This window comes from Mixophyes fleayi, chromosome 2 (assembly GCF_038048845.1).
Source record: "Mixophyes fleayi isolate aMixFle1 chromosome 2, aMixFle1.hap1, whole genome shotgun sequence".
Lineage (NCBI taxonomy): Eukaryota > Metazoa > Chordata > Amphibia > Anura > Limnodynastidae > Mixophyes > Mixophyes fleayi.
In genome coordinates this window covers 328,773,685-328,840,802 of record NC_134403.1, presented here as the reverse complement: position 1 = coordinate 328,840,802, position 67,118 = coordinate 328,773,685, and the positions used below count along the sequence as shown (strand labels likewise).

Below are 67,118 nucleotides of genomic sequence, written 5' to 3'. Positions count from 1 at the left end.
TTATACACTGTACAGCCAACTGTAATATTCACTAATAACAAGCAATATCACCTCTAGCCATTAGGGGTCTCCTTATCTGGCAAAATTATTTTTTTATCCAACAAAATACCATAACCCGACCACAATCTCTTGCAAATACATGTCAAGACATTTCAACCTGTCATTTTTATTGTTTATATTTAACTTAAAATTTACACTGCAAAGATAAAAAAAGAAAATAAAGACATTTTCAAATAATGGCATTGTATCCAAGCCTGTAATCTGGTTGTTACATCAGCAATTTAAGGCAATTTTCTTAAGCACTCACTTACTAAAGCTGGGTACACACTACACAGTTTTCATCCAATAATCGGCTAAATCAGTTGACATACGACCGCTCGTTTAAAAGACGGGTCAGTGTGTGCAGTGACACGATGGTCGAAAGTCTGCCCAAATGGACGATTGTCGCCCCATTTGGTTGGTCGTACCGTTTAATATTTTCGTTCCAATCTCGTTTCCGTTGTGTAGTGTGTATAAACTTCCGACCGCTCTACAACAGTGAGTACGAAATTACAGTCATTGCTCACGACAACATGGCTGTAAAAAGTCGCTAAAGGGACATCCGCTCTTCCCTTTATCGTCCTAAAAAGGCTAGTGTGTATGCAGTCCATGGACCGAGCGATTGGACCATTGATCGCATGTAAAAGCACTCGGCATAAAAAGTTGGTTGAAATTTCTGTAGTGTGTACCCAGCTTAATGGGTGAGGTTCCCATCACAGGAGAGATAACTGGAGAGGAACAGAGTGATCCTGAGTATGGTGTTAATTTTCTTTGACCTGGGATCCAAATTAAATCTGCTAGTCAGCTACTGGACCCATGATTCTATTATTAAATAATAATGCATTTCTTTCATTACTTTAAGGTTAACTGTAAGTTATGTGTATTATTTGTATTGAAATATAACTGTTGGGAAGAAAGCTGTGCAAAATAACATGGAGATATAATTAATATGTGGCTATATGATAGCACTGTCCTTTGATGTTAATTGAGAACCCCTTGTGTGCATGAAGCCCTACTAGAAACTGGACTATTTAACATTGGTGGTTAATGGGCCACAGCGATACTAAATGTACTTCCGCTGGTTTTTACTATGGCGAGCCTGGGGATACTTACATCCTAAACTAACTAAAAACTCCTTCACTGGCAGCCTAACTCTCCCGGCGAACAGAGGAAGTGACCCATGTGTGGCTACTGTGTATGTGCAGCTAAGGTCATACATGTACATAGCAAGGGACCCATCGATGGATTCACAGCAGATTCTCCGGCGACTTTCTACTTGGATGTCATTGGGATGGCATTAGTTTTTTAAGCCATTGTTAAATTGTATCACATCGCAGTTCCCATAAAAGTGTATGGGAACTGTATTGACCAGCATAAAATAAGTTAAGGCAGGAAAGTCTCTCTAAATCCTCCTACTTTAAGTCCTTGGTAAATGGAAAGAAGAGCTGTGATGGATTTCACAGCTTAATAAATAGATCCCCAAATATGATCCTTTGATTTGCTACATATTTGTATATCAAGGCTGTCATGTGCTGTGCAGCCAAGACATCATGGTACCATGAAAATGCACCTGCAGTGAATCAGAGCTGGGAGGAGACACAGGAAGGAAAGAGAAATAAAGGCAGTGAAAGATGCAGGGAGCCAAAAACGTGTGTGGCAGCAGCAGGGGAAGGAGAGAGGTCTGAAAGGGGAAGTTGCCAGAGAGACAGTGTGTGCAAGCAGACCCAGGGACCACAGAGCTATCAAAGAAGATGTTGGGTGTAGGGTTGCACTGGACAGTCTTGTACAGGGCCATCTTTTCCATTGGGCACGATGGGCAGGTGCCCGGGGGCCCAACGGGCAAGGGGGCCCCATAGGCAGGGCTCTTAATTAGAATAAATAATCCTGCAAAAGAAAAAACCTGCAAAAAAAACCTTCAAGGGTCACTGAGTAAGTACATCTATCTCTATCTCTATATATCTATATATGTATATCTATACATCTCTCTCTCTCTCTCTCTCTCTCTCTCTATATATATATATATATATATATATATATATATATATAGGGGCCCCAGCGCACTGCTTTGCCCGGGGGCCCATAATGCTGTTAAGATGGCCCTGGTCTTGCAGCCAGATCCCTGCAGAGAATCAGCTATCTTTCAGCCTGAGGGAAATTACACAGTAAAGCAAGCCTATGTGCTGAGAGGGAGACTCCAGCTATTAGTGAATTGCGTTTGAGCAGAGAGGGACTGCTAGCAAGATGAGGCTTGCAGTAAGTTCACGACCCAAAAGTGGATGAGACCTTCATCTTCATTCAGAGAAAGAAGGAGATAGACACAACTGTTAGACTTTGCTTCATGGATTGGAAAGCTGCACAGAAGATCCTGACACCTGTTGCCGGCCTCTACACAGAAATGTAGCATCTGACAATAACTATAAAGACAAAAGTCCATTTAGGAAGCATATATGATACTTTTTGTGTGTTATAGATTGCTTTTTGTTTGCTTTTATTATATTTAAAATTCTATTTTGTTTGTGTCATTGGTCAGTACGTGACTAATTTTTGACCTTGTAACCTTTAGACATAGTTAGGCACATATGCATCCAAAAGTAAGCTCTAGAAAGCTGCATGTAAAAACAGCGTACTTACACCATACGCTGACGATGCATCCAGCTCTGCACCAGTAGCACACCCAGACACACTTACATAAAACCAGGTTAAGTACAACAAAAGGTTGTTTACATGTCTTTTGATAGCAAAAAATGTATTTGCTATTAGATTTTATATGAATAGTTTCAAAACATTGGGTTAGGGGCACCGTTTCCTAGGGTATATGGCTGCACTTCCTATGCATCAGCCAAACAATATCACACCAGTGCAGTGCGTCAGTTCAAGCAGCCGCAGCTCATTTTATTCAGCAGCTCCAAAAAAACAAACAAACCATAAACAAAAATCCTAGCCTGTCCGGCTTATACCTGATACAACAAGGAGCACCCTTTCTAGAGTGAAGGATCTAATGTCCCACACGCACAAAACATCAGCACTTACTGGTGACAAATTGCAGTGTCTCAGCAGGCATCTGACCTGTTCCCCAGGTATTCAGGGACTGAGGGAACTGCATAGCAGTTTTTTTTCCAGCACCACACAAGTGCAACTCCTGATTACCAGCAGAGTGTCTGGTAGGTTGGAAGTCCTGGAATGAGCCTGATGAATGGAGCCTGCCCTTCTCTCTCCATTCATAACCCCAGAGACCCTTACACTGGCATATACTGATGCTGGACCGCGTTTTGGAAACTTGCTTTCCAAACATACACTCATCTCCATCTGCTAAATTCACAGCCTCCTGGACGCACACCTGCTCTAATACTTGCAGATGATCGATGCACACATCTCTGTTGCAGAGCATCTCTTTCTGGACGCACACCTGTTCTTTCAGCTGTTCCTGTTTCCCGTACCCTGGTTCTCACCTTGGACTCGCTCGTTTCCTCTGTGAGGGCCGCGACCTGCAGTTAGGGAGCCACGAAGTCCAAACTCCCTTGAGGGGGTCTCTGGTGAATACTTCCCTTTTTGTTTGACTTCGTGCCTCTAGGTGGGTGGTGTCAACACGGGCAGTCAGCACAGGGACTCTTCTGACACTGCTTAGTGACTCACTCTCTCTCTGGGGTTCTAAAAAACAGATAACAGAAAGCTGGCATATGTATCTCCCATTTACTACTTTCCCAGTACTGCTGACACAATAGGAAAACCCTCTATAATACAGCAAGATTAATCTTCCTTCTCATCTATGAATAAAAAAAATAATTAATTCAATAGGTCCACAAAATCATGTAATACGTTGGTTGCATGCATAAGTGCTTCTTAGTTACTGGAGTCCACTAGGTCCAAAAATGTGTAAAGAGCTTAGTAGCTCATTCTCTTTACAGTGTGCCATGCGTGGAAATGTTGTTGATATTTTAGGGCCAATTTATCAAAACCTATCAACGCGAAAAAACATGTATCTCAGTAATAGGGCTGTTTTTGCTTTGCTTTATTCACCCCTCCCCACCCTCCCCCGATCACAAGCGATTGTGGCTCCATGCTTCTACATGAATGACCTTTTTATCAAGCAGTGCGGAAGCTACTTCACTGCTGTGCTGCTTGGTTATCACCAGCGTTGCAATAACTTTTACATAAAAATTCAAATATTCTTCCCTTCAGCCCTGCTACACTATATAGCCTTGGCAGCATGCCACCCGTACACAAATCCCCTCTAGGAGCATGCTGTACAAGGTATTATAGGTTCCACCTGGTGGTGCTAGACCTCCTGGGCACCACTAGGTACACCCATAGGTGGAGCTAGAGACACCACTTTGAACGCTTTGAACCAGCAGGACACGCCCCCTTCAACTTGTAGAATCTCCCTGAAACATATGCATTATTTGCTTTTATATTTGACTTATTTATGACTAAATATTTAATATTACGTATTAAATATCTAGTTGAGGTGTATGTATACGTGCTGCCTTTCCTCTTTGATTCTTTATTTGATTCCTGGGGACACAGGCCCCTTTAGGCTTGCAGCTCACATCTCCATAACAAGAGTAATTTAGACTAATCTAGTAATTAGATTTTTTAGCGCCTTAAGCTTTTTTCTTTTCTTTTTTTACCAGATATGAAAACAAACATCATTGTACCAAATGAAACAGTACATACATACCTCCCAACATTTGGGTAGATGGCATTGAGATGAGGGGCATGGCCACAATGGGCGTGGCAACACCCCCAGGGGCTTTTGATGTGCTGGGCTGCCCCGTTTTCTCTTCCTCTCCCCCCTCCAAACACCTTTATTGCCATGGCACCCATTCACCTCATTCTCAATCAAATCTTACATACAATTGCGCTTCCGTCTCTGCTCAGTGAGCTGGTCATGTGTGGGAGCCCTTATCTTAGAGGATACCTCCTTGTCATATGGATATGGCCAAATCTTCAACAGGACTCATATAACATGAAAAATAAACAAACAACAATACATAGTGTAACATGTAATCATCAAGGACTGAAGGATGTCCACCACCACTATATATGCAATCCTTTATCCTGAATAGTGATTATTAAGAGCCCAAATAGGGATCCACCAGTGTTATTCCTCCTTGTATAATCCCCTTAGGGTATCTGCTTACAAGAAGAACCTCCACAATGCGCTTGTCAAAATCAGCTCCTATTCAGATTTTCCCTTCCTTTCCCGGAGCTCAGACATCAGCAATATTCATATCAGCACAAGCAATGGAGAGTAACACAAGAACAGACCTTGTGCATTAACTCAATAACATATTTATTCCAAAACATATAAAATACACTCAACTTCGAATGTGAAGAAGAAATGATTATGAATAAAACCCGTACCAAACTCCCATCTTTTTAGTCACATAACAGGATCTCAGTAGTAACGTACCTTGAAAAAGACCCTCGGATATAGGGTCGAAACGCGGTGGTAGATTGCGGGTATCGGACGACCATCATAGGTGACATTAAGTGTGGATCGCAGCTGCAGCGGTTTATGAACTTGCTACTGAGATCCTGTTATACCCCCCCTAGCAGGGGCTTGCTGCCGGTGGCTGCACACTCTGTATAGGTCCTTTCGGCAGAGACAGGCAGGGAGAGTGTGCTGCCCGGCTGCTCTGATTGTATTTTAAAAACAGAGCGGCCAGGCAGCACACTCTCCCTGCCTGTCTCTGCCAAACGGACCTGCACAGAGTGTACAACCGTAGGCAGCCTTAGTCAAAAAGGGGGTGAGGACTAAATCGCCAGGCCCTCGCCGCTAATTTAAAATTATTTATTTATTTTTTCATTTTTTATTTTGCAATATTTTTTATATTTTTTTTTTCCCCCCCCGCGGGGGGGTTCGTTGGTGGGGGGGGGAGCTGGAAGAAAAAAAAATTCCATACTCACGTGATCGCGGCGCCGCGTCCCTCCTCTCCTCTCTTCTCCATTCACACTGACTGTCGGGCGTGACGTCATCAACTCACGCCCGTCAGTCAGTGAGGAGCGCCGCAGGCCAGGACAAAGCCAGAAGAAAGAAGCTGACAAAAGGTAAGTAAAGAAACGGAGAGGCAAGGGGAGAAACAGAAAGGGACAGTACTATAAAGAAAGGGGAGAGAGGCACAGAGGGAAAAAAAGGGAGAGAGGCTCAGAGGAATAAATAAAAGTGGGAGAGAGGCACAGAGGAATAAACAAAAGTGGGAGAGAGGCACAGAGGGGGAAAAAAGTGGGAGAGAGGCACAGAGGAGAAAAAAAAGTGGGAGAGAGGCACAGAGGAGAAAAAAAAGTGGGAGAGAGGCACAGAGGGATAAAAAAAAAAGTGGGAGAGAGGAACAGAGGGAAAAAAAAGTGGGAGAGAGGAACAGAGGAATATAAAAAAGTGGGAGAGAGGAACAGAGGAATAAAAAAAAGTGGGAGAGAGGCACAGAGGGAAAAAAAGTGGGAGAGAGGAACAGAGGAATAGAAAAAAGTGGGAGAGAGGAACAAAGGAATAAAAAAAAGTGGGAGAGAGGAACAGAGGAATAAAAAAAAGGGAGAGAGGCACAGAGGAATAAAAAAAAGTGGGAGAGAGGCACAGAGGAAAAAAAAGTGGGAGAGCGGCACAGAGGAATAAAAAAAAGGGGGAGAGAGGCACAGAGGAAAAAAAGGGGTATAGGCACAGAGGGAAAAAGAAGGAGGGGAGGCAGCATGGAGGGCGCAGTGTGAGCATAAGGGGGCACAGTGTAGTTGTGAAGAAGGGGCACAGTAATGTGTGTGTGTGATGGCACAGGGGGCTTGTTGCAATGTAGTGAGTGTAAGGTAGGTGGTGGCTAATTAATGGGTGCTATTTTGTTCGTAGGGTGATGGTGAGGCAATTTAATAGTGGGGACTATTAATTTAAGATGGGGTGGTTTGGGGGCTATTGAATGTTGGGGTGAGTTTGGGGAGAATGAGGTCTATTTATTAAATGTGACTATGAATTATTTAATGGCAGTGATGGTTGTGGGAAATAGGTATTGCTGGGGCTGTTTGCAGGAAGGGAAATAGGTTTATTTATTAAATGTGAATACTATTATTTTAATGTTGGGGCTGGAGAAAGGCCTAATTATTAATCGTGGGTGCTATTGATTTAACGCCAGGGCTGGCTGTAATTTTCTAAATGTAGCCATTTTTTCTCCCAAATAGGTCCTCCAACATTGCATGATCCGGATAAGCCACGACTAAAGAAACCAGCAGCCACAGGTGGTGAAAGTGAGAAGAACAGGTAGGAGAGAGCAGCATAGTGTGTGAAATGTTGTGATTCTAGTAAGGACAATGCCAATGTTTGGTGAGTGTTTGGTGAGCCCAGTAGACGCAGGCCAAGACTGAACTCTTTCTGTACACACTGCATTCTTCCTATACTACACAAGGGTGCTAGATGTTCTGAAAGTCAGGAGTGCTTGGACAAATGTCACGCTTTGGTGAATTCAGGACCTAGTGATTTTGATGTGCTAGCCACGACCCAATGGCGCATTGCCACGCCCCCAATTATGCGACCACACCCCCGAAAAATTTTGCGCCGCCAAAATATTTTTGCTTAATCAACTATAAGGGGGGCCCCATGAATTTGTTGTACCGGGGCCCTGAATTCCTCTTGGCAGCCCTGGGTATGGTACATATATAAGCTTTAATCAACTTTTGAGTATATTAAACTTGCACTGAATCATTAGGGGAAGTAAAATCTGATACGTGCTGTATTTTGCGTTAAAACGCACTGTGCAAGCCCAGAACCAGTCTATACGCCAGTGAACGCAGCAATTTCCAATTCATCTTCGAGTGCAAAGGACCCTTACTACAGAATACAATTTCATTGTCGAAACTGGGAGGGGACTGGGCGTATCCACATAGTCAATGCACAGTAAGGGCGTGTCAAGCTTGAGTACACACAGCAGTGCCTGATTCAAGCTTTGGGCATCTCAGAGGGACGTGTTTTTTTGTCATATCACTTGAACCAGGTACAGGTTGGGTGTAAGTGCCGATTACTAATGATGATGGTCGTGTATGTAAGCTAGAACATTTATTTGCCATCAGGAGCAACTGTAAAAATGCATTTTATTTACAGTAGACATTCATAATCTCCTCATAAATGTATTTTATGGGGGGGAAGGTAATGAAAAAAAACCTTTTTATTTTATGTTTTGTCATTAATGACTATATTATTACCCGCTGACAACTATTGAATGTTAAAAAAGCGTTTCTTGATGAATAAGGCACTTAAAATTTATTCCCATCTAGTCACTGGGTCAGAACTGTCTCTAGGACCCCCTACTCTCTCATTTCGCTCCCATCATCTGCCATAGATAGACTGACGAAGGGTAGTAGTAGAGGCGGAATAACGTTTTGGCATCATTACATTTATTCCCTGATCCCCCCCAACTAAAACTCTGGCACAAACCCAGTGGGAAACGCTGGGAAACGGATGTGAATTTAATGCTTACTGAGCAACAATGGGAAAGATTTTTTGTAACTTCCCACCGTATGTCTAAATGCATTAATCATAGAGATGCAGATCAAACTTCTCATCCGGCTATATCTTACCCCGGAGCGGTTACACAGGTTCTGGCCAAGTCAATCAAAATTTTGCTGGCGCCAATGTTACCAAATAGCTGATATTTTTCATGTCTTCTGGGCATGTCCGGAGCTTCAGCCGCTGTGGGATGAGATTTGCTTTGATCTCAACTGTCCTAAAGACTCCTGTTGCTCTAGACCCAGCCCTGGCTCTTCTCCATGTTTACCCAACTTCCATTCCAAAGCATGATCGCTACCTCTTGGGCCACATATTGATAGCTGCTAGAGCAGCAATAGCACAAAACTGGAAGTCTCAGGCTCCCCCTACCATTACCCGAATTATTTCTAAGATACAGTATAGCATTGAGATGGAAACAATAGATATGCCCTATTCCTCATCTACATCAGCTCCTATCATGAGATGGTTCAGTGGCATGAATACATCACAGATGGCCCCGGGGCTCCTCAAGATTCTCCTGATTTCCCAACAGCTCATTCTCCAGCGGCCCTTATAGCATCTCCCCAGCCAACTGATCAGCTCTTATCCCCTGGTACCCCTCCCATGGTGGAGACATCTCCGAATGGTCAAAATAAAGGCTGGTATGTCTGGCTGTATTTCTTTGTTTTTTTTATTTATCTTTTTTATCATTAAATGTGCACTGTTGATATTGTGTGCCTTATTTTAATTGAGTGATTCCTTTCTCCCTGAGTGGGGATTCCCTATGTGTTTCCCTTTGTTTGTATTTTCTCTGCCCCTTTCTTTTTTTCTGTACCCCATATACCTTTGGATAAAGTTGAATAAAAATATTGATGCAAAAAAATAATTATTCTAATCTCAAGATATTATTGTATGTCAGGTTTTTGATAATGTTCTGCAGCACATACAGTATACACAATATTAAGCCAATTATCTATTAAAACCAAGACACATGAATTTTGCTTACAGGCATTCTGTTTACGATAGCTAAAGGGCAGAGCTGGCAGACATGGGCGTGGTCTATGAGAGGGGGCGTGGCTGGATGAACTATGGGCACGGGCGGTTTAGTCCCGAAATGTTTCCCTCAGCGTTAGGATGAATGCATGTTCATGGCTCGATTGTAGTAGAGAGGTGTGAACAAATTATCCATGAAGCCAGCCGTTTCGTACGTGTTTTGTTTTAATGACCGATCCGACAACCTTAAAGCCGGACATAGGATCATAGGACACATGGCAAAAACAAAGATATTTTAGCTTTGAAATGAAAAGTCAAAAGCTGATAGAAAATAAAGCAGTGAAGTGGGTGCGGGGGGTGTACGAGTGTCTGCTGTTATAGGATTCATAATGTTGTATATGTCCCTCCAACATGGTACTACGCATGCGCACATATTCAGCCACAAAACCAAACAAAACATCTCAACATCACAGGAAGGAGAAACACTGCGCACATAGTGTGACGCCATCAGCATCTGTGTACCGGTTCTGTACACCACTTTCCATTACACTGCGCATGCGCGTATCTCGTGACGTAAGCAGACACCTCACGTCCAGCCCCCCCGCTGTGTACCGGCTCTGTAGGTCTCCTTCTGGCCTTAGTACGCATGCGCTCCGCTTTAGACGTCACTGTATCCATCCAATCTACTCTGCCTTCTCAATAGCGACCCTGTGTAGGCTCGTCTTCACCTCGGTGCGCATGCGTATGATATTTGACGTAAACGTCCTATCCACTCGTCCCGTCTTCTGAGTAGCGGCTCAAAGAACCCGTTGACCGCATTGCGCAGGCGCACACAGTTACGTCCACCAGTCTAGCGCTTCTCCCATACCTACTGTGTAGCGGCTCAGTTACCCCCCCCTTTAGCTGCCATCAGTGCGCATGCGCACAGGGCTGTCTCCCGCGCAGTCACTTTGCGCCAAGTGCGCGGCCGCCGCTGGGGGAGGGGAGACGCACGTAAGCATCCGCGGAAGGAGTGGAGCCCGGAAAGAGACAGCGACCCCCTCACCGCCTGCACCCCCTTCCTGTGAAAAGCGGGCCCGACATGGCCGGAGCCCTGATGCTTCCTGCAGACCGCAGCCATTGCAGGAGGAGGGACCGGCGGCCAGTCGGCTAGGCCCTGGATAGGCCTTGCCACATCTCCGGAGCAGCGAGCGCCCCCTCCTTGGACTGCTCCTATTCGAGGCTTTCTTGTCAGTGTGACACTTAGGAGACCCTGGGGCTGCAGGCCTGCGTATCACCAGGCAGCCACCCTCCTCCTCCTCCGGTACTCTGTCTCCACTGACCGCTGCTCCAGCAAGCACCTAGCCCCCGGGGCCTGCTCACCCTCCGCTGTGCCCAGCCTCCGAGACGCGGTCATGGAGACCAAGACGATCGTATACGATCTGGACACGTCCGGGGGTCTGATGGAGGTAAGCAGAGCTTTACTGGCTGAAGATCCCGTTATCCGTCCTCATCAGAGCCCCCCGTGCTGGAGTGACAGGCCGGGGCAGTATACACATCCTCTCACACAATACACAGGATCTTTGTGTATACTTCTCAGCATGTCAGTCCATTGCCCTCCCCTCCTGGAGAGAGTAATGGAGGGAGGAGGCCAGCTTCACCAGCACATACCCTAGAGCTAGCTCCATGCACAGTGTCTGCCCCAGATGTATAACTACCCCTGATCATGGTGGAAGATATGTGATGTCACTGTGTTTGTGTATCTGTACATCAGCCTACGGGGCTACGGAACCCGACATGTCTTTGTATGGATAATCGGGCTGCATTTCTTCCCTTACCACTGGCAGTATTGTGTACTCTCACATTCCTGTTGTTGACCTCATAAGGAATGGGCTTAGCTCAGGATCGGTACAGCTATATGCGTGTTCTTGTTGGAGAAGGCGATTTTCTTCCTGCATTGCTTTTGAATGTCACCCCTGCTTATGCTAATGTAGTTACTTAATACATGGATCAGATCATGCTACTACCATACTTGGCATCCATTATTATTGACTATGCCATGATGCTAAAAGAAGATGCAGGGGAGTCTTTTATTTGTCTTTATTCCTTTAACCCTTCTCCTTTTCCTTAAACTAGCAAATCCAAGCTCTTTTGGCACCCCCCAAGAGTGAAGAAGGGGAGAAGAAAAGCAGGAGACCAGAAAAAGAGCCCAGGAGGAGTGGAAGGGCCACCAACCATGACAGTTGTGATAGCTGTAAAGAAGGAGGGGATCTCCTCTGCTGTGATCACTGCCCAGCCGCCTTCCACCTCCAGTGCTGGTAAGTGGCTGCAGTTATCCTCTTTCCCATTGTGAGAGTGCAGTTCTCATCTGTTACACAGGACAAACTATTTCCTATATTTGCTCATCATTGTTGTTGTGCCTAGAATGTTTTGATCTGTTGCATCTATCAGATTGTGATCATAACAGGTAGTTTTCATTTCAGTTTGGAGGGCTGCTTTCTCATTTAACCCATTCATCTTTCTTTTTTTTGCTATTATGAGTTACAGAAATGAATCCGTAATAAGTCAATGGTTCTGTGTACTAGGTTGCTGGTTGCTTATGTGGTTTTTAACAACCTTCTTAATCTGTGTCAATGTTTTAAGTGATGTTCTACTGAATGATTGGCTAGATGTAGTTGTTCTCTACACTGTTTTCCTCCAGGCGGATTCATCTATTTGTTTATTAGTAGGGACTGTTGCACCCGCTGTTATCATAGCAGTGTTTATTTAGTGGAAATAACATTTACGGGTTTCTTTTTAGATTCAATGTGATTCAATAATAACATGCAGTTGACAATGTTTTGCAATCAGCCGCCTGTAGGTGGCGTCTGAGCTGCCCTTTCTCAGTCAAAACTAAGACAAGCTATGTTCTTTCTTTCATTAGACTGGACAATGTATGCTTTTCAAGTGATGCTGTGTTTGACCAATTGAAGCTAATTACTAGCTCCATCACCTCTAAAGAATAAAAAATAAAATAAGTGCTTGAACTACGACAGTTTGGCTTGCTAACCTTATAGAGGTCCCACATTAATTTGCTTTGGTGCTAGAAATTCATTTTATTTTTGTTATATTCTTGCAATGTTTCATGAATAATGCTGTTCATTAGTAAAAACGTAAGTGGACGTTTCTCAGTCCAGAATTTTTTTGCATGGTGGACAAGTTAAAATTCTAGTTACCGTGGGAGAAAATATAATTAAGCCTGGATAAATATCCTTGTAAAAACGCATTCAGTGGTGCTGGGAAGGTTGCCAGCATTGTTATTCAAGGACAACCTTTATTGTATATGATTGAACACTCTTGGGCATGGAAAGCATTACCTACACACAATTCTTGCGATCATAAAAGTATTTGTTCTGGTCAATACATATGCTTGTTGTGATATGCAGTGATAACCCAATATGCAGTTATAGCAGTATTGTTATATCTGCTGTAGGAAGTGCAGGTTTGTTACATCCAGCTATGTTTTATATTTCTAGTTATGCACATATTGTGTTTTGCTCATGTGTATGAACAGCCATTAACACTCTTGGGCTAATCAATTAGAGTAAACATTACTTTTAAAGCTAAGTGAAATTTTGATGTGAATAATTGTTCTGCTTATAAGTCTTGATTTTCATAGCTCACAATTGGGTTTTGGCATCTAATACTAAACTGACCTCCTAAAGCACAGGTTAGGCCACTACTTAGCATTAATATGTCAAAGGCTTTGTGTCGCTGAACTGAACAGCGCATGAAACGACTGGAGTATTCTTAAATATGTCTACCGTGCTCTTTCACTCACTTCTCTGCATCTGAGTGCCATGTCAGGAGGGAGGTGCTTCTCTAACATAGCAGACACAAAGTGACTGACAGCTTGTCAGTTACTTTGCAGAAATGGACTTGAGTGGATTGGTTGATTCACACTTGGGGACAGGGCCTGTGATGTCACTGTAATGCAAATATCTGCTTTTTGACCTGTATGAGATCCCATTAGAACAATGTGCTAGGTGGGGGTGTCTGTAATACTTAAGCTGACATTCAACTACAGTTCTGTTAACATTAAACATTGCGTTTTACGTTAATGTTTTCATATCTGAAAATGTCCGTTTTGTACTTGTGGTCCTTTTTAAAATGCATATGAAGTGTTGAATGTAGTCTTATTTAATATAAGTAATGGGTGCCCTGTGTAAACAAGGCTGCCATTTTAAAGCACTAAAGGGAGGTGACACAGACAGGAAGTCATTTGTACAGTTTAGATAACAAGTTCTAGATCTTGTAGAAAGTACTATTTGCAGACTGTAAATTAGGAAGCTATTTGATCTGTTTTCCTGCATTGTGGACAGATGCAAATGGTATGTACAGATTATACATTTCTGTATAGAAAGTGTATATTCCATTGTATTTACATATTACTACTTTGCATTTTTTTTATGTAATTTCTTTGAGTTTTAATGTGAAAAAGTTTTCCTGATACAGTGATGGTGTTCTGTATTTGTCACTGTTTCTAGATGAAGTATTTGTAAGCCCTTCCTTTCAAGATGTCTGCAGAGAATAAATAAGCAATGGTAATAACACACATGCTAATTTTACTTATAACTGTACAAATCCAAGTTGGCTCAAACTGAAAGTCCTCATGTTTAGATGGGGGTTGGGGTGAAGGCAAATCTAGCCCATGTTTATCCCATATATCTGTCAGAGATAATATTGATAAAGGGATGAGGAATTAGAACATGTATTAAAATTGAAGCCAAAAATATACTTGTACTTTTATTTAATCACATTAACAGACTAAGAAAAAATAACTTTGAAGCTCTGGATATGTATTGTATTTCCTTGTTTAGTTTCAGTATTGTCTGTAAGGTGCAATTTATGAAGGCTTTCAGAATTATTTTGATAACATTATTTTCCTCCTTTCCCCCAAAGTGGCACATTTTGAGACTACAATATTATATCTCTTCACTTGTCTCATTTAGCCTATATATATTTTTTTTGTTTTAGTAGCAAATAGAGCTATACAATATGTGTTCTTAATAGCGGTGGACAAAAATAAATGGAATTTAGAGCCAGCCAAATTTTCTAGGGAACCAAGGAAGTAATGTTTTTAGGTACATTGGCTACCTGGCTCTTGGCCTAGATCAAGTCTGGCCAACCCGTGGCTCTCCAGGTGTTGCCTGGCTATCAACTGGCAAAGTATGTTAGGTTTTGTAGTTTCACAACATCTGCAGAGCCACAGGTTGGCCAGGGCTGGCCTAGATTACAGCAGGTTTGAGCAAATCCCAGATGCAAAGTAAAGATGGTTATGCACCTATGCAATTATCGTGAAAATCACACGATTAATGACCATTTGTTCAGATATTACAAGAGTGTGTACGTACACATACGATATGTTTTGTAGGATAACACACATTGCATTGTTTGGTTTTCTAAACTTCCTAAAAATCTGTAGAGCGTACAGAATCGTGATCTTTCCAGCGGAGGGTTTTGAGAGATGAAGATCACAGATCTGAAAGTAAATTGTGTGTACGCATGAATCGCCATGCTCATCGGGACTTTGGTGTTTGTGAAATTGTTACAGAAATTTCATCTGAAGTAAGATTGCATAGGTGTTTACCCAGCTTTACAAATGTGCCTAAAACAATTATTGCTGGTTCCTAACTTTTGGTCAACACTGTTCATGTGAATGGATGCTTATCTTCCCTGTTGTCTTTGAAAGCTCAAACTTGTATAGTATTACCTACCATTTTACAGGAGTATCTCCTTGATTTTTATGGTCTAAGATATCATGTAATTAGAATATTTTGCCATCATGTGAGCCTATACCCTCTGTTCTAACAGCAGCTGCTGGTGCCTAGCTGGGTATGTCTTAAACATGTTGGTTGCTAGGGAAACAAGCTATATAACTGTAAGCTGCACTAGTCCTAGGACTGTCAATCACAATTAACTTTCGTTATGACGATTTGAATTTTGATTTGTCAAATCAAGATGATCTTCTCCTTTAAAAGGCCATTTAAACTAAAATTTAAGGTAATCCAATATGAAAAACCATCCTGTAACATTCAATATTGGATTTTTTCAGTAGTTATATTTGACATTTTTTTTCTATGCAGCTGAATTGAAAGCTAATCTGTTGTGAGCTATTCTGTTGTGAGCTATTTCAGATAGTGTTGTCCATGGAGAAAATACTACTTCAACAATTAGTTTTGTGTCAATTCTTTACACGCAGAAAAACTAGCAAATTCACAAGTTGTGAATGCTGCTAGTATCTCTTATCTATATGTTAAGGAACATGCATTTTTATCCTTTTGAATCATAAATAGGAGATATGAGAAATAAAAAGGATTCAGTAGTAAAGTAGTTACCCAGGTTGTTTCTCCTCTGTTTTCTGCCAAGTTACATTGGGTCTTCTTATCTCCACTTATCTGTTGTATAGGTTCTGTGTTGCTGACTAGGACGTCATTATGTGGTGTACAGTTCTCATTAGGATATTCACAGGCACTGATGTCTTATCCTATCATGCTGTATAGTCTTTTGTTGAAGGATTTCGACCTTTTAGATGTGTTTTTCAGTATTTTTGTGTTTGTTTTTAATATAATTAGCAGTATAGTCCATTTTCTTACCTATGAATACAACACAAAGCTGTCCTGTAGATAGATTTGTATCAAGGGCTAAAAGCCCAGCAGTACTGTGTGGTGTACAAGGACAATAAAATGAAACAATGATGACCTAAAGATATGGCTCTTAATGTTTATGCAAGTGCCAGATTCATTGTTTTTTACACATCAGCCACCTGGTTACTCAGATTTCTCCTTTTCTGAGATGTAGATATTGCTATAAATATATAAGAAGAACAAGCAATATACCATACTGTGAGATACATTCCAGCCTGAATGACCGACATCGAAGAAAGAGGTGGCCCTGAGGAGCTTTGTCTACCTATATAGGAAAATATGAAAAAGTTATGGACAACTTAGCGCATGGTTATATTTATAATAAAAAAAAAAAAAATCAGATGTCTTGAGAAGCCAGGAAATGATTGTTCTTGGGAGTAATGTGAAGCTGGGGGTGGTACTCTGCGAACAGGATGGCATCCCGGCTCCTTCATTATTCCTCCTCAGTACTATAAAATGCTGCAGGTGAGCAAGCACATATGTATGTCTCTGTGCTTTTTTTTGGAAATCTTTAAAAGACTTTGTGAATTGAGACAGTGAACTAAAATGTTGTACGTGAAGTGTTAATACGGTTTCCTTGTCTACAAACTAAAGGGAGTGGTCTGAGCAGACAAATGTGTTCAACATTCCACAGGGATACAATGCTTATGTAATAAGGTTTATTCATTCTCAAGAGGTTTGTTTGAGACAAGATGCTTCCTGTCCTTGGGGCAGCCTTGTTAACTATGGGGGGGGGGGCAGTGGTATGTCGATATTGCCTTTTTTTTACTGAATCTCTGCTGTTGTTTTTACTATGCACAAATATAAAATGAGTCATTACTTTTGATATAAATGTATTTAATGTTTGTAGACAGTTGTGTGTAGTTTTTGTCATGGTTTTTTTTTGTTTTTTTTTTTATCTTTAGAACCCATTATGTCATATATTCAGAAAGCATTAATAAATCCACATGTTTGGCACTGTAAGGGGCTGGGCAGTAAAGCAGTTGTACCCCTATATGGGTTTTTGCTCTGCACCTGTGGGGTGGAGGTGATTGGCTTTCAAAGGTAAACTAGACCAAAGTAACTTAAAGTGGATTTTGTGTTCTGTGAAGACCCCGCATTACACTTGCTAAACAAGCCTTTCCCACTTGTATGACCCTAAGTTGTTCTCTTGTAGTATGCATAAATAATCTAGCACACCTAAATATGAGGATCACACAGTGCTGTTTATAAAAGTAGGCTCAGCAAAGTCCTCTTGGAAATGATTGCTGAAATCCTATAAGGGGAGCCATTGTTACACAGGTTCTAGTGGCATCTTCATTGGGCAAAGCTAGTGACCCCATTGAAAGCAAGTGTGATTATCCCTAAATCATATTAAACTTTCTTATAACCTTTCTACATTCTAGTCTATTCATTTTGCTGGCCAATATTCTTCGACCTGTGAGACTTGGCAGCATGCGGGTCTCACAGGTAAGTGTAAGAAGCAGCTGTGATTTTCCACAATCTGCGCCCTCTAAACCAAAAGATTAAACATGAGAAAAATGTTGATCCTGCAAAATCTTTCATACTTGCTGAAACTGATTGTGGAATCTTGTGTATTCCTCAGTAACCTTAGAATTAATAAAAGATGTAAGCTGTTAGTAAGTGCTTTTAAATGGTGTGGGATATCTCATTTACTGGCAAAAATTGATTTTTACATCTGTTGAGCTATCCATGTATGGAGCAATATGACTGTTTGTTTTTAATGCTTAGTATGACCAGTGATCCAGAGTTAAAATCAGAATTCTTAAGGGCAGATTTAACTAACCTATGGAACCTCATAATAAGTGTCGGTGGGCGATGTTTCTGTAGAGGTGCAATTAACATGAGCAAAGATTTCTTTAAAATGTTTGAAGCATTTTGACCCTTTTAGATGTCTGGAGGTTTCCTGGGTAGACAATTTAACAGATGTCATGTAGCCTAAGTGTTCAAAAATGTTGCTGTCCCTTAATTATTGGGACATTTCTGTTGATTGTAAGGGATGCTAATCTTCCCTGGTGCCTTAACATTCCTAGACTTTGCTGTCTGGCTTCAGAATTCTGTATTATTTTGTCCACCCCATGGTTATTGTGCACCTGGCGAAAGTCAGCGCAGAGGCAGACTAGTTTTTCTGAAGTAATAGCTTTCGGCTATATGAAAGATGGCATCTCTCTGTGTCAGCCTAAGTGTGTCATTTTACCCCACATGCCCCATCCCCCAGTCTTAAGAATGATGTTTGGTCACCTTGGCAACCAGTTTGTCCAGCTCTAATTATCATCGATATTATCTACTATGTATGGTACACTGCACTACTTAAATCACATGGATATTGAAAGTCACCAAGCAGTCCTGTGACTATATAAATAAATAAGGCTGTATACAGAGTGCTTTTATAAAGGTTAGAGGTCTGAAGCGACTTCTATATTTTTAATTTACAGTAGGTCAATATTTTATAATACACACATTTTCCTAATGAATATGAAAGCCATGACATCAGAAGTAACTGTTTATACAGACATTTACTATAGTTTTTGTAATAACAAATCTTGTGTATTATAAGCTTTACAAGCATTTAGCTGAATTTGCAAATTTTAACCGCGCAAAACGTGGGTTGAATCTTTCCTTATGTGCTGCAGCTATTGTTTTTTTGTGGCTCCCACCGCTCACTGTTGCTTCTCTCCCTCAGTACTTCCACTTCTCACAATACTGCAGACAATAGGTCATCTATAGGGTGAACCGTTATTCGAAATCGGTATAACAAACATTTCAGTCACACTTTGTAACTGACTGCATCCAGCCCAAAGCATAAACATTGTCATGATTGTGGTGTTTAAAGATAACCAGTGCAATGTGAGAGGACATCCTCAATAAATTATAGCACCCTCAAATATTTAACTATTCCTGTTTATTTTATTTACAATGAATTTCAACTTTAGTCTGTTTAGTAATATGAAGGCAGAAATATAAAGGAGAAATGGTATGTGTATTTAGATATATAGCCTTTGAGACTTGCAAAAACAGAAAGGTCCATTCCATATTTGTCAGCACCGTTTCAAGCTTGAAAAAGAGACCCGACAGGCCTCTGAACATTGCTGTCACACATGGAGTAAACTTTCCAGTTTTTGCAAGTCTCGAGTGCCATGTAATATTCTATATAATACATACAGTATTACATTTTCTTCAGCCCTTGTCTGTTTAACTTTATATATTAAAGGATCCTATTCACTTTATACAGCCTCCTGCTACCTTTATTAACCCTTTGGTATTCTAGCTACTGTTTTTAGAAGATTTTTCTGTGCCTTCCTTGCTGGTCTCCTTTTGATACTGTCACATCTCACTTGGAAACGTGGCTAAATGCCAGCGTGCTGTAAAGGAACAGGATAAATAGATCTGCTAATCAAGATGGGAAATAACTCCCTACCATTTCCAGTTTGGCGCTGTTCTCACGTCTGTCTGATAAGATTCTTTTAATTTGCCCATGCTATCAGACTTTTATTACATGCATTGTAGAAGCAACACAGAAACAGTAGCACTGAAGTTGCAAAAGGATTTATTGACCTATACCAAAAGGTGTTGTTTCAGTCCCCAGCGACATTTGTAATATGAGTAATGGCTGAATGTCTGCCTTACCATCTTCAAGCCTTTATCTCGTTCACAACTACACATCCCTCTGAGATACATTGACCGCATTGTACGTTTATTTAGTGCTGTTTTCCAAATGCTTTGAGGACTGTAGTTAAGAGGTACTTTTGTATTTGATTTAGATGAGTAAGTTGTACAGTCACAATATGCTGAGTGTCAAGAGGCTTCCCTAATAGCTGCTAAGCTGGCCAAGCTAGGCCACTTATCAAATAGTGTGCTGCATCTAGTCATGTCACATGATGTTGATCTTGCCCATTCACGTGAACGGGAGTTGCATGTTGCTGCACAACCATTAGGTGGAGAAGAATCACCAGCACTCGGCTGCCACCAGCAAAATGGCTGCTTCAAAAAAAAAAAAGGGGGAATTCAGTTGGCCGTGTTACAGGTAAAAGTAACTCGGCCTCTGTGCATTATTACCGTTATTACTGTAATCACTTAATTGCCGTTATTACAGTAGTTTCAACGCCGGCTTTTTGCTCGCAGCGCCGTGAGCAGAAAGCCGGGTTAAAGCTACCGTAATAATGGTAATAGTTGTAACGCTGCGATAATTCGTGGGGAATTGAATTCCCCCCAAACTGCTTCTAAAGTGTTAAAAAAAAAAAAAAAAAGATATTTCCGGTGCACATGCAATGTTCTCCCCTGCAGCTTCTTCTCAGGTGCTCCACCCAGCTGTTTTTACTTGGAGCCCAACAGAGTCCTATTATAATAGAACACACTAATGTTTCTCCTATAATAATAGGCACTATGTAAGCACTACAGCCAGCAGTGTGTGTTAGACCACTGACCACCAGTCTGACCAGTCCTGGCAGGTGTGGGCAATAATCGCCAACATTTTTCATTACGATTGCAAATCACTACAACTGCCCCCACCCGGTGGCTACTTAATACCACCCGGCTGCCAAATTTTTCTGGGGAGAAGACTGATATGTTTCCACATATATAGTAAGCCACCCACCATTTTCAAGGCACTTCTGCTAATAGGATGGTAGGAACTGTAAACAATGAGAGTACCCACGGTAGGTCACACACCATACAATGGAAGTACCAATACTCCCTGACAGCTACTGAATTTGCGCATGTCTCGCAAACAATAGTACACAAAAGACAAGTTGCTTAAGGTGCTTTAAAAGTGGGTACTCTGATTGTTTACAGTAAGGATCATTCTATTGGCAGAAGCACGGTGAAAGTAGTGAACGGCTTACCCTGTATTTACCCAAATATATGCAACTGGCTCATCTCTGTTTTATTAATAGAAGCAGTTTTAATCTTTTTTTTTTTTTTTTCTAATAGCAGCTGAGCGCTGGGGGATTCTGTCTGTGTGTTTTCCCATTAATATTTCAGCCCTCCCTTTAGAGCACCTGTTGCTGTCTATAAATTGATTAAGCAGTTTGCATTTTGTTCCCAACTGTCAAGAAACCTACACCTCATTGATGACAACAGAAGGGGGGAAATGTAATTTTAATGACCCAGCAGGAATACATTGTCTCCCTATCTTATAGAGTTTGCAAATTACTTTGACATTGCTTCTTGGGCTTGTAAATATAGTTTGTTGCATCAAGAATTTGCAGTACTTGAGGCAGAACAATACGATTTGGATTCATGCTGGATACATATGACCTGCAACAACTTCATGTTATTAAAAAAAAGGTATATTGTGTGTAAAAATGGTGAATATTTTCACATTGATAACACCAAGACGTTAGATCTGTATAACATTCATATGCAGTGTTTCCCGGGTGGCATTAAGAAGTAGCCAGGTGGGAACAGCTGTAATACTTCGCAATAATATTGGAAAATGTTGGAGGTTATTGCCCTCACCAGTCAGGACTGGTCAGACTGGTGGTCTGTGGTTTGTAGTGCTCCCATAGTTCCTGTTCTAATAGGAGAAACAATGGTTTCTTATAATAGGACTCCCAAGAGCCTGGGGTGGCAACTAAAACAGCCGGGTGATGCACCTGGGAAATAGGTGCTGGGGAGAACACTGTTCATACACAGTATATCTCCAGCATAATCTGTCCAGTCTTTGGGTGTAAGGGTACATAAGTGAGCAGCATATACAGAAAGAACGTGTACACCACAAATATAAAGAAATCCGACACCGGATATATTGTCACAGCCGCATTATGGTGGTTCAGGGCTGTCCACACACAGACCTCCTAATTGCAGACCTCGAAGAATTTTCTTTGAAACTCACAATTCTAATTTTATATGTAGGTTTGCAAAAGCAGTAGAAGGAAAACCGTTCAAAGGGGTAATTTCTGGAAATATATAGTTATGGACAGGATGTGTTCTAATCGGGTCCAGACCGTGACCATGTGCCAGGCATTTGTTTTGGCAAGTATCACTACTACCCTGTAAGATATGGTATGATATACAGGCCAAAGCCTGTCTGAGACGATAGCTTGCTAGTTAGTTCCTGCTACTGCTGCAAGATTCTTGTCTCTGCTTGGTAACTTAATGTGGTGTGCAGGCTTTGTTCTCCCTCTATCCAGACATATTCCAGGTTCCTGCCCTGTGTGTTCTCTACTTTTGTCTGCGCTTCTTAATCATCTTTACACTCTAGGATTCCTTGGTGCTCCCGCTCCCAGAAACGAATGCTGCACTACACTGAAGCACATTGTTACTTTGCACTGCAGGGCACAAATCCAGTGGTCAGATTACTAGTATTCACGGAGGGCTGGCAGTGAAATCTGGGCAGTTACCCCAGGGCCAATCCTGTTTTTGCAGATGAAGGCAGGCTCTGTGAAAAGGATGGAATTTCCTATAGTGCGGTACTTGGTGAATTCCCGTGTGACTGTTCTGTGTTTCTCTCCCCACACCAGGTGTTACATAGTGGATTTCCTCACAGGACTTAAGTAAAAAGTCTCTGCAGGAGACTAATGCTGCTTGTACTAGCCTGGAGCTGGTTCTGTTGTACCATGGGCTATTTATTTGTGGAATCTCTCCGGATCAAACGCTACTTTCACTGTCCGTCTCTAGGTCAGTGGTGTGCAAGGTTTGTTTTGTGTGTGGGGAGGTGATTATTATTTTTTTAAGCTTAGACAGCAAGTATCTGAGTGCTATGGTATTGGGAACTTTAAAAGTTTTATGGTGGAATGTATTGGGATTTGATAATCGCCCCCCTACAAAAAAACAAACAGATTCTTAGACCACACTTTGTGGCCCATACCTCAGCTCTACATTATAGGAATATAACACACTTTAACTATGAGAACCACAGATTTGTTGCTTTGGAAAAATTGCTTACACAAAGAATTGCCTGATCTTGTGGCTAGTTTACAGGACATAATACTTGAGAATCAAACAAAAATCATTATTTTTGTTTTCCGTATAGTTTGCAATGACCCTGTGTATGAATCAGCCAATCTGTAGAGCATTTGTTACCTTGGATACTGGTAATCCCGTTGTACAAGCTCTGCCTCTGTTTGAGTAGTGTAAAAGGGAGATTCTCAGGCCTAGAATAGTCGCTAAAGCAAATTAAGTGAGGACCCATGAAACAAGCATAAGTGATGGATGCCCATTGTCCTATGCTTTTCTGTTTAGGCATAAGGTTATAAGTAACATATATTGTTGTTTGCATATGATTTGCTGACTGTAATGGTATTTGCTCGTCAAGCAGAGGACTTGTTCACATGTTATTGCTTGACGATACCAAGAAAGCAGTCTACCTCTTTCCTGCTTTGCTATTCCTTTGTTCTCTCTGGTGATGTATTTTACCTTTTTACAGAACATTTCCCAATTATAATTATCAGTATGGCATCCCATATTCATATTTTGCTGCATGCAAGCGTTTGAGAATAAGGCAAATAGTGGGCGTGAAATCGTTACATGCGTTCCTTCCATCAAGGCCGAAGTACCTTAATCTGCATTACCAATGCGTTAAGCCTGACCTTTTGAATAGATTGGCAAAAAAAAGTGCCAAGGGTTGTTCAACTTTGGTTTGCTCAAAGTAAATAATTTTGAAAATTTAAAGTAGAAGCACATAGGGTATGTGAATATTAGCTCTTTTACATGTTGATTTAATTTTTATCTTTTTGAGTGTTGTGTGTTTTTGGAGCAAAGTTGTTGCATTGGTCATTGGAGTCAGGGGGCTATTATTTCTTTCATTTTCTTTTCTTTCTCTAATTCTGTACACTTTCCACAGTGAAACTTGGCTGCAATTTTTGTTTGCAGCTGTGTTAGTGCAAGGTGCATGGGGTTACACTGTATTTTATACAGTATAATGTCTAGCTGAAGTAAATACTGTTGGAATAAGGAATGGAAGTTGTAAGTAGTGTTTAAAGACTTTGCATATGAACTTTGTCAATCACTAGCATGGACGAGAATGTCCTTAAATGGTTTCCATAGTGAGATATTATCTTCCACTAGTGTTGGCAGAAGTTGACAAAAAAGGATATCTTGCATAGATTTTAATCTCCTCACTCAGCTCCACTGTTGGATGTTTTGGTTACTTGCTCAAGAAAATGATGTTGGGATGAGAATGTAATGAGATTTTGATTGCCATCATTTTCTTTCAGGATGGTAATACATTGTACAGTTTCATTGCTTGGTGGCAAATTAGGTGGTTTAGAAAACCACAATGCATCTGTTTTTAGATCTTTTAGCCTCATTCTCTGTGCGCATAGTTCAGTTGTGAGAACAAGTGTTTCATTGTGCTGACGACTGTAGTGTAGGGGCAGAAATCCACCCAGTGTGGAGGTGGATTCTCTGGTCTTTGTTATGTTTTTTCCATCTCTGATTAACCATATAAAGAGGAATGTAAATGTATGTGTTTTGGATATGGGTCTAAAAACTCCTAGAAGTGAGATTACAAAAATGTAACATTTTGTTCATATGGAGCATTTCAATGTATTTGTCATGCTTTACGTTGGCAGTGCATGCATTGAGTTGTCACTGTATATGTGTTAGGTGGTTCTATTACTGTGTGCATAACTGTGTATAAATATGGCACTGTGTATCCATGTCCACATTTCTGTATGCATATTTCTTCTGTTTGATGTATATCAGAAAGTGACTATGGCTGTTTATGTATGCATGCACTAATCCTATGTTGTGTCATGATCACTCTATAGGCACACATGCCCTGTGACTATCGGTGTAAATGCTGCTATTGTGATGCTTGTTGCATATTTGTGTGCGTGTTTGTAAAAGTTACTACGTTTGTGTGCACTGCAGGAGGGCTCCCGGTGTATGCGTGTCTGTGTCTGCACTTCCTGTGTGTGTAGTTTATATTTGTACTTTGCTGATCAGCAGTGAAATGGAAGCTCAGCTGTTGGGAGGCACCCTTCACCTGAGATTGTAAAGACATCCACTTAAGCACTGTACAGGGGGATACTGGGACTCCTGCTCTTTCATACAATCTAGAGCTGTCTTCTGTGTCATATAATATTGCTGCCTAAACTCTGCACTTTGACCGTTTCCATTAGCTTGATGCTCACAGCAAAGTGAGGGGAGGCATCACTGTGGTGTGGGCTATGAGGTACTGCCTGGCAGATACAGGGGATGTCAGCCAGGGAAATGTAAGGGTGTATGGATGGAGAGATGGGGAGACTGGTGGGGTGTTTGGAGGAAGCTGGATGTAGAGGCAGTACGGAGAGGCGTGTCTGTGGACTATTGTCCAGTGGTTTAGTTTACACAATAGCAGTATGTTATCCTTTTGCAGCTTTAGTTTAATATACAGCATCATTTTATTTAAACTGTCAGAAAAGGGGAAAAAGTACCCGCACACATTGCCTAAATACATCAATGTGTAACCTAATATGAAATGTAATGTTGAGAATGTTTCGCATGGAATGTGTGGATATCCATGAGAAGCGGGATGACCAGATGGAACATGAGTTGAAGTGCAAGCCTGAAGATGTTTTAGGAATTGTTTGTTTTGTTCACTTTTTTTATATTATTATTATCAAGAGTGGTGGTATTATGAGTTTCGGTTGATAAAGGAGTGTATGATTTGCCAGAACAGGAGAAATTACAGTTTAAAGTTTGTGGTTTTAAACAAAATAATTTGTACTGGAGAGTAGCTGAAACCTCCCTGTAGCAGATGTCTCAAATGCTTCCTCTCCTCTAATCTATATTAAAACTCTCCTAAACTCTTCCTCTGTCTTAAAAGATTTTTAAATGTTTCTTGTCTCCACGTTTCATGATTCTATCCAGTAGTAATAACTCGATAGTTTAAATGATGACTTTCCTCTTTATGCATCGTTGCCGATTTTAGGTAATATGCGCAATCCTGTTTCTGGATAAAGTTGAACTCCTCTTAATTCTGTTTGTTTTTTGTTTTGTTTTTGTTAGCAACCCTCCCCTGAGCGAGGAAATGCTGCCCCCTGGAGAATGGATGTGTCATCGCTGCACCATACGCAGGAAGGTATACTGTTTTGGTCTGTGTATTTAACCCTTAGTAGCCAATAAACCTGAATGGACTCCTATTTGGGATAATTCTGCAGCAGTCATGTGGGGGTGCCTCACTGTTACTTTATAGGAGCACTCCTCCCTGGATGTGAAATACTCAATTATAAATTTGGCTAATGAGCTGTTTCACTTACGCATTCCTAATTCATCCTGGGCAATATCAGTAACGTACTTATGTGAAAATAAGGAACCCTATAAGGTTGGGTTCGTGGATCCCAAATGAGTTAATAAGGACTAATTTGTAATTTAAAACCCAAAATATTTTGCGGTTTTCCTGCAGTTACCTCAATTAATAGTTTATGCTTTGAGACCAAAACATATTAACTGAGACTCTCTTGTATGTATGTTTGGTGATTTGATATATTCACTTTAGCAACTAGCTTATTGGCCTAGATAGGTTGTCCTTCTTTACACACACTCCAGCTGCTGTTTTAATTATAAATACTCTGCTTGTTTTGTTTGCTTTCCCCTGTGATGGTCTGTAAGGTTTGTGTTTAATACTGTCTTTGTTTTCATGCTAATGTTCACTCTGTACAAGTTGTCCCTTTGGGTCAGTATCATTTTGGTAAATATATAATGTGCAGATATACTATTATAAAGAATGTTACTTAAGGTATAGTAAATCATACTGTAGAAATACCCCATATTCTATTAGATGGATACTTTTGGAAGCTCACTAAAAATGGAGTTATGTTACGTGTTTGTGTGCATTGTTCCATGCTATGCAAATTGTGAGTATAAAGGGTAATGTGTGGTGCTCTCTAAGGACGAGCTGCTGCTTTCTTAATTAGTGCTATACGAGAATCGGTGTTTATCCTCCAATAATGCAATACAGAGTGGATTTGTGTTGATGCTGTAATCTACCTATGTGAAGGCTCTGGCATGCTGCTTGTCGTTTGTGGGTTAACCAGGGCAGGTGGTAGCATGCAGCTTCTGCATGAGGTTGTATTAGTGAACAATACATCAGGATTTCTATGTGCTCGCTAACATGTTAATAAGCAGAACTGACCCCAATTTTTACATGCACATTTGCTAGGTTAGAAATAAGAAAACCAGTTGTAGCTAATAGAAGGGAACAGGCAGGAATCGCTCTTGACGTTTACAAATATGATTCATATAAAGGTCATTCCATCTCTGTTGCGATGACTACTCTGTGCTGTAAGATATCCTATGTTATTATTGCTTGTATTTGGAGTACATTGTAGATCTCACTTTACACATTGTGGCATGTTTACATTTTGATTCCTTGTTTGTGATTCACTAATCAAACAATATTTATTTTCTTTTGGGTAACAAATCTTTCTGCGTATCATCGTAATATAGATGGCTCTTCTCAGTATATTGCTAAAAGACAAAGGTTAATCACTGGGTTTCTCTCCGTCTCTTTGCAGAAACGTGAACGTAAGAAGGAACTGGGCCAGGTTAATGGATTGTTTGACAGATATGGGAGGAGGACTGTGTCACCCACCTGTGACATGGATTTTTCCGAGCGAGCTGCTGGCAGCTTTCGAGCCCTTTCCCAAGCCAAGCTGTTGGAGAGGAGGGTAAGCCGTCCAGGCACCCCTACATCCAGTGCCAGCACTGATACTCCCAATTCTGAGCAGAATGACATGGATGAGGACATGATTGATGTGGATGATGAACCCTCAGCGGAGACTGATTACAGTCATTCTCAGCTCAAGAGACCATTTCAGCTCCTCATTGCAGCAGCCATGGAGCGCAATCCTACCCAGTTTCAGTTGCCCAATGAGCTCACCTGCACCACAGCACTTCCAGGTCAGTGATGAGGATTAACACTTCCAGTTATTCTGACCCACTGAGGTTGCAGCACGTGTCTCACCAGATCCATCTACCAGCATGTTAGTGGGTAACTTAGGTCTTAGAAGCTCATGGACCATATTTGCACGTGGCATTTGTTGCTTTGAGTCATAATTTCACAATGTGCTGAGTAATTGCCAACTCTTCCACAGGCACCAGCAAGCGGCGGAGGAAAGAGGAAATGACAGGGAAAAACATGAAGAAAGCACAGCACGAGTTGGATCACAACGGCTTGGTTCCTCTGCCAGTTAAAGTCTGCTTCACTTGTAACAGGCATGTATAGTAACTGGCTAGTTTAATGCTGGATAACTGCAGACCAGTATTCTACCACTATGGGAGCACTGTACTGTCGGTGTATATGTCACCTTACATTACTATACAACTATGACAACAAATGTGGAAGAGCAAAGAGCTCTGTGCTGAATAACTTTGTCATTTCTTTGCCAGGAGCTGTCGCGTGGCCCCTTTAATTCAGTGCGATTACTGCCCACTGTTGTTTCACATGGACTGTCTGGACCCTCCTCTCACTGCCATGCCGACCGGCCGCTGGATGTGTCCCAACCATATTGAGCACATTGTGGCAAGTCATTTTATTCATTGCTGATTAAATCACCCGGATTTTATATTGTTAGAATGATGCAGTGTTGGCATTTCCATTCAAACCTTTACTTAGGTGGTGTCATGTTCTCCTTTTCCCCTATAGGGTAAAGTTTGTATTACACAGCTAATGAATGTTGTTTCATAAGATATGTTGCTGGTTTTCGAGTGCATGCAAATTGGATACAATCCACTTTAGTCCTTTTTCTTAAATCGATAGTAAAGTATATTCCATATACAGCAATTTTGTGCTCATGGAAATTGGTGTGTGCTTTTTCCTAAATGAATGTTATGTCCTTTCTCTCCTTTTCAGCTGAACCAGAAGAGTATGACCCTAAGTAATCGATGCCAGGTGTTTGACCGCTTCCAGGACACCATTTCCCAGCATGCGGTAAAGCTGGACTTTCTGAGCCGCATCCACAAAATACATCCACCAAACCGTAGGACGCTGCCATCGGCCAGGAAAAACACAGTCAAGGTGCATAATCTTGAAATGCTTTCCAGGCTGGGATTGTTGGTTTAGAATGAAACCGTTTGGATGAAAATAAACCTTGGCACATAGCAGTGTATATGGAACAGTAATACATCTTGGTAGGAAACCACTAAATATAGTTCTTATTGGTTTCTGAACTACAGAGCTTACATTGTTTTAGAATCCCTATGATCCACTACTGTTGTAAGATATCTATGCGTCATGTTTCCATTTACAATCACGCCTATTTAATGCTATGCAAAGCTAACGACTTTACATTGGTTCCATTTTAATGTAGAAGTCTTTTCCCCAGGTTCCTGAAGCCATCAAGGCCCAGTACCAATCGCCTCAGCAGTCACTGCCTCCTGCGGGTATACGTGATGGGGAGCTGATTTGTAACGGTGTTCCTGATGAATCACAAAAGCGCCTACTGCACTCTGAGCACTTAGCTAACCAAGCAGAGCAACAAGAGGTGAGTAAGAAAACAAATCCTCTTATTGCCTCTGCTGCTTTGCTTTTTTTTCACTTCAGAAAAGTGAAAAATAAAATGAAAAAAAACCTGATAAGGAAGGGTGTTCATGCATATGACTCTTTAGCTAGGACACAAGTGAACCTAATTTGAAAATATGTAGTACAGTTTTCTTTGACTACTTTGGGAGATTAAAGTGTAACTGTGAGCTACACACAGTGGGGACAGCCATTTTTTGAGCTGAAATAATAATGAGAATGCAGACTATTAAATTACTAGGAATCACTGCTACTTGGACATTAGTTATATCTTATGAGTGTTGGCCATATGCCTGTTTCTAAGCAAACTGATTGGCTGAGCCCACACAGTAGATGTCTCCTCTCTGTATAGGTGACGGGTCACTGTCTGTTTATCAAAGGGATAATGGTAATATCATGGAACACATTTACTTTCATTTCCTGTCCCTACAACAGCTAGAGAACAAATTCTCATCATCTTGTCTATATTTTTGTTTCTATAAGTGTTTGATGAAAGATGTATTCATAGCTTTTAATTTAAATGTATTTGCTTCTGTTTTAAATCTTTTAGTGGCTTCGTAGTGTCATCGCACTTCAGTGCAGCATACTGAAATACTTATCTGCTAAGCAGATGCCATCCTGGGGATCAGACGACTTAGACTCGTTGGATGTCAAACCGATCATTGCACCTGATGGTTCCGTTTCCAACTCTCACCAGCATGCCGATGGCAAGCCCCAGCTTCCTTCATCTTTAGGACTGTGTCCCAGCAGTCAGTCTACAACAGTGGAGGAAGATGCTACTTATGTGGTGAAACCGCGACTCTCGGCCAACTGTGGCACCTCCAATGGACCTGCTATATCGGAGTCTAAATCAAATGGGCCACATACTTACAATATTAGCCCAAGCCCCATGGAACAATTGATTGACCATCAAAGGCTAACTGGAGCTAGTACTGGCATTTCTGTACTTTCCCAGCGGCAAACACGGCCTCGGTCAGGTACGCCTCCCACAGCAACTGTTCTCCCAAATCATGTGTTGAAGACTGAGAGCACGGCAGGACCCACACTCTGTACCCAGAGGCTTCCAGTGTCTGCTGTTACTCCCAATTCTTGCACCAGTCCTGAAATTTCTAGCACTTTGTCACGAAAACATACTCCAACGCAACCTGGACCTCCTCTGAGTCTACATGATTCCCGACCTGTGGGGTCACCACTATCTGGCACCAGGGCACTTACACCTCCACAGGCTGTTGGTGGTGATATCACCTCTGCAGCGCCTGGTGCCTCCAAACTTTGTGCAGCAGCTCCACCTACAGGTGAGTGACAGTGCTTCACTGCAGGCACAATGGGCTGATTCATTGAGGAAAGGAAAGCAAAGAAATGGAGTAACTTTGCACCTTTGCAAAACCCTGTTCTGCAGGACAGAAGTGATCAAGAGATCCTCCTTCCTTACACAAGGCCTGGAAGATATTCCACCTTATCTCAACATGGTTGCGAACAGTCTGTGGGTCATTTCTTTGTGTATGAAGATTAAGGGTTTTTATGGAGAGATGAATTTAACATGTGGGGACAGATTTATAGTTGGGGTAGGGCATGTTGTAGATCAACTTTTAAATTTCAGCGTAAAAATAAAGCTATCAAGTATTTGTGTGCTACATGAAAAAACAGCCAGTATTTAACTTGCGTGCAAAATAACAAAACTAATTTGCGCTCCTTGCATTGTAAGATGGTTTGTCCGGGAGAACATGTTCTCCTTGTTTTGCCTTGCTTTCCTTAATGAATCGGGTCCAATGTGTTTTATTGAATTGAAGATGCTCTTATTTGAATCACATAAACAGTTCGTGTGCATGTCTTTATGAATGTGGGGGGTCGTCTTGTCAGTGGGCAGCATAAGTATTTGTGTGTCACGTATGATGTCCATTATGGGAACTCATTACCCTTGTGCTCTGACGTCCTAATGGTGGGAATATGCTATTTTCAATTGTTTGAGCGGTTGTAACTTTCTTGAGCCCCCTACAATACTCTGTGCTTGCCAGTGTCCTCCCACTGCTGAGACATGCTTCAGCCGCACACAATGTGTATGGGGGGAGGGTTCTGTTGGTGGGAATGATTTGTGCCATTTTGAAGCTTTCCTGATGAGACGCGTTAGACTTCCATTTTCAAGTGCAATTATCCAGAGACTGCGTGCAAATATTTTGTCACCTCTTGACATAATTGTCATTTTTGCTGTTTGTGGCTTTGCACCTTTGATGGCTTATCTGTTGATTTGTATGTGAACTCTGGCATCTTTTCTGAAATACATTGAATTGTTTATTTGTTTGGTTGTGGCACAGCTCTGCTCTCTACTTTGTATACAGTTGTATTTGGGGAGCTGCATTTTGTCATTTCCCAACTTAAATAGTTCTGCCTGATCTAAATACCTGCTTAAAAGGAACACAGAAAGGTTGCTTGAGAGCCCTTACAAGCCGAAAGACGAATTTCCTCTTTACAGTAGACATGTCCTACCTGTAAAATTGTGTTAAGTGGGATTGTTAAACCCGCAGATTGAAAAAAAACTGCCCACTTTTGTTAACCTGGTCTCCCTTTCAGTATAACTGAATACCAGACTTGGAACCCTTCTACCACACCTAAGGTGTACTGCCTTCTTTCACACTTGGACCACCCTGAACTCAAGCTCTAATCTTCTTTTTACTACTTGGTTTCCATTTTATTTGTGTCTCTCTCTTTCACCTGTCACCATTTTTAGTTTTTTCAATTATACTTGTGATTCTGTCCATTAATGTGCCCCGTCCATGTAAAAGGATCCTCTCTTTCAACTGTCACCTCAGTTTGTTGTTTTTTTTTGGGGTTTTTTTCTGCAACTAGATTATAAACCTTGTCTCTGATCTTGTTCGTAGTTCACATATTTGGTTTTCCTATACTTGCGAGAACGGTTACATTTTGGGGTAATTTACAAATTATCTGAAAGTAGCTTTGGAGAGATTCATGTAAAAGTATTATCTTTTTCTCCTTACCCAATTATTTCTGCCTTTTCTTTTTATGTATCCGTAAATAGACATTTATTCCAATATACTACCAAATGAAAGCCTTTTTGACTCAACAAAATGAATATTACAATTGCTTGAATAGATGGGTAATCCATACAAACTGATGCATAGTGTAGTGTCACGTTACTTTTCCTTTCCCTGTGAAATAAAATGACACTTGCACTTTTTTGTGGGGAACGTCTGTCCAAAAAGGATTAGGACATTATATCTGCAATTCAGCATAATGGTAGATTAACTTTTGATGTTTAAAAACTCAAAAAAAAAAAAATGGTGTCATTGTAGTGAAGGTAAATAACATAAAAGTTTACCTATACGGATGAAATTGAGCAGTAGTGATGTGGCCCCTCGCTGTATTATAAGTGCAAAGTGTGCGACTCCAGAACAGATGAACTACTATTAATAGGAACAGCACCCAGGCTAATCAGGCTGGCTCTCTATACTATGGCATGCTGCAACAGTACTAGCCGGCTAACCTACAGTGAGAGCAGCTGCTGTCTCCCCCCACCAATGTAGCCGCTCATAGCAACGTGCTGGAGAGCACATTGCCAATGTTTGGGGGTATTTTGTCTTTCTTTTTTTGCTAAATGAAGGAGTGAAACTAAACTTGTTTGGTGGGAGGTATTTGAAAGTAAACTTCGCACCAGTTAAACTTTACTGGGCTAATTCAGTTCAGAGCTATGTGCTGCGGAGTGCCTTCACGGCCATTCCTGAGGCACTCCGCAACATCAGACTTCTCGCACCCCACGGAGGGTGGGGGTGTTTGGATACTGTAGTACCTGGATATGCGCAGCGGTGATGTGTGGCGGCTCATAACTTTGGCTTGAATCGGCCTCTACCATTTAAATTTTCCACTGTGTTTTTCATCATCACCATTTATTTATATAGTGCAACTAATTCCACAGCGCTGTACAGAGAACACACTCACATCAGACCCTGCTCCATTGGGGCTTACAATCCAAATTTCCTAACACACACTGTAACTAAGCAGGTATTTTTATACACCAGTCATGACTATATTGCTGTGAACCAAATCAGTCCCCAATTTGTAGCAATGAACTATTGATACAATACAGCCAGTGATCTCACCATTTATCCACCCAGAAAGCAAAGTATCCGCATTGCCACCGTTCATATCCCAGCCTTTGTCAAATTATTTCCCATTTACAATGCTCCCTTTTGCCGCATAACTTTGCATTATTTATTAAATCTTTGTTGCCATTGCTTAATGTGCAGATATCTCAATATTGGCACCATGGGTCCTGGTCCTGTTGGTGATCATTGAAATGTAAGATTACTGTGACAGGAACGGATGGGGAGCAGTTGTTGCCCTTCAGTTATAAACGCTTTGGTGTGAGTTGTTGGAAAACAGTGTGTCCACTGGTCAGAGCGCAGGGACTTCATCTCACCCCTGCCCTTAGAGTCACATCTCCATCTCCAACAATGCAGTGGCTGGGAACACTTTTAGAGGGGGTGGTGGGTAAGCTTATGTATATGCACCATGTAAAGTGGGAGATTTTGGCCAGTCCAACCTTTAGCTAATTATAGGTTTTCATGGTCCACCATAAATACGACTAGGAGCCTACTCTACTCTTCTTTCAGAACATGGCACTATTGTGTGCAGGTAGCAGCCGCCACTGACCAGATCAGGCTCGTGTGTACAGCAACACATGGGACTGATCTGGAGGAGGCCAGGGCTTGAAGCTTCAGGCATGACTGTGTATAAACATGACCTCTGAACAATAAACATTGGTCTGATCTTTAAAGGGTAAAAACCCTCAGGTAATTAAGTAGTTATGAGTCAGCCGGTATCTTGGTTCTAGTGTGGAGATGCCACTGTTGTGATTTCTGAGTATGCTTTTTGTAAACCACTATTACTGTAGGGAGATATGCAAGTTGCAAGAAGGTAAATGGCACAGTGATGTCACCAGGTTGTGTGTTAGATGAATAACATGTTTGCTATTGTCTGGTTAGTATTTACTGTGTGAAAATCATATGTGCCTGTTGTTTTGTCAGATTAACTTCTACCATCCCCAGCATCTGTCACTGTTTGCCAACTGTGAAATACTTTGACATCAGAAAGCTGATTTGAAATTGCCATTTAGTTACAGCTTTAACTTGTAACTAGTATCTTTTATTGAGCTCTTTTATATATGTGTGCAAAAGTTTAACCTTCATGTGCTAAAACCTTTCACTGTACGTTTGCTGTTTGTTGTTAAGCTGTCATTTACTACATTTGTAGTGTCCAGCAGATGGCACTGTTAGTAATGATGAATAACACTTGTACGTTCTTTGGACCTAATCATTTTCTGCTTTATTCAGTGACACTTGGCTTAAAATATATAAGCCGATGTAATTTCACTAACTGTTTTTTTTACCTGGGTATGTAATCCCCAAGTTTCAAAAAAGTGCAATCCTCGGCCCCTTCTCCAATATAAAATGTACTCTTTACTCTCCGTTCCAGGAAAGGGGGCATCCTCAGGGCTGCAATCTTACCCCTAGATTTGGGGTACAGCCCAGAAGGGTTATAGATGGATTATATATTTTTGTGTGTGTGTAGATTCTGCACATTACAATATAGTCTACATGGGTGTTGTTGATAAATCATCTGCTGTACTAATCTGAACGATCTTCTTATAGATGGTAAAGTGCGACCTAGTACATTAATAATCGATGGAACTTCAGTTGGTTCTTCAGCGATGGTGGAGCTCACAAATTCCCTCAGAACACTGATGGATGGAAATGGAGGTGAGTCATATCAATGAGATCACGTTTGTGTTTTTCACTTTTAAATAACATTGTGCAATACAAAGTAGCGCGTTCAACTAACAGATGATATACATTCATGTGTCCATTAATACAGTCCATGCAGTGCCGTAATATGATAACATGGCTTAAAGAAGATGTAGGTCTTTCAACTGAACAGCCTATTTGTACAGATGGGTGTTGCCAGTATAATACACATTTCTTGAGATTTCCTAAAGACATCCCCTGTAGGCCTGTATCTATTCTGTGAAAGCAGGCAGGGTGTACCAAGACATGAGAGCCCTGGTGGCTGTATCAGCATGATCTCCAATAGATCTCGGGTACCACTCATAAGTCGTGGAGAATCTATCCAGTTTGTCATCTAATGTAGGATTAAGGTCACCTGTTGTAATAGGCAAAGGGAACAATACTACTAACTTAAGGGAAAGGTCTGTGATCAGGTGGATGTTGAATGAGGGGTAGGGGCAGTACACTAACAATAATCAAGTCATCCTGATGTATTACAGATTCCATAATTATATACTGTCCATTAGTCTGCCTTTTAAATTTAACAACTGGAAAGACAGACAAGCTGACCAGAATTCACACCTCCTTTAGTGTAAAGCGAGCAGGTGGCGTGCTAAGTGCTCCTTATCCATGGCTTTTTGGGGACTAGAAGTTTTTGCCTGCTGATGTGTTTCTTGAAAAAGTATTATGTCAGGGAGGTGGTTTTTAACAAAACTGACAATTCTAGCCCTCTTAAATGTATTATTTATCCCTCCAGCACGCTATAAAAGGATTAGTGCTGGTGTCCTATTCTTTAGGAATACATGTGTCCTCATCAGGCAAGGACATAAATAAGCATCCAGAGCCCACCAACAAGATTAAATAGCTTCTTGGTTTACTTTTACCTGCGTGCGGGTGTCTCCCAGAGCCAGCATGAAATACACATACATCATTTAAGTGGCATTGACCTGCTTGTTGCATTGCACAGTTGATAATAGGTTGACAGCTAAGCATGTAGTGAGTAACGGTAATAAAAATAAATGATTATCTCCCTTAATGCTCCATGCGTCTTGTCCCTAATATTTAAAAAACGTATGTCCCCTAACGAAACACAACCCAAGTGACCGCACTAGGTATTTATGTAAATGTAACCGCTGTGTAGTGTAGCTTCTGTATAAGGCTTGAGTGCAGCTCTATTAGAGTTGCTCCTGTGGCCTGGACTTTCAGAGTGATCCACCTTCCCTAACTATAGGATGAGCACTGCCAGTCTATCATCGATCACAAGGAGTTTAGCTGAGATAAGGTTGAGTACTTTATTCCTAGATTCTGAATGTGGTGCCATCTGTTTGCCTGTGGGTCTCCATAGAAAAATCGGCTAGATGGTGATATCTTCAAACTGAAGTGGGCTTTCTGTTCTCGCGTTAGCCTTTCTTTATCAACATAATAGCAGTACTGAAGCACCCATTTGCAGTACCATATCAGGGATGTCGTGTGCCATTTAACGGCTAATGTGGAGCTAAATAGACGACCTCCAGCGGTACCCAGTAGACACTTATCTATAATACTCTGTTTTGCCTTTTTCGGTCAATCCAACAAGTCTTATTCCTAGGTTATTCCTTCATACTGGTTCTCCAGGTCATCTGTAGATTACGATGAATTTTATGGAAGGCAGTTTTGTCCACTGCAGCTTGATCATCTTCTAGGTGAAACCATCTCCCCTCTAATATGGCGGAGTGTGACCTTCTTTTGTAAAAAATCAGGATATTATTCACACATACAGAGTGTGTATGGGTATATTGTCAGGCAGATAGAGCAGACTACAATCTCTGAGCATGATGTCAGTGTGTTCTCTGGCTGGCTCAACAGCTCTAGGCACCTTATACTTACCAGGACTGGTGATTGCTTGTGAGGCTCTATATATAAATGTATTGGGCAACCACTTATGTCTGTAAAACCGTTTTAGGTTTTCATTTTTTTTTTTTTTTTTTTAAATGTTATTTACTATCCTTTTACTATACATTTGGTAGGAACATGTGGCGGCACTGAGAACCTGCCTGATGTCACTGCTTCCTAATGATCTGATATGCTGCATTCTCATGGATATGATTCAGCCTGATTTACCTTTAAGCTTTAATTTTCCATCCTGTATGTCGAATCCTGACTATTACTAGTGCTTACTAGAGTGTGTCTTTTAAGATTGAGATTAAGGAGAAATGGCATTTATTCTTGTGTTATCCAACCACCTGAACAAGCAAATTGGTAAATTCAGAGTGCTGTGCATATTAACGAGAGCAGGAGCAATGCATCTAATACAATGGTGATTTTTATGTAAATATCATAGTACCTTTTTTTGTGCTGATTCTAACACTATCTACATGCATTATACTTAGTATTTGTATTATACTTTTTAATTTTTGTATTTATATAGGCAGCATGAGACACAAATAGTTGTGTACTTTTCTGCTATTGTATTCTGATATTCTTCTAAAACCATAATACTCACTTTTGAATACAAATGAATATTCCAGAGATCCAGATAAATCTGCTGGATGAGAAGCTGGTGAAGTTCTTGGCCATGCAGAGAATCCAGGAAATCTTCTCTTCCAAAGAGCATCCTGTAGCAAGTGCCACCCGTCCCCAGCCCGCTCCTTCCCTCACACATCACATGGAAGGTGGGTTTGCATTTTATCCTATTTACGTGTGTTACTAATCTCGCCCATACTAATCTCATCCACCAATGGGATTTTAACTTTCAGGAAATTAATGAAGCATTGGACAACTTTAAAAAGATTTTATCTGAAGACAGATATGACTTCCATCTTTAGAGTGCTTCCTATGGAGTAACAGTTGTGTTTATTGCACACTCCCATTTTCCCACTTTAATGAATGTATAACAAGATGTATGTGTTGTTGCTGTGGCTTAGGGTAAGGCATCACAGTCTTGGTTTGGTTGGAGAAATGGCAGAATAACACATTGCTAATTTGGGGCTGGCAGATGTTAAATATAATGGATGTAACCCATTAATAAGTGAGGATGAAAGGATTATCATTATTAGTATTATACTTGCACACATTACACCAACTTGCATCAGAGCTGATCATAAACTGGTTGATGTTTAAAGTAGGAAAAGCTGATTTATGCTGGCACAGTTATATTGCCGTACTTCAGGTGATATCTAGCCGTTGATCCAGTATCGTTGCATGTGTGGTCTAAACTAGCTCGATAATGTTTCTATCAGAATCCTTAGGATTATTATCGTGAATTTTGCATGGCTGGAACATGTCAGCCCACACGGATTAATTTCCAAACTCCATAGCATACGCCAGTGATGCTGAATGTAATATTAGACAGCAATCCTGTGGCTCGGGTAGAGTGGCAGCATCATATGTAGATAATCAAACTTTATTCAACACAGTCTTTGAGTTCTGGGTTTGCTTTGCCAATCTGCACTGAATCCTAAATTCACATCTTACAAAATGACCAGAGCTGTGATAACATTCATTCTGCCGTGTGATGCGGTCTCACTGCTCCCTAATCATAACTTGTGAGTTACCTGGTCAGGGTGTAGGAGCTGTCTCTTATGTGACTAGGGAGTCCAGTCCATCTATGGTACGTGGAGATATCTAAACGGGATTGTACTGTAGTAATGTTGGGGATTAAAGTGGTGTGTTAAGCAGATCACAAATCCCATGAAGACATTGATTGTATGAGCCTGGGACCAGGGGATTTACATGAAATAAGCAGTGTTTGTGCTGTATAGTAATAAGATAGGATGAGGTGGAAAGCATAAGGATGAATAATTAATAACTTTTGCTGACTTATCTCTTTCCTGGCTGACTGCAATGATTTCCTCTGAGCAAGGGGATAAAATAGTTAGGCTTAGGGCAAATAAATGTAAAGGGAGTGTCTGGCCTGGATCAAATGAAATCCTGTCTGACTGGTCACACGTTACACAGAGATACCGTAATGAGGTAAGCAGGCATATTATTGTCTCCCCAGTTAAACTCCTTATTGCAAAACCTATACAACACTTTCAATAAATGGATCATTTTTAATCTGATTTTATATTGTAGCTTTTTAATTTCCATGATTACATTGTATTCATTAAAATGCCTAAAGCCTCATATTCTCTGGCCTTTTATTTGCATTTTAATGGTCGTACAAATATGTTATGTGGTTCTACTAGCATTTTAGAGCTCTCTAGACTTTGTTGGGCTTAACAGCATAAAATGCACAAAAAGGAACAATCAGCATTCCAAATATTGCTTCAGTGATGCCACACTTGTTTACTTGCATATAAAAACACTTGTAGAACTCCAAGGGCTATGTGCCCTACAGACAAACGGTTTTTGTTTTTATTATAAACGCAATGATACATTGTACCATTATGAAATGCCTCAATATGTATGTAGACAACTGTGACGGTTTCCTTTCATTCTTTCCTTTTCACAGCCCAGAGGAGAGATGTGCAGGCCAGGGCTGTATTCTACCCTCTGATGATGGGTGTTGGGGCTCCTGTGAACATGTGCTACCGCACTCTCTACATCGGCACAGGTTAGTTCTAAGCATCACATTGCATCATGTTCAGTATATTGTGTATACCTCTACATACTTAGTATTTTATATCTTTCTTTTTTTTTTTTGTTAATGTGCAGCCAATAAAAAATATGGTTTCATCAAAGTTGTACAAATATATAATGGACATTTCATTCTATTGGGCTAGGAGCAGGGGGTCGTACAAGGCCATAATTCTGAGGTTAAGTGCGCTTTATGTAACATTCAGACAAGGTCAGGCATTGTCTTGGGTATAGTAGAGTCGGGCACATGTTTGTTTATACAAGACATAGACTTTTAGATGAGCTTTATTCAGTGAGTGGTTCTCTCTCTTTATTGCACAATTACTTGTATTTCCAAAAGAGGATACTTTTAATCTGAAGACAAGTCTGTGTGTAGCTGCAAGTACTTTCCTACCTGTTAATAGAGTGCTGTCTGAGAAATGTGCAAATAGCACTGCTCCAGTACACTGAGAAGCCTGTTCACGGTGTGTGTCACGTCTCATTGCAGGAGCAGACATGGACGTGTGCCTTACAAATTATGGTCATTGCAACTATGTGTCTGGTAAACACGCTTGCATATTTTACGATGAGGTGAGTATGCGTGCATTCATCTTTATTCTGTTCTATATGCTGTTAATCTGTAGGAGAATGTCACTGGAAAGTTTTATTTGTAGCAGCAATATTTCATTTCAGCATTTACTTATTTTGTTTCTCGTTCCTCATCAATAGCAAGTTGATGTTGAACTGTAGAGAAGATGATCACAAGAAATTCAAAATAGTAATAGCATGCTTAAATCAATCAGCTTAAAATATAGAGTAAAAAAAAAAGCACCTCCTAGTGCAATATTTCCATTTTTTATAGTCTTATACGAATCTATAGAAAACTTGTACTTTACAAAAATAATCACATTTTACTCATCTGTATATTGTGATGATCCACTATGTCTTGTATATCTCTGCTCCAAATACTGGATTATAACCTTTAACCAACAGAAAACAACAAAAGTGCAATATTGCTTTTTCAAAGAACAGCCCTGCTCAAACCACACTAATAAAGTGGAGTAAGACTAGAAAATCTCCTTTTATGACAGGTCTCTACAAAGAGTGTGTGGATATCTTTTATTACCACCAAGATTCCGGGCAGAGTCACTCCCAATATTCACCAGTAATTAATGTAGACATTTCCTATGTACCAACATTTCTATCAAAAAGGGTATATCTCCAAGAGCAATTTAATTAGCTCTGCTGGACATAATTGGGAGATTCATAGACAAAATATCTAAAATGAAACACAACATAGTGTAATACCCTTACAAAATACTTTATTTATAATTTGGTGCTTTCCAAAGATTACTGTCTGAATTTGTCCGGAAGAGAAAGCAGCCATGAATATAATTTATTTTACAGTGCTGAGGACCTTTTGAGGCACCTTATAAATAAAAGATGGTAGTAATAACAATATTTAAGAGACTTACAAAATTAGGAGGTAGGATGTTTACAGATATTAAACATACTATTGGGCTAAACCCTTCCCCCACATTGTCGTGGCATGATGTTGACGCCAGCTATCTCTGGCAACCTTCTCCTTGTGGGGCTTCAGACCAGATAATAAGAGCTTGACAAAGGTCCCCTTTGTACTCAGGTAGGGGGCTCTCGGGTAAGATCCCCTCTCCCAGAGTAGTATCTAAATGTAGGCTTGAGGATTGTGGAAACTACTTAGTACTAGCTATGGAGAAGATGGCAGACTCGCCTCCAACTCCACACACTCTACCCCCTCCCCCTCTCAGTTATGGTTACCTATTGTTTTACCTATGCAGAACATCCTTTTCTATATAACATGAATGTCTGTCTTTTATTATATCAGGGTACAATAAAATAGAGTGAAACAAATAGTAATTTAGACCCTACAGCTCCTTAGAAATTGCAGGAATAGTTTGGGTAAATTAGGTTTAGCTGCATGTGTTACTCAAGCATGACAAACAGTCCTGTTCACAACCTCACCCAGCTGAAGCAGAGGTCTATTGGAACTAGTGGGAGATCCATTGTGCTGTCTGGGCCCCATGTAATCTGGTGAGCCACCAGATCCATTCTACTTTGTCACTGCTCACTCACATGTGTCAAATTAGGCATAGACTTCGTCTGCTGGCCCATCGTATCATTAGTTATAGTTTAGCCTTCAGTAATATAATAGTTTTACATTGCATTGTGGAATTTGAATTTCAGAGTACTGGAAAATAGAAAGTGTTCTCCCACTTCACAGAAAGTGGAAGTGGAAAAGAGGCTGGAAACTAGAGACCAGCGGGTCCGACACCTGTAGTGGGGAAATTAATGGAAACACTGCAACCTACAACGTCCCAGGCAGGGTGGATTTATTGGAGGAAGATTGACAAACTTTATTTGATTTACCTTTTGACTGATTGGAGCCATAGACTTGGCTTACTTGATTTTAGTGCAGCCTTTGATCCTGTTGAGGACTGAGAAATTCATTTTTCGATTTTTGGGAGTGGATACAATGCTGGTTGTGGGCTGTCATAAATGGAATACATTCAGAAGAAGGACTTACTAGTGAAGTACCCCAAGGATTTTTATTTGTACCAATCATGTTTTTAAATATCTTTATATTAGGCATTACTACAGATGGATAATATGCCTTTTTACAGGTAACACAAAGTAGGGTAGACTTACCAGGGAGTGCAGGGGGTAACCAAAATAATTTCTTCAGCTAGCTAGATTAGATGAATGGTTCAATGACAAAATATAAAATCATGCACTTGGGTCTCAAAAATCCAAAGGCTGCTTATAGTATTAACGACTCACAAATGGGAACTACTGACCAGTATAAAGTTATCGAAGACTCCTTATTTCATGTAACATAAAGGTCGGTAGAAAGAGGGAAGTCATGGTGACTCTATATAGGTCTCTGGTGCGACCACACCTAGAAAACTGTATTCAATTTGGAGGACATAACTTCAGGACATAAACTAGAGATACAAGAAGGATTATTAAACAAATGCATGGTATACATTGTGCACTTACCAGGAAAAACTAAAGGACCTCAGGATTCATAGCTTGGAGCAGTCAAGGGGGGAGGGGGGGGTTATTCTAAAAGCTTTCAAATATTTTAGGAGTTTTAACAATGATGGAAGCGTTCTACACCGAGGAAGAGCAGTATTAGAACAAGGGGGCATGCACTTGAGTACAGCAGCTTTATCAGAACTTTGAATAACTTTACCAAAGGGTAGTAGCTAGGTGGAATACACTTCCAGTAGAGCTAGATGGGGAATTTAAACATACTTGGGATATACAGTTAAGTCCATAAATATTGGGATTTCGACACAATTCTCATATTTTGCGCTCTATACACCACCACAATGAATTTGAAATGAAACTAACAAGATGTGCTTTAACTGCAGACTTTCAGCTTTAATTTGAGGGAATTTACATCCAAATCAGGTGAACAGTGTAGGAATTACAACACAGCACAAAAGTGCCTCCCACTTTTTAAGGGACCAAAAGTAATGGGACAAACTAAACAATCCTACATCAAACTTTCACTTTTTAATACTTTGTTGCAAATCCTTTGCAGTTAATTACAGCCTGAAGTCTGGAAGGCATAGACATCACCAGACGCTGGGTTTCATCCCTGGTGATGCTCTGCCAGGCCTCTACTGCAAATGTCTTCAGTTTCAGCTTGTTCTTGGGACATTTTCCCTTCATTGTGTCTTCATCAAGTGAAATGCATGCTCAATTGGATTCAGGTCAGATGATTGACCTGGCCTTTCATAACATTCCACTTGTTAGCCTTCAAAAAAACTTTGGTTGCTTTTGCAGTATTCTTCGGGGCACTGTGAAGCGCCGTCCAATGAGTTCTGAAGCATTTGACTGAATATGAGCAGATAATATTGCCCGAAACACTTCAGAATTCATCCTGCTGCTTTTGTCAGCAGTCACATCATCAATAAATACAAGGGAACAAGTTCCATTGGCAGCCATACATGTCCACGCCATGACACTACCACCACCATGCTTTACTGACGAGGTGGTATGTTTTGGATCATGAGCAGTACCTTTCCTTTTCCATACTCTTCTCTTCCCACACTCTGGTACAAGTTGATGTTTGTCTCATCTGTCCATAGGATGTTGTTCCAGAACTGTAATGACTTTTTTAGATGTTGTTTGCCAAACTCTAATCTGGTCTTCCTGTTTTTGTGGCTCACCAATGGTTTACATCTTGTGGTGAACCCTCTATATTTACTCTTGTGAAGTCTTCTCTTGATTGTTGACTTTGACTCATATACACCTACCTCCTGGAGAGTGTTCTTGATTTGGCCAACTGTTGTAAGGGGGTTTTTCTTCACCAGGTAAAAATTCTTCCGGCATCCACCACAGTTGTTTTCCGTGGTCTTTTCCGGGTCTTTTGGTGTTGCTGAGCTCTCCGGGGAGTTCTTTCTTTTTAAGAATGTTCCAAACAGTTGATTGGGCCACACCTAATATTTTTGCTATCTCTCTGATGGGTTTGTTTTCATTTTTCAGCCTAATGATGGCTTGCTTCACTGATAGTGACAGCTCTTTGGATCTCATATTGAGAGTCGACAGCAACAGATTCCAAATGCAAATGTCACACCTAGAATCAACTCCAGACCTTTTACCTGCTCAATTGATGATGAAATAATGAGGGAATAGCCCACACATGTCCATGAAATAGGTTTTGAGTCGATTGTCCCATTACTTTTGGTTTCTTAAAAAATGGGAGGTACATATAGAAACCGTTGTAATTCCTACACCGTTCACCTGATTTGGATGTAAATTCCCTCAAATTAAAGCTGAAAGTCTGCAGTTAAAGCACATCTTGTTAGTTTCATTTCAAATCCATTGTAGTGGTGTATAGAGCCCAAAATATGAGAATTGCGATGATGTCCCAATATTTATGGACTTGACTGTACATAAGGTCATCTGCTGCCCTTTTTATGCAGTTTGCACACTTTTGTGTGAGCCATTCTTGTACCATGTTTTGTGATGGTAAAGTCATGAACTTTAACATTTAATGTGTTAACAAACAACTATAGATCCCTGGATATACGCTATATGGACAAAAGTATTCGGACGCTTGACCATTACACCAACTGGGATGACATTGTATTCAAATATATATACTATAATATGGAGTTGGTCCCCCTTTTGCAGCTCTAACAGCTTCCACTCTTCTTGGAAGCTGTTATTGGGAGTGTTTCTGTGGGAATTTGTGCCCATTCATTCTGTTTAACATTTATGAGGTCCGGCACTGATGTTGGACGAGAAGGCCTGGCTCTCAATATCCATCCCAGTTCATCCCAAAGGTGTTCAATGGGGTTGAGGTCAGAGCTTTGTGTAGGCCAGTCAAGTTCTTCCACACCGAGCTCCTCAAACTATGTCTATGTAGTTCTTGCTTTGTGCTCTGGGGCACAGATATGTTGGAATATAAAAGGGCCTTCCCCAAACTGTTGCCACAAAGTTGGAAGTATAGCATTGTCCAAAATGACTTTGTATTAAGCTGCCACCACACAGATTTTGTGCTTAATTTAGTGCCAGTGGAAGTTCAGAACTCTTCCGCTATGAAATCAGCAGACTGTTGGCGACTTTTATGCACCTTAGCAGTCGTTGAACCCGCTCTGTGATGTTACCTGGTCTTCCACTTCGTGGCTGAGTTGCTGCTGTTCCTAAACGCTTCCACTTTCTAATAATATCACTTACAGTTGACCGTGGAATATCCAGCAGGGATGAAATTTCACAAACCGTCTTATTGCAAAGGTGGCATCATATCACAGTACCACACTTGAAGTCACTTAGCTCTTCAGAACGACCCATTTTGTATCACAAATGTTTGCAAATGGAGACTGCATGGCTGGTGCTTGACGTTATACACCTCTGGCAACGGGTCTGATTTGAAACACCTCAATTCAATAATTTACAGGTGTGGAAAATTATTTTTGTTCATATGTCTAGCACTTGGATTTGTGTTTTTGTTTGTTTTTTTCTCTCTCGCATTATCAGGTCTGAATCTTTGGGTGTATTTGCAGGGACGCGCTCTTGGGAAGATTGACAACTCCCTTTAGTGTCCTCCATTTGAAAATGATAGTTTTAACTGTTGAATAATGAACATTGTATTGTTTCCTATTGACCTCATAAGCTTTCCAGGCTGAGCAGCAGCAGTTGCTTCTCTGGGATCATTGCAGATGTCTTTTCTCCTCGGCATGTCTGAATGCTCCAGACCAAGCTGCCAAATATTCTGTTTTTATATATAAAGGTGGTAGCACTTCTTGGTCATGAAATAATTAAGTGCATACCATTAGCAGCGCCTGGCTGGAATTACCTCCTCCTATTGGCAAGGGAGCAGTAAGGATGTACTTTTCCCAGATAGCTTCATTATGTAGGCTTGTTTTGTTGAATAAATTACAGTGAGAACTGTTGTGGATTATTTGTCACGTGGGATTAGACCAGTGGATTCCAAACTTTTTCAGTTCAAGGCACCCTTAGGGTCTCAAATTTTTTCAAGGCACCTCGAAGCCTAAATAATTACCAAGCAGTCCCCCACCTTGCTTACCACTGGTCCTGGCTGAGGCACCCCTGTGAGATATCCAAGGCACCCCAGGGAGCCTAGGTGCACAGTTTGGGAACCACTGGATTAGACTATATGGGGAGAATTCAATTTTTGCTAGAAATCTCAGCTGATTTTTTTTTTTCGCACCTCTATGAGGAGAATTTATTTTAGTACTGGTAAAAATGCGCATCCGCTATGTTCCTGAAAACATCGCGGCTAATTGAATTCCTCCCTATTATTGATGATTGTGCCATGATGGAGAGAGATACAGAGAGAGAGAAAGAGATTAGCGAGAGCTAAAGATTAGCTAGATAAAATTTAAGTACAATAAAGAATGATTATGCGCTGTCTAAATTTCAGCAGCATTATTAGTTTGTTTTTGGTGTAAGATGTAAAACCATAGGCTTGGATCTGTCAGCCTGTGTTGGTGCATGTAGACACTTGTTTAAAATGCAGATCGTCTCTGCCAGAGAGCTTAGATTTAACTATACCCAGATAGCCTCCTTTAAGCAGGAAATGCTGGTGATAAAATTATTCACAGCAACATTGGAGTGTTTCAGGAGAGGAGTGTAGTGATCCTGTGTCAGTGAGAGCATTGTTATAAGAACAATTCTCCAACCGCACAGAGTAGTAGGCTCCTGTCTGGAAATATTGTGATGTCGCCTCTATGAAATGAAGTTAACATATACAACTTGTAATTTGAAGAGTTTAGAGTTCTAGAAGAAATTGCTTTACATCAAATTGTTCTCCATATACATGCTGCACCAATGTATTGAGGGGACACACTATTAGTATTCAGTCAAACACAATTATTGTAAGATGTGCAGCTTGTATATTTGAAATTGGCATGTACTTGACCTTGTTATATTTCATACAATTTTACACAGCAAAAAATTCAAATTGATGATTTTGAAACTGCTTCTAAGGAGGGGGGCTATCAAAAGTCAGTTGTGGTCAGATCTCATATTAGTGATTTTAGATTGCGATTTGTAATCCATTCAATCTACTAAAAGCAAATGGCCTACCATACATCTCACAATCAAAGAATAATTGATTTCAGTTAGTTTATAGCAGTAAGAATCTAGTAAAGGGCAACTTGGAAAATTGCCAGGAATATTTCTCTACAATAATATCCCTGGTTTCAGGTACTTGAGAAGACTTAAAAGCAATGTGATTCCACAATAATATTACAGTGCTCTGACGCCAACACCATTGTTTTCAATGGGGCTTGAGACCAGTACCTGCTCAGCCAATCACAAGCCTGTTAACATTACTTGTGGTTGACAGTGTTTTTCCCGATACGTTTCTATGGGCAATGCATTTCATTGAGCATTCTGCGCCTATTGACATTTATACGCCTGATTAAATGAATGACAAGTGTTCATTTTACTCAGCAGAATAAAATAGCCTAAATACAACCTGTCTGAATCTAAAATAGATTTTTAATACATTGGAGTGTTTCAGGAATTAACAATTTGTCGCCCATAGATACATCTCCCCCTTAAGTGTCCAAAAGTGCAGTTTTCAGGATCTCCTCAATGATTAATTGGATGAGTGTTTGTATTATATAGTTGATGTGTTTTTCCTCTGCTCTCCCCCTTGTAGAACACAAAGCATTACGAGCTGCTTAATTACAGTGAACATGGAACGACTGTTGACAATGTCCTCTATTCCTGTGACTTTTCTGAGAAGATCCTCCCCACACCTCCCAGCAGTATTGTTGCCAAAGTGCAGAACGTTATAAGTAAGTTATAGTGCAGGTCTATTCACCATGTGCTTCAATTTCCTCTGTTCTTCAAAAACTGAGGTTGTGTAATTATTGTAACATTGAAGTTAAAAGCAGACACCCAAAAGCATGTCATATCCCTTCCTGATATCCAGTTTTTTGAAATGACATTTCACCCCTTTCAATGGCTCCAAATGAAACCTTTCTTGACATCTCTGTTTGCTCTGGTATGAGAGAGGCTAATTCTGTCTCTGGTCCCCCACAGGTCAGCAAAACATGTTTTAGATACTTTATGGCGAATTACTAATGTATTATAAAGTCGTCATGTGAGAGAATGCGACACCCTGATCCCCTGACGGATGGGAGGAGATGAGGAGGGCATAGCTAAAAGCTCTATTTCCACCTTAATCACAGAGTCTGCGTATAATACATACAATAGGTGGTACTGTACTCCTGAGAGACTGAACAAGATGTTCCCTACTTCTGACCCTAAATGCTGGGGAACATTTCTCCATATATGGTCCACCTGCCCCCACATCTCCCCTTTCTGGGATAGACTACAATCCCTTTGGAGCTTTATGCTTGAAACCCCAGAATTTAAATAACTGCTCTGAATGACATGTCCCATAAAAAAAGCCTTCTAGCCAAACACTGGAAAATCCCTTCACCTCCCTCAAATACCAGACCTTGCAAACCTTTATATAGCACAAAGCCAGAGAAATACATTACAAACTATCTCCATGATAGAGAACATGTATTTGGACTAGTGTGGATGCCGTGGATCATTATTGAATTCCAAAATCAGAGATCTGACTAATGTATCTTATTACAGTTGTAACACTCCTTAGCAGTTTTCTGTTGCGGTAAACCCTCCAGGCTCTTAAAATCTCTCAAGCTCAGAAATCAAAACAGAGCTCTTTTTTTTTTTTTTTTTTTTATATCCCAATCACTGCAAAAATTCCCTGTAGTATCCCCCCTCAGTTTATCTCTCCTTCACTCCAGTGATCAAAGCAGGATTATAGATCTGATCCCTGCCATTGACCTGTGACCGAAAATAAGGTCAGTGCTGGAAACTGTACAAATGATCAGTTTTATAAGACACAAATGTTACACTACACGGCTATTCATCCACACTATAACAGTTCTGTTTATATTCATATGTTCACATATAAAAACTTCAGCCTCCAAACGGTTATGAAGCCCTGAGCTATAACCTGGTCACTTTTATGTGTGTGTTTGTGTGCGTTTGCCTATAAAGAAGGTTGGTGGGGTAAAATGCCCATCATATTTTATTTCATTAGAAAATTTTTTTGTTTTTTTTCCCCAGAGCGCCGCAAGAGCCAAAATCCTGAGCCAGAGCCCGTTAAGGAAGAGCCAGTCATGAACTCTCAGGCACAAGGTCCCCATGCACAGCCATGTAATTGTAAAGCCAGCAGCTCTAGTCTCATTGGAGGAAGTGGAGCAGGCTGGGAAGGCACAGCTCTTCTACACCATGGAAGCTATATTAAGTTGGGCTGCATTCAGTTTCTCTTCTCTATCACAGAGTTTGCAACGCGGCAGCCCAAGGGTGAGAGCGACGCTATAGCACAAGACCTGGACTTGGAAGACAAGCTTTCTTTAAAGTCATCCCACCAGGTGCCCGTTTTACGATCCAACTCCGTTCCATAGGAGCGAAACACTAGAACTCTAAGGAGACAAAGAACTCTTCCTGAAATACGACAACTCGTCAGAGCAAACATGTCCAGCGGCCTCCCGGAACCCCTGTTTTGGCCAGAAAGAGTTTGCACATTTGCATGATATGAAGAAACTTCACCTTCCTTTTTATTTTTGTTTTTCTTCTCTGCTCATTTTAGGGGCATTTGCACATATATTTCTATCATACATTTCATATATTATAAATATATATAAATATATATTTTTTTTTATTGTACGACTTGAGACAGCCCTCTTCTGTAGTGGGTTTACCCGGACACGATAACAAAGTTTGAAGACCATAGAAGCTAAATTTAGGAATTTTTTTTTTTTTAAATTTCTTCATGCTATTGTAAATTAAGACGACACAACTCATACTACTTTGTGCCAGTGACCGTTTTATATTGAAATACCATTTCAGTTTTCCATTACAATTATTTAACTGATTACAACAGTGTTCCACAAAACTTCTCAGTCTGGCCACCGCTGCAATAAAAACATCTTCATCAAAACAGCAAGTACAGCATTCAGAATTTTGTACATACACAACAGATGACCGCCTTTTTGCCCTGATTATTATTTTTTTTAAAATAATTTTTTAAATGTATACAGTGCCGCGTGTGATATGCCTTTTGGCTCCTGTCTGTTGTAACAAAACATTTTGTTGTACACTTATTTGTCCCCTCTTTTTTTTTTTTTTGTTTATTTTTAATGTAATACTGCCACTTCTTCTTGAGGAGATTGGACAAGCTAGATTCAATGTAAATATAATTGTATCGTTTTAGATTTTACAAAACCTTTTTTTCCTGTACTCTGTGTATATATACATATATATACATATATATATAAAAAGTTGATTCTTTCTGAGGTTATGTGTAATGCCTTTTTATGATAATTTTTATACTATGCCAGTGAGTAATTCCCAGCAATTGTCCTGTGACCTTCTCTTCTCATATTTTTCTGTATGTCTTCGATTTATTCAATTTAAATATAAAGTTTTGAATGCATTAGTAAATGCTTACGGGTGCACTGAATTCAGGATTCCGTTGAAGATGCGACCAATTCAAGTTTGGCTGAAGAGTCTGCCAACTGTATCTTGACCATATGAGTTTTAAGTTGCAGATTATAGTTATCACTTCCATCTAAAGCTGCCGGCATGCATTATCATCTAGGAAACTGCTGCTTAATTTAAATTTAGGATTCAGAATCTGATCAGGGTTTTGCCAAATCTTTTTGTGAAGGTATCTCTATCATTTGAATTTTAAAGTGTGGTTCAGTGGATCCCTGGGAATAATACATTAGCTATATTTACAGTTACATTCTCAAGATTAATTTGAAAGAATAGAAAACAAGATGTATAGAAGATATATAATCACAAACTTAGTATCTCTATGCACAGTAAGGAGAGTAATTAATGTGAGTAGCAGTACGCAGTGTTGCCTGCCCAATGGTATTAGTATTATGTTAATGGTAGACAAATTGAAGCCAGCAGGAGCCAGGGAGGATGTGCATCGACTGAAAACAATAAGAATAACTCCCACAAGTTACATGTCAACAGGTAATGTATTTATTTTATAGACCCTACCTAATGTATGACTTGAAAAATCCCAGGAGCCAAACACCCTGTCCAATAGTTGCTCTGTACAGCTATAGGACCTGAAAACCAATGTTCAAATTTTATGTCCTCGGAACCATTTTCAGTGCAGTATGACCGAACCGTTCCATCCACGGCACAATTCAGGATTTGTGATTTTCTTTACTATTCGCTGAAGGTTGTTCTACTATCTCACCCTCTGTTTACAGTGACCGCTGAGTTTTGCAGGCTCATACTCCAGAACCTAATATGTACTATTCTCCAGTAAGCAGCACCATTACTACATTGTGAATCTATAAGAAGTCTCCACTTACAATCGCATTCTCAAGTTAAAAATTAATCTTGTTCTTAGTCTTACTAGGATTGTGGGTTCAGCTTTTTTTTGTTGCCTTTTTGTGCATATTCCACCAGACAAAAAATAAGTAACCACTTTATAGAGAACCTGTGTGAAAATATGGGCATTCCTGTGTCCAACTCTTGCCTTCTTAGTCCTCTGTGGTAATCTCATAAATCAGTAGATTTCCTATGAGCGCACAGGTGAAAGAGAAGAGCTTACTTGTCTTACCGAGAATGTATTTGCTTTCATTGTAATTTATGAATAACTAGTTCAATATGCTGAAGCTGCTAGTGAGGCAACAGTTGTATGTCCACCCTCTTCTCTGTATGGAAAGGGCAGTGAAACATTGCTCCATATTTAGCGCAAAGTGGTACCATATATAATATTTAGGTATAACATATAGTTCACTTCTGCTCCCAAACAGGTCAAGTGCCAGTGGATTTAGGTACAGGCAAGACAGGAGGGAGAGGACAATAGACCACATGGTAATTAATATTCAGCTCCTTCAGTCCTATTGTCAAAGTGACAGTCTAAAAGCAAATTTGGAGTAAAGTGGGAACACGGCGCTCTTTCCTCCATATTTGCTTTGATACATGCCACCCCTAAATGTTCAGATATGTAAGTACAGCTGTTATTGACAACAAAGTTGAAGAGTGTATTTCTTCATTTATGAAGACTGTTCATATTGGCTTTGTTGACTTTGGCTCTTTTAACACTTGCTGGTAAGAAAGACTTGGACCAACCTGGGTCACAGAATTATTCTTCAACAATTTTTTTTTATTTTTTTTTACTATTAATCTTTCTCTTTCATCCAGTCTGGGGGACACTGCTTACCATGGGTTGTGGAGGGGAGCTCGGGAGTTGGCACCTAGCTAGTTAACTTTAGCACTGCTGACAAGCCCCTCCCCTCTACAATCCTCCCGCCTCTTCCTCTTCCTGTCAGTTTTTTCTAGATGCCCAAAGGAGTTGGGCAAGTTTTAGAAACAGCTAGTTTTTTCTTTTATTTATTTTTTATTAACTTTAATTTTCTTTACTTTTTAGATTAGTTAGTTTAGGGCAGAGCTGGGAGTGTGTTCTATTATAGAGAGCACACTCCCAGAAAGGATGCAGCACTGACCGGGCTCGGTCAGAGGGAACAGACTGCGCTCAATGGTAGAGCATTAACGGTCACATTACAGAGTGACAAGCGGTCTCCGGACCGCTGTCACTCTTGGAGGCTCCCCCGATAACTGGCGCTGCCATATAGGCATAGAGCGCCGCTTATCGGATTACCTCGCCGGCGGCCATGATGACATTATCGGCCCGCGGAGGTGCGCAGGAAGAAAGAGAGAGAGAGAGCGGGGGCCGTACCAAGATCCTCCCTCAGGAAAATAGGAGGGGGCATCAGGGTATATATCCCCAGTACTAGAAAGGTAACTAATAAAGTGGCCACTGAGGGTATATATCGTTTTCCTTCTCTTTCCTCCAGGCCAGCTACTACTAATGATTTGGTTCCTGGGTCAGACATTAAAGAAAAATTCAAGTTCCCTGGTTAGGTTTTCCCCCCTCCGCCCCATTTGTAGCTCTTGGCGATTACCTGGTACTTTCCATATGGGCGTTCCCCAGCCCCTGCATTAGGTTTTGTGCATGAGCATTCGAGAGTGTGGCTATGTAACCCCAGGTATCTGGTTGTTCACCAATATGCATCTGCACATGGGCAAATGGTAAGTGGCAACAGGTAGCAGAGGATGTGCATATATGTCACTGCTGGTGCATGAAATGAAACCACTCCGCATTTATCTCTGAACAGGAGCAGAGTGTATGTATACCCTGACTCTGCAACATTATTCAGGATAATGTAGCAAAACAATTTATTAGGAACCAGTACCTTATGAATGTTAGGCCTTATGAATATTAGTCAGGTAATGCTTTAGTATTGTCATTGGTCTCAATCAAAGTGAATTGGTTCAGTCCACAAAATGGGTCACTCCTATGTGTTTAGGTGGCAGGATCACTAAAGAAAAATGTCTATCACAACTTAAGAACAAGCCTACAGTCATGGACAAAAATTTTGAGAATGACACAAGTATTGGTGTTAACAAAATTTGCTGCTTTAGTATTTTTAGACCTTTTGTCAGATGTTGCTATGGTATACTGAAGTAAAATTACAAGCATTTCATAAGTGTCAAAGGCTTTTATTGACAATTACATTAAGTTTATGCAAAGAGTAATTATTTGCAGTGTTGACCCTTCTTTTTGAAGACCTCTCTAATTCGCCCTGGCATGCTGTCAATAAACTTCTGGGCCACATACTGACTGATGGCCGGCCATTCTTGTCTAATGCTTGGAGTTTGTCAGAATTTGTGGGTTTTTGTTTGTCTACCTGCCTCTCGAGGATTGACAACAAGTTCGTAATGGGATTAAGGTCTGGGGAGTTTCTTGACCCAAAATGTTGATGTTTTAATCCCCGAGCCACTTAGTTATCATGTATGCTTTATGGCAAGGTTCTCTATCATGCTGGAAAAGGCGTTGTTCATCACCAAACTGTTATTATTATTATCATTTATTTGTTAGGCGCCACAAGGTATCCGCAGAGCCGCACACGGTACTAACAGTAGACTATACAGGGTGAAACCATACAGAACAATGAACAAAAAGTACCAATACTTCAGAAACTCCGGCTAGTCATATGTAGTAAAGACGGAGCGGAAGAACAGGTATGGAGGGGAGGGGGCCCTGCTCATACGAGCTTACATCCTAAGGGAGGGTAAACAGACCAGGCACAAGAGGAGCCAGTTGAGGCAAGAGGAGAGAAGGGAGGACGAGCAAAGGGAGGAGATGGGGGTTAAGTAGATGGTAGGCTTTGAGGAAGAGGTGAGTTTTGAGTGCACATTTGAAGGAGCACAGAGTAGGAGAGAGACGGATGGAACGAGGGAGGTCGTTCCAGAGAAGGGGGGCTGCACGGGAAAAGTCTTGGATTCTGGAGTGGGAAGAGGTGATAAGGGTGGAGGAGAGGCGGCGGTCGTTGGCTGAGCGCAGGGAGCGGGCAGGAGTGTGAATGGAGAGGAGGTTAGAGATATAAGGGGCAGTAGAGTTGGAGAGAGCCTTGTAAGTGGTGGTGAGGAGTTTGAAAATGATTCTGTAGGGGAAGGGGAGCCAGAGGAGGAGCGGCGTGAGGAAGATGAGTCTTGCGGCTGCATTGAGTATAGAGCGGAGGGGAGTGGGGGAGGCCAGTGAGAAGGAGGTTACAATAATCAAGGCGGGAGATGATGAGTGCGTGGATGATAGTTGTGGTGGCATCCTGAGAGAGAAAAGGACGGATGCAGGCGATGTTGCATAGTTGGAAGCGACAGGCTTGGGCAAGGGAATGAATGTGGGGGGCAAAAGAGAGAGAGAGGAGTCGAGGGTGACACCCAGGCAGCAAAGTTGGGTGACAGAGGAGATGGTGGTGTTGTTGATGACAATAGAGAGGTCATCGTGGGATGGGAGTCTGGGCGGAGGAAAGACAATGAGTTCAGTTTTAGAGATATTGATTTTGAGAAAGCGCTCGGACATCCAGGAGGAGATGGCGGAGAGGCAGTCGGATACCTGAGCGAGGAGCGTGGAGGAAAGATCAGGAGAGGAGATATAGAGTTGAATGTCGTCAGCATAAAGGTGATACTGAAGACCGAAGGAGGAGATGAGAGCACCAAGGGAGGAAGTGTAGAGCGAAAAGAGTATAGGGTCAAGAACAGAGCCCTGCGGGACTCCTACGGGTAGGGGGAGGAGGAAGAACCAGACGTGGATACAGAGAAGGAGCGATTAGCGAGGTATGAGGCGAACCAGGCATGGACAGAACCAGAGAGGCCGAGAGAGAGAAGAGTTTGCAGCAGGAGGGCGTGGTCCACGGTGTCAAAGGCTGCAGAGAGGTCAAGGAGGATGAGTACGGAGAAGTGACCCTTGGATTTGGCTGATAGATCATTAGTAACCTTGGCCAGGGCAGTTTCGGTAGAATGGAGGGGGCGGTTGCCAGATTGGAGAGGGTCAAGGAGGGAATTGTCCGCGAGGTGCCTGGTTAGGCGGTTGCAGACAATCCGCTCAAGTAATTTGGAGGCATAGGGGAGAAGAGAGAGATGGCGATAATTAGCAAGAGAGGTGGGGTCAAGATTGGGTTTTTGAGGATAGGAGAGATAAGAGCGTATTTAAAAGAGAGGAGGGTACTACACCAGAGGAGAGTGATAGGTTGAAAAGGTGTGCTAGGTAAGAGCAGGCCGTTGGGAGAGAGAGAGCGAAGGAGGTGGGAGGGGATGGGATCGAGAGGGTGGAGAGGAAAGAATAAGGGAGCGAACGTCTTCACCGGTTGTAGGGCTGAAGGAGCACCAGAGTTGGTTGATTGGGGGAGGTGAAGCAATGAGGGTGGCGGGAGAAGGGGAGGAGGAGATGTTCAGTCTGATGGCCTCAATTTTGGAAGAGAAGAAAGTGGCGAAGTCAGAAGTGGAGAGGGAAGGGGGGGGAGAGGAGGGAGCTGAAGGTGGCAAAGAGGCGGCGGGGATTGGAGGACTGAGAAGAAATGAGGGACTTAAAGAAGGATTGTTTAGCGAGGGAGAGGGCAGAGGAGAAAGAAGAGAGTATGAATTTAAAGTGGAGGAAGTCAGCCAGGGAGCGAGATTTCCTCCAGAGGCGTTCAGCAGTGCGAGAGCATCTTTGGAGGAAGCGGGTGAGTTTTAAGTACCAGGGTTGGGGAATAATGCGGCATCGGCGGATAGAAGAGGCTGGGGCAACGGCGTCCAGGGCAGTGGTAAGGGAGTGATTGTAGAGAGGAGGCCTGGTCGGGGCAGGCCAAGGAGGGAAGGGGTGAAAGGAGAGTTTCGAGAGGGGGAGAAGGAGGTGGGGTCAATAGCATCCAGGTTACGTCTAGTGAGGGTGGCTTTGGGCGAGGCAGGAGCAAGGGAGGAGGACAGAGTGAAGGAGAGGAGGTGGTGGTCAGATAGTGGGAAGGGAGAGTTGGAGAAGTCAGAGAGATCACAGAGATGAGAGAAGACAAGGTCAAGGGAGTGACCAAGACAGTGGGTGGGGGAAGAGGTCCACTGAGTAAGGCCTAGGGAGGAGGAAATGGCGAGAAGTTTAATGGTGGCGGGGTCAGAACAGTTGTCAATAGGGATATTAAAGTCGCCTAAGTATGATGGAGGGAAGGTCAGAGGAAAGGTAGTGGGGAAGCCAGGCAGCGAAGTTGTCAAGCAAAAGGGAGGAGGGGCCTCGGGGACGATACATGACAGAGACATGGAGGTGGATGGGGAGAAGAGACGGATGGAGTGTACTTCAAAGGAGGAGAAGGAGAGGGAAGGTAAAGTGGGAATGACACGAAAAGTGCAGTTAGGGGATAGGAGGCCCACTCCACCTCCTGGACGCTCGTCTGGTCTGGTGGAGTGGGTGAAGGAGAGGCCCCCGTAGGAGAGAGCGGCGGGTGAAACGGTATCAGAAGAAGTAAGCCAGGTTTCAGTGATGGCCAGAAGATTAAGAGAGTTGGAGATGAAGAGGTCATGGATGGAGGAAAGTTTGTTGCAGATGGACCTGGAGTTCCAGAGGGCACAAGAGAAAGGTAGGGAGGGAAGAGGGGAGATGCGGATTAGATTATTAGGGTAGATGGAGTGAGGGGGAGGGTAAGGGGTGGGGCAGTAAGAGTTGGGGCGAGAGAAAGGGGCTAGGGGAGAGGATGGGTATAGGAAAGGAGCGGGGCGGCATGGTGAGAGACGGGGGACTGGGAATGAGAGAAGGGGCAAGAAGAGGGTAAGGGCAATTAGCGCAGAGGTGAAGGCAGCAGCGTGGGCCAGAGTGGTCGAGTTAGATATGGGCTGACAAAGCAGAGTAAGACAAGAACAAAGGAAGGACTGCAGAGAACAATGAAGTGGAGCAGGAACAAAAGGCAGTGGCAAACACAATTTAAAATGCCGTAAAAATAAAATAAAATGGAGATAAATTAATTAGTGCAAATACAATTAAGGTAAAATACACTACAATAAGATAAAATTAAATTGAAGTAAAATAAGTTAAAAGAACTAAGGTAAATTTTAAAATGAAAAACACATGGTAGTAAATGTAATGGATGGCTGCAGAGAGCCTATACCAGGAGGAACAGGAGAGTCCAGGGAGTCCAGAGATCAGGGTAGTCCACAGGTAGTCGCGGGAGCAGACTGGAGGGACCAGAGTTCAGGAACAGGTGCGGAGTTACGGTGGGTCACGGAGACAGTCCCAGGAACAGGTTCAGATCAGGAACAAGTGAGGCAGGAGTTCCTGAGGGTCGCAGGGCAGGGGATGCCCAGGGTCCAGGTGGGAGTCGGCAGCAGTTGTCCAGGGAAGCAGACCAGGCTGCGGGAGTCCGGGCTGCAGGAGATCAGGCGGCTGGAGACCAGGCAGCAGATGTCCCGAGGAGAAGGCAGGTGGGAGACAGGCAGCAGGGGACACCAGGAGACTGTCCCGAGGAGATGGCAGGCGGGAGACAGGCAGCGGGCGTCCCGAGGAGATGGCAGGCGGGAGACGTCCCGAGGAGATGAGGTCGTGAGGAAATGTCAGGCAGAAGGAGCCCTCCGGGAGTGGTTAGAGCCAGGCCAAGAGATGCTGGAGACCGAGGAGCGGATGAAGGACAGTTAGGCCGGAGCCGGGGGGCTCGAGTAGAAGATAATTACCGGAGAGATCGCCGGAGGGAGCTCAGCTGGATGCGAGGCTACTGGAGGCAGCGGTGAGCAGAGGCTAGTAAGTGGAGGCAGGGAAATGGAGCAGTGCCGGGGCTAAACCACTAGAATCAGGAGCCTAGGTTAAGCCCCAGTGGAGAGCCCACACGGCACGTCCGTGCAGCATGGAAGCAGGAAGCATATGTGAAAACATATGTGAAATACTTGATAGCTTATTTGTACACTGACATTTAAAGTTGATATTCGTGTGCTACATGAAAGAACAGTCAGTATTTAACTTTTGTGCAAAACAGAATGTTAATTTGCACCCCTTGCATTGTAACATGGTTTTGTTCAGGAGACTGAAATAAGAAGTTTCTCAAGTTAAGATCCTTAATGAATCAGGCCCCTTGTTCTTAATGGTGCATGCTCCCTTCACTTGTGTGTTACCGACCCTATAATAAGTTGAAAAGATCCAGGATTTTCTAGGTGAGGGATTTTTATTTTTTTTTGAAAATTGGATCTCTATGCCTAAAATGTGCATTATAGGGGCATATTTGCCTATCCGGTGATCGGGTATACCACAGTGGGTTGGTGTTCTTGGATGTTTGAGAGAAGTTGCTCTTGGAGGATGTTTTGGTACCATTCTTTATTCATGGCTGTGTTTAGTCAAAATTGTGAGTGAGCCCACTAACTTGGCTGAGAAGCAACCCCACACATGAATGGTCTCAGGATGCTTTACTGTTGACATAACACAGGACTGATGGTAGCGCCGCCTTTCCTTCTCCGGACAAGCGGTTTTTCAGATGCCCTAAACAATCTGAAAGGGGATTCATCAGAGAAAATGACCTTACCCCAGTCCTCAGCAGTCCAATCCCTGTACCTTTTGGCAGAATATCAGTCTGTCCCGGATGTTTGTCCTGGAGAGAAGTGGTTTCTTTATTGGCCTTCTTGCCACCAGGCCATCCTCCAAAAGTCTTTACCTCACTGTGTGTGTGGATGCACTCACACCTGCCTGCTGCCGTTCCTGAGTAAGCTCTGCACTGGTGGTGCCCCGATCCCGCAGCTGAATCAACTTTAGGAGACGGTCCTGGCGCTCGCTGGACGTTCTTTTTTGCCCTGAAGCCTTCTTCACAACTATTGATCCTCTCTCCTTGAAGTCCTTGATGGTCCTATAAATGGTTGATTTAGGTGCAATCTTACTAGCAGCAATATCCTTGCCTGTGAAGCCCTTTTGTGCAAAGCAATGATGATTGCACATGTTTCCTTGCAGGTAACCATGGATAACTGAGAAAGAACAATTATTTCAAGCACCACCCTCCTTTTTAAAGCTTCCAGTGTGTTATTCGAACTCAATTAGCATGACAGTGATCTCCAGCCTTGACCTCTTCAACACTCACATCTGTTAACGAGAGAGTCACTGACCTAATGTCAGCTGGTACTTTTTATGGCAGGGCTGAAATGCAGTGGAAATGTTGTTTTGGGGATAAAGCTCATTGTCATGACAAAGAGGGACTTTGAAAATAATTGCAATTCATCTGATCACTTTTCATGACATTCTGGAGTGTGCAAATTGCAATCATAAAAACTGAGGCAGCAGACTTTGTGAAAAATAATATTTGTGTAATTCTCAAAACTTTTGGCCATGACTGTAGTCTTGAATGATCTCTTCATTTCTTCCCATTCACTGTCACATAACTTGCTTTAGGGGATGTTCCACATTGGCAGTCTGATAAATGGATAATAAAATTTGGCTTATACCATTTCTACACTCCTCACATGACCAGGAGCTTTCATGTTCATTATATATAGTAGACCGTACTGAAAAAGGAGAGAATATAATTTCAGGTGGCACTATGCTAAGGCTGCCAATCTGTTGATATGGGTGGCACGGTGGCTTAGTGGTTAGCACTTGTTACCATTAAGTTTGTATGTTCTCCCCGTATTTGTGTGGGTTTCTTCCAGATGATTCAGTTTCCTCCCACACTCCAAATACACTGGGAAGTTAATTGGTTGCTATTAAATTGACATTAGTGTCGCTCAGTCTGTGTATGTATGTATGTATGTATGTATGTATGTATGTATGTATGTATGTATGTGAATTTAGACTCTAAACTCCAATGGGGTGCAGGGCCCTGATGTGAGTGAGTTCTCTGTACAGCGCTGCGGAATTAGTGGTGCTATATAAATAGCTGATGATGATGATGCTATCCCTCTGCCCATTCTTCCCAGTAGAGGAGATACAGAAAGGGAACGATACTTGTGCAGGGCAGTACTACCACCTAATGCAGTGTGAGGGGGTGGAATGCCGCAATGGAAACTCGTATCTATTTTATTCTTGATCTCAAACTTACATTGTTACATCTTTAGTTATTAGTTTATTAAATGTACATTGAAATATCAAATGGTTCATCTAGTTGTAGTATATACTTAATATATTTACACCAATAGCTCAAATGCATAGAGAAGAGCATGCATATAGAGAGGTTGAATGGAAAGAAAATTGAATAACTACGAAAAAATAGGTTCAATCAATCTTGCCAAAATGTGTCCCCAAATATTTGTTACAGAATCAAGGCAAACCACAGGCTCCATAAAACTAAGGTTGCCTGGTCAGTCATCTAAAATCAGACTCATAAAATGCACATACTGTGCCTATTAACTAATTGCAATGGAGCAGTGCGACATGTGTATTTTATATGTCTGGTTTTAAATGGATAATCTGGCAAACCCACATAAAACAAACTGGGGAGACATGGTAGTAGGAGGAAGACTCTCCGCTGAGTAACGGGAACGCTGAGAAATTTGAAATCCAAGACTGAATTATACTGTCGGCTGCTTCAGACTGTACAAATATTTTCTCTTCCTGTATCCTGCTTAACTGCACAGACACACAGTGCCTTAAAAAGTGTATACAGCACTGTAACAAGTCATATTAAATAATGCAAGGTCATCCCCTCTGTGTCCACCTGCTATCTCCTTTCCTTTTGACCTTTTCGCATTTTCCTCCAACTATCCCTAAGGTCTACCTGTGTCCTGTTATCTCTCTTATATCCTTTCATATCTCTTGTCCCTCTTTCTTATTTCTTCCCTGATGAAGCCTGAGCCTGTGTACTACGTGCTTGTAGCCACAGCTATATCAAATACAGCAACTCCTTCCGGCATACAACTTAGTATAAATTAAATTAAAAGCAGGTATACATATGATCCATTTAGGGGGCAGATACAAGTGGTCTTTCTTTACTTTTAAAGTTCTTGGTGACTAACTTCATAACTGACCCGGGTTTGCAGTTGTCAAAACTGGATACAGGGAAGGCTTTGAAGGTATGATGCCAAGCAGCCACTAGTGAGTTAAACAGATATTTATTCCTCAGTGACTGAGGGTAGAAGTAGAGCAAGAAGAGGAGGCATAATCCTCTTCCATAATACACTATATGGACAAAAGTATTTAGTCACACCTGTTAATTATTGAATTGAGGTGTTTCAATCAGACCCGTTGCCAGAGGTGTATAACATCAAGCACTTAACATGCAGTCTCCATTTGTATACATTTGTGATACAAAATGGGTTATTCTGAAGAGATCAGTGACTTCAAGAGTGGTACTGTGATAGGATGCCACCTTTGCAAAAGGATTGGACATGAAATTTCATCCTGGCTGGATATCCCATGGTCAATTGTAAGTGATATTATTATAAAGTAGAAGCATTTAGGAACAGCAACAACTCAGCCAGGAAGTGGGAGATCACGTAAAATCACAGAGCGGGGTCAACGACTGTTAAGGTGCACGGTGTGTAAAAGTCACCAATGCTCTGCTGATTCCATAGCTGAAGAGTTCTGAACTTCCACTGGCATTATTGTAAGTACAAAAACTGTGCGAATGGAATGGGTTTCCATGACCGAGCAGCTGCATGCAAGCCTCACATCACCATGACCAATGCCAAGCGTCGGATGGAGTGGTGTAGAGCACACTGGCACTGGACTGTGGAGCAGTGGAAACGTGTTCTGTGGAGTGACAAATCACACTTCTCTGGCAGTCAGATGGGCGAGTCTGGGTTTGCCGGATGTCGGGAGAATGTTACCTGCCTGACTGCATTATGCCTACAGTGAAGTTTGGTGGAAAGGGATAATGGTATGGGGCTGTTTTTCAGGGTTTGGGCTAGGCCCCTTATCTCCAGTGAAGGGCAATCTTAATGCATCAGCATACCAAGTCATTTTCGACAATGCTATGCGTCCAACTTTGTGGCAACAGTTTGGGGAGAGCCCTTTTCTATTCCAACATGACTGCCCCAGTGCACAAATCAAGGACTAGAAAGACATGGTTTGATGTTTTTGGTTTGGAAATCTTGACTGGTCCGCAGAGAGCCCTGACCTCAACCCCACACCTTTGGAATGAACTGGAACGGAGATTGTGTGCCATGCCTTCTTGTCCAACATCAGTGCCTGACCCCATAAATGCTCTACAGCAGTGGTCAGTGAACAGGGGTAAATTACCCCAAATGGGGTAAAAATGAAATTCCTGGGGGTAATGCTGTTGATTCACATGCTGTCAGTTGGATTGTAGACCTCTTTAAATATGAAATTGCTGTTGTACCAGAAGAGCCTCAAGGGTTGGCAGAGGCACTTCTTGAGCTTCGATGCAATAATGAAGCACGTATTGCATTTGAAAACAAAGCAGATCTGTCATATTTTTGGATGTCAACAGCTGCAAAGGCATTCAAAATTACACATGAGGAGGCAGTCAAAAAGTTGCTTCCTTCTGCAACAACCTACCTTTGCGAACAAGGATTTTCCACTCTAACGAACATAAAAACAAAGCAGAGAAATCAATTGTACGCTGAAGACTGTATCCAAATTGCTCTGACATCAAAATGCCCCAATATTGATGCTCTTGTATCAAAAATGAAGAAACATCATTTCTCCAAAACCTGAAGTTTTGAAGTTGAGGCTTTCAAAGAAATTTTGAATAGATTCAAAAAAAATTTAGAATTCCAATAATTAATAATATATGATTTCCTTCCTTTCAAATCAAGGGGGGTAACGTCGGCGTATCTAAATATAGTTTGGGGTAAAAGGTAAAAAGGTTCCCTGACCCCTGCTCTACAGAATGAATGGGTACAAATGCCCACAGAAACACTCCCAACATCTTGTGGAAAGTCTCCCAAGAAGAGTGGAAGTTGTTATCACTGCAAAAGGGGACCAACTCTATATTAAAGTATATGTATTGGAATACAATGTATTTACAGTCACTGTTGGTGTAATGGTCAAAAATCCGAATACTTTTGTCCATATAGTGTATATCCATGCTGGAGTAAAGGACTAAGGCATTGGGCATTGCAATATACAACTCTTGGTTGCCCGTCTCCTGCTTCCACCTTCTTCTCTCCCACAAGATATACTAGATAGGCTATATTGTGCAAGCAACAAATTTGACACTGGGAGCTAAAGTGATCCAGTCTCATTCCCTATGTATACAGAAAATGTTGGAGTTTGGTAAAATCTAAGATGACCAGAGATACAGCAATATTGGCAATTTCCTTCTTTTGGGGCCCCAAACTTAGCCTAAAATAAGACCGGCAGTTGACTTCCTGTGCTGTCATCTGCCAACATCACTAATCAGGTGCTTGCATAAGCACCGAACAATGGGATAGGTCAGCCACATGGGGCCAAAGTGGAGACTGGCTATTGCCATGGCCTATCGCAAACAAAACATAAGAGGAGCCACATGGCCAAAAACCGAGCAGTGACATCCTGAAAGGAGACAGAAAGCAGAGGAAGCACGTGATCACTACTAAAGCTTACAGATGCAAACGTCTGGAGTTCTAGAAATGAAAGACATGATGACGAATGTGACCTGCTCCAGCTGCCAGTGTCCCCTCACATAACCGTAAAGAGCAAAAGTAGGTTACGCTAGATGCAGGTAAAAAGCATGGAATAAAAAATGTAGCCGAATTTGGTCTCCTGTGATCTTTTAAGTGTACATGTTAAATACATCATGGCCTGGGGCCACATATAGCGACTCGCCTGCCTAAATCGGGACAGTTGAGAGGTATGGTCTATCTTGGTGTCCCATGTCCCCCAGTATCTGTTCCGCATTATCCTGTGTCTTGCTGGTGGCATGGGGACGTGCCCAATCTTCACCCCCACCAACCACAGCTGCAGTGAGTTCTTACATTTTGTCAGTGAGGTCAGTTTTGCAATGAATCAGGATTCATGAACTCGGGTAAGGTTAAAAAAAATATATGCATAGGAATGTATTACTATGGGGGGAGGGAGAGTACTACAGAGGTGATGGGGGAACGTCTTACGAGGGAGGGTAGAAGTGTGTTGCTGCAGGAGGGATATGTTAGTAAAGAGGTGACGGAGGTGAGGTGACAGCAAGTAATATGTTCAGGTACTGGCTAGGTAGGGGGTATCTATAAATCCCCCTCCCCTGACCGGTCCCAAAGTGGGCTGCCTTTGGGCCGGGTCCTCGGGCTGCCTGCCTTGTTTTCCTTTAAAATGTTCCCAACAGGCTGCTGAGCCAGCCTACCCCTGAATATGTTACAACAGAGGTGAGAGGTACGCGAATGTGATATCTGCAAATAACTTCTTTGTATTTTACATGTTTAAGAAAATTAACTTTTATTGCAACCCCTACAAATGAATATTGTCTCCCAGTACACACCAGAGGACGCATAGCTCCCAACTGTCCCAAATTTGTAGCAGTAGGCAGATGGCTGGTGGAGTGACCACCCCCCATAATTACGTGGCCACATTCCCTCCATCCCACTACTGGGGACCATAGTTATCAATTCCGCTTATAACAAGCGGAATTGGGCTTCTTTTCGCTTATAACAAGCGGAATTGGGCTTCTTTTTTTGTGAAGTTGCGGGTTTTCTTTCACTGTCGCGGGTAGCTTGTTTTTGGGCTTGGACACGTTCTCCAAGTCCTCAGGCTGCATAATTGTTGTTTTTTTTTTTTGGGGGGGGGGGGGGGTTCTCTTACCATTTTGTGATTGGTGCATTCAGTTTTTTGGTTTTTTTTGTGGGCGGGTTGTGCAGAGAATTCCTCCAATAAAGTGGCACTTTGTGGGTGGGCGGAGTCAGAAGAGGATGTGGAATAAATCACAGGAAGACGGATCTACAGCAACATACTGAAATAAGTCACAAACGATTGCTGCACTTCCCTGCTGTATAACACTCTCCCCCAGTGGCGGATCCAGGGGGGGGGGGGGGGGCGGGCGATCGGGGCGATCACCCCCCCTAGCAGGGGCTTGCTGCTTGTGTTTTAAACACAATCAGAGCAGCGGGACAGCACATTATCACTGCCGAACGGACCTGCACATACTGTGCAGCCTTAGAAGCTAGAAAGGGGGCAGGGCTTAAATCGCCCCCCCCCCCCTATATCGCCCAGGGTAGAAAAAAAATCTAGATCCGCGCCTGCTCTCCCCTCCCATTCAGTAAGCTGCTCATGTCAGAAGACTGCTTTCAGGGCCCTATTTTATATCATGGGGCTGTGTGGTATAGACATACCAGTGTCCTAAATTACAGCATTTGCGTTTTCATTTGCCATATCAGTGTACAAATGTGTCCTCTTGGGGTTATAAAGGTTTTCTAAATGGAGATTCAGTGTAGAAATTAGTGTTATAGAAAAGGACGGTCCCCTGTAAATTGGGCTTTTAGGATTGGTTTGGGCTTGTCTTTCAGTAATACCACTTTCATACTGCCGCCCCGGCAATATCCCGGGTTGTTAACCCGGAATATTGCCGGGGCACAGGGCAGTATAGAGAAGAAGATTCCCGGGTCGGGCGGGTTCATACTGCACCTGCCCGACCCGGGTTTTACAAAAAAAAAAGTGTAAAAAATGATTTTAATTATTAAAAAATACATAACAAATGTTTACTTTACTTATTTTCAGCCAGCGGTGTCTCCGGTGCGTTGCCGGCTGTCAGGGGGACCTCTGGGTACTAAAATAATGTCATTTCTAGTCCATTAAAATTGACGTCATTTTAGTACCCAGAGGTCCCCCTGACAGCCGGCAACGCAGCGGAGACACCGCTGGCTGAAAATAAGTAAAGTAAACATTTGTTATGTATTTTTTATTAATTAAAATAATTTTTTTTAAATTGACATTTTTTTTTTTTTACAGTATGAATGGTGAGACCCGGGAATTACCCCTCGCAAAATCCCGGGATTTTAGACCTGGGATTTTGGGGTTGGACTATTCATACTGCACCAAGACCCGGGTTTTTCAGCGTGCCTCTGCAAAAACCCGGGTTTTTGGTGCAGTATGAATGTGGTATAAGTCTCACAGTCTTTATACCGCTCAACATAAAAGTCCCCAGCAGGGTTGCCAACTCTGAAATGAAAAACAAGCAACCACCTAATAATACCTGTGCACAGCCTTTGAACAATTTCTTTCATGCAGCTTTTTTTTTAGTATGACTATATTAGACTGATAAAAGCTATTATCTTGTTGGTTGTTATGGGATACAGAACATCAGTGCTTATTGCATGGTATTATTAAATAAGCCCCAGCACTCTCAGATCAGAGGTTGATAATAAGTATGTCGCTCTCCAGCTGTTGTGGGACTATAAGTTCCAGGATATCTGATCAGTATTTTGGAACTGTAATTTTACAACAATGAGAG

General features: G+C 41.8%; 1 protein-coding gene across 2 annotated transcripts; it reads left to right on the top strand.

Moving 5' to 3' along the window:
- Positions 1–10,198: 10,198 nt before the first annotated feature.
- Positions 10,199–50,302, top strand: PHF12 (PHD finger protein 12). Of its 2 annotated transcripts, none has more exons than XM_075196837.1 (15): positions 10,199–10,944; positions 11,612–11,793; positions 26,095–26,167; positions 27,603–27,987; positions 28,182–28,302; positions 28,477–28,609; positions 28,940–29,104; positions 29,412–29,570; positions 30,156–30,900; positions 35,269–35,376; positions 37,908–38,051; positions 39,833–39,934; positions 40,445–40,527; positions 48,119–48,257; positions 49,567–50,302. In XM_075196837.1, the coding sequence occupies exons 1-15, from the start codon at positions 10,891–10,893 to the stop codon at positions 49,905–49,907; spliced, it is 2,934 nt and encodes a 977-aa protein (XP_075052938.1). In that variant the 5' UTR covers positions 10,199–10,890; the 3' UTR covers positions 49,908–50,302. The 2 variants fall into 2 exon arrangements, with proteins under 2 accessions (XP_075052938.1, XP_075052939.1); XM_075196838.1 differs by lacking the exon at positions 10,199–10,944 and adding an exon at positions 14,002–14,058 and having other exon boundaries at positions 11,710–11,793.
- Positions 50,303–67,118: the final 16,816 nt, after the last annotated feature.

What these genes read in the sequence shown, in the direction of transcription:
- PHF12 (XM_075196837.1), top strand. Translation starts at nt 10,891, where the DNA reads ATGGAGACCAAGACGATCGTATACGATCTGGACACGTCCGGGGGTCTG. An exon ending in CCAGGAAAAACACAGTCAAG is followed by an intron (nt 29,105 to 29,411) that starts GTGCATAATCTT and finishes TCTTTTCCCCAG; the next exon opens with GTTCCTGAAGCCATCAAGGC. An exon ending in TGCAGCAGCTCCACCTACAG is followed by an intron (nt 30,901 to 35,268) that starts GTGAGTGACAGT and finishes ATCTTCTTATAG; the next exon opens with ATGGTAAAGTGCGACCTAGT.